The sequence below is a fragment of the Miscanthus floridulus genome, chromosome 5 (assembly GCF_019320115.1).
Source record: "Miscanthus floridulus cultivar M001 chromosome 5, ASM1932011v1, whole genome shotgun sequence".
Lineage (NCBI taxonomy): Eukaryota > Viridiplantae > Streptophyta > Magnoliopsida > Poales > Poaceae > Miscanthus > Miscanthus floridulus.
In genome coordinates, this window is record NC_089584.1 from 65,403,762 (window position 1) to 65,475,850 (window position 72,089).

At 46.5% G+C, this 72,089-nt stretch overlaps 2 protein-coding genes and 2 pseudogenes across 2 annotated transcripts; 3 read left to right on the forward strand and 1 right to left on the reverse strand.

The window, feature by feature from the left end:
• Positions 1-5,068: 5,068 nt before the first annotated feature.
• Positions 5,069-5,590, reverse strand: LOC136454723 (uncharacterized mitochondrial protein AtMg00810-like). Its single transcript, XM_066455043.1, has 2 exons — positions 5,398-5,590; positions 5,069-5,313 (listed from the first exon to the last, which is right to left on the reverse strand). Exons 1-2 carry the CDS (start codon positions 5,588-5,590, stop codon positions 5,069-5,071), a joined length of 438 nt encoding a protein of 145 aa, XP_066311140.1.
• Positions 5,591-40,252: 34,662 nt separating this feature from the next.
• LOC136452263 (peroxidase 72-like) lies at positions 40,253-43,981 on the forward strand. Its single transcript, XM_066452883.1, has 4 exons — positions 40,253-40,634; positions 40,757-40,948; positions 42,247-42,412; positions 43,264-43,981. The coding sequence occupies exons 1-4, from the start codon at positions 40,395-40,397 to the stop codon at positions 43,677-43,679; spliced, it is 1,014 nt and encodes a 337-aa protein (XP_066308980.1). The 5' UTR covers positions 40,253-40,394; the 3' UTR covers positions 43,680-43,981.
• Positions 43,982-48,748: 4,767 nt separating this feature from the next.
• Positions 48,749-52,107, forward strand: LOC136454724 (uncharacterized; annotated as a pseudogene).
• A 185-nt stretch (positions 52,108-52,292) lies between these two features.
• LOC136454725 (uncharacterized) lies at positions 52,293-54,601 on the forward strand (annotated as a pseudogene).
• Positions 54,602-72,089: the final 17,488 nt, after the last annotated feature.

Below are 72,089 nucleotides of genomic sequence, written 5' to 3' on the forward strand. Positions count from 1 at the left end.
TCATGGACTAGCAGCTCCACTTTGTGCCCTCTCTCCTGCCGCCAATGCTCGATCACATCTTAAAACAAACTTTGAACCTGTATATATGCTCTACTCATATGCGCATGGGCCGGGCCATGGATTCAAAAGCTAGGTGACCTATCTCTTCTTTAATTATATACTATAACAGTGCTGCTTGCTTTTTGTCCAAAATGAAAAGGTGCTTGTTTAGATGTTCTATTTTAGTTTTCAATAAAAATATTTCAAAGCTGGAGAGAACGATCTTCTAGTTACATAGAGGGTGGTGGACCAAGCTAAGACCACCCACCCATGCATATATCATGTATCCACTCCGCGGCAATCTCTGGCAAATCATAGACCCTCGACATCCTAAACACGCAGGACGATGAGGGGTGGGCCCTATATATGGACTCTCCTTCGTTGTTTTTACATGTATCCCTAAAATACTACCATTGTGTTAGCACGAGCTATCTAGCAGCAGCACACGGATGACGACAACCACGTTGCGTCCGACACGCCCTCCACCTTCTACTACGGCGATCCGACCCCTGACGTCGTCTAGTATAGCTCATGTCTGCCGGAAAACTCTTGGATTTAACTTGCAGTACACGACCGCAATGAATATACATATTCCTAGATGGAACAAGGATATCTTCAAATAGAAATTCATCCGTAAAAAAAAACATTGCAGATGATATAGATTGGTAACTAACTCAGAGTCACCGTCGCTTGCAATAATAATACATATGATTTAACTGTTTCTAGGTGAATCTTGTCACAGACACTCAAGTGGATACCTTATTCTACAGTATATGTCTGCGTGGAATAGACCTAAAGCCACACATATTTATAAGATGAGTATAACATACTTTGTGTTTAAGATTTTGTGGGAGATTTTTCAAGACACGTAGTATTACCCATGTGACAGGCACTAATATTTATATATATATACTCGAACATGTTTACAGGATGGTATGAAGATGCGGCGAAACTTATTCATAGATTTATTGGCGCACGAAAGAAATGGATATCAAAGATTTCCTCTTACCGATATAAAACATTATCTTAGCCGCATCACAGAAATATCTATACATTAGAGTTCGTGAGCCTGCGACATCGCGCTCTCCGTAAATGTGTTAATTTCACAAACTTTGCCTTTTGAATTAAATGTCACTTTAATGATAGTATTTAATTTTTACAGTACTATTATTTTATCATACAATCCGTGTGTTTTTAGTACAAAATGTTAACTATACCGTAGCAACGCACGGGCATGGTACTAAAATTAAACATAGAACCAAAGCAATGAACCGAGGATCTATCTGTTCCATCAGAAAGTTATAACTGATCCAAGAACTAACAAATCATTGTTTCTTGGTATCCAGAAATTCAGTTTGTTACTGCTGAACACAGATCTGAACAAATGAGCAGGAACACAGCTTGTTCGATATGCCTGAAACAACGAATGAATCTTTTAAGAATCCAGACCATCAGACGACATGCACCAGCACACTACCCTCGTTCAGTTACAAGAATGCGTAGACAGAAACGACGTAAAAAATCCTTTAAGAACCTCTCCAAGAACTGATCCAGAATGCCCTAGAAGATACTTGATAGGAAACCTTCCCCTTGATACTTGATACAATTTCCTAAAAGAAAGAAACAAAAAGGAATTAACAGAGTTCTGATCTTTACTCTCCACAGATATCGTTCTGAACAAAAGAAATCGCAGGAAACATAAGCCAGAACTCATGCCCCCAAGAAAGCACATGTCTGTTCATGCTCTCCTGATAATTGTCAAGCCAGAAACAATCAATTGAACTTGAGAACTGAACATAAAAATTTCCTCTCGAAAAGATCACTACACAGGCATGCATGTGCAATTAATTCAAAACAAAAATTGGCAGGATGCATATTTTATCTAACCACTGATGGTGGCGGCGCATAGGGATCACTGCTAAGCTATATCTTTACTAAAACCTGAAATTCAAATGCATATGCAACGATATATGCGTTTTCTTTCTCCATGAATGCAGATGACTGCTCAAGTATACATCCAGAAGTGTTCTGTGCAATTCCTTCACCTCTGCTTTTAAGAAAGCATATTAGAGTTTTACAACTGGGGAAACCAGTTTACGCTCACAGTTTAATGTTCACTCATAACACCAATAGTAAAACGGAATTAACAGAGGAACAGAGTACATGGGACTAAGAAAAAGCACTCCAGATTATAAAAGAGCTAACGCTATGAGGACTAAAAGAGCTAAGGCTACTGTATACTGAATTTAACAATCCAGAAATTGCATACCTGAGTTCATTTCTTAACACTAATCATCATCGCTGTTGTCATCATCCACTTCATCATCTGAATTGCAATCCTTGAGCCAATCTTTTGTACATATAAGTGCCTCTACTGTTTTAGGACTTAAAGAACTTCTGTATTTGTCAATTATCATACCAGCAGTACTAAAAGTGGATTCAGAGGCTACTGATGACAAAGGTATTGCTAGAAAGTCACGAGCCATCCTACCTAGCACAGGGTATTGATCAGATTTTGTTTTCCACCACTTCAAAATATCAAAATCTTCACCCTCCCTTCCAGAAACCAATGAATCCTCCAAGTAAGTATCAATTTCACATCTTCTTGAGCGATGAGATCGACTTTGTTGTTTGTACAAAACAAATTCCATCCCTAACTTACGTCTTCCAGATGACCGAGAGAGCATGCTTGTTGATCCAACCACATCAGGCGAGGAAGAAACATCGCTCTGTGAACTACTCTGCAGCATGCTGTCATAATGAGTATAGTATGCTTTAAACCAGATCATAGCATCATTTGTCTTGTTAGAAGCTACCTCCCCTCCATATGCTTTTGTGAGGTAATATTTCATGAAATGTACTTTGTATCGTGGGTCTAGCAGCGATGCAATCAAAAGAACTTTATTAGGCTCATCCCAGTATTTATCAAACTTTAACTTCATCTCATTACATATAGCCTTCAAAAAGTCATCACTTTGGTTGCTCTCATCAAGGAGTAGTTCTCTTATCCCCCAAATCTCTTCAAGATATATATGTGCAGTTGGATACTTATGCACAGAGAATTCTCTTGTTGCATCAGCAAAGTTTTGCAAGAACTTACAAACTCTAACAGCCAAGTCCCATTGTTCCAAGTTAGGCCCTGGAATCCTTTGCAAATCAGCATAGCGTGCCAATACATCTTTGTACTTAATAGCTTCCTCCAGCATGTCATATGTGGAGTTCCATCTAGTTGAAACATCTAGAATGAATTCCCTCTTACGTGGAAGCCCAAATTGTTGTGGAAGGGTGTTAAAAAACTGCAGGCGGGTGCTAGATGAGGAAAGATGCTTTATGACATTCCGAATTGGCTCAATGGCACCCCGAATAGTTTTCATACCATCTTGGACAATTAAGTTCAGAATATGGGCTGCACATCTCACATGAAGGTCCAGACCTCTAAATGGCATATGCGCCCAAAGTGAGCTTTTCAACTTTCCCACAGCTTGTACGACTAGCCAAAAGACCGCTTCGGGCCCCGTCCACCCCCTCCCCCAAAGGCGACTCCACCGCCGCCGCCGCCTTCGGCCCCCGTTCCCCTCGCCTCCGGCCTCCCTGCCGGTGGTGAGGAGCGGAGGTCCGTCCTTTTAGCAGATCTACTGTTTTTCTTAGTTTTTCTCCTTTTATTTTCCTATTCTCCATAATAATTTGGGCTAGGTTTTGGTTGGCCGTTTCGATGTTTTCGATCCGTCTTTCTGTTTCATACCGGATCGCTGGTGGATGTGTCGTCGTCTTCAGTGATGGCATGCTCTTCCTAGAGAGATCGAGGTACGTTGGCATAGTGCTTGTTGAGGAGGGATTGGATCTATTTTTCCCCTTCTACGGGATCGTCTTTCCGGCCACCGGTGATGCTACTGGTGGCAGCGGATCTGCCCTTCCGATTGCTGGTGGTGATGCTAGCGGGGTCGGATCTTATGTTCGGTTCAACTTTCAGAAGATATGGCCGATGTGCTCTCGATGCCCTTTACTCCCCATACTGGTTGAGCTTATCATGCCCTTTTTGCGATCTCCATGTTCGTGGAGTCTTCTATTGGTAGGGACTGTGGTTCTCGGGTCTAGTGTTGGCCCCTGGATCTTCCGCACGGGTGAGCCGACCACTCACCGGCATTGCCGACTACACACTATGGCTAGAGGTAGAAGAAGAGAGTGAGAACAGAGCGCACACACACACAACACAAGCACCAGCGTTGGCCAGAGCTCTGCAGAGAAGATGGCAAAACTGAACTCGCTCTCTTTACGGAGTTGCAGTGGGAAGCTATATATACAACTCTACCCATCTAATCCTAATACAAAGACATGCCAGGCTGCCATGCTGATACAATGACTGGATGTGACAGCAGGGCTGACTTTGGTGCCTACCCCTGCTGTGGCTACAGTACGGCAGGAGAGCCTTTTAGCACCTGCCCCTGCCGCGGCTACAGTGTAGCAATAGGGAGCCCTTTCGGCGCCTGCCCCTGCCGCGCGTTCAGACAGGGGGAGAGCAGCAGATTACTTTAAAATTCTTCCCCTAATCCTACTCCTAACCCTAGAACCTCCACCATGCCGATCATCTTCTTTAGCTCCATGAACCGAAGACGGCCGAGCGACTTGGTGAGGACGTCCGCGAGTTGTCGACCAGTTTCGACGAACTCGATGACGATCTGCTCTCCATCGACACAGTCCCTGAGGAAGTGGAACTTGATGTCGATGTGCTTGCTCTGGTCGTGGAGAACCGGATTCTTCGCGAGGGCGATGTCGGGCTAGTTGTCCACCATCAGTGCTAGTGGGTGAGTTTCCACACCGGTCAGCTCGCCCAGCAGCCGGCGTAGCCACACAGCTTGGCACACCGCTGAGGTCGCCGCCACGTACTCTGCCTCGCACGTGAACAGCGCCACCACCTTCTGTTTCAGCGACAACCATGAGATTGGAGCCGACCCGAGGAAGATGACCACGCTAGAGGTGCTCCGCCATCCGTCGATATCCCCGCCATGTCTGCATCGCTGAACACAGTGAGCTACAGCCCACTTCCGACGGTCTTGGGGGAGACGATCCCCTGATTCACCGTCCCCTTGACGTAGCGCAGCAGCCGCTTCACCGCGGCCCAGTGATCCTCTCGAGGATCCTCCATGAAGCGGCTGACGTAGTCCCCAACGAACGCAATGTCTGGCCTCATGTGGACTAGGTAGCGCAGACCGTCGACGATGCTCCGGTAGAGTGTGCATCTACCTTCGCCGTGGTACTGGCCTTCATCAGTTTCGGCTGCTCCTCCATCGGATTCACGCACAGCTTGCACTCAGCCATGCCATTCCGCTCCAACAGCTTCGAGGCGTACACGCTCGGGACCAAGCGTGAGCGCCTCTTTCCCCTGTCTCACCTCGATGCTGAGGTAGTAGGAGAGAGTGCCGAGATTGCTCATTCGAAAACGAGCCGTCATCTCGCGCTTGAAGCTGTCGATGTCCTCCGCACGCGTGCCGGTGACGATCAAGTCGTCCACATACAAGCCGGCGACGAGCTCCTCCTTCACCCGTCGCCGCATATAGAGCGCGTGCTCGGTTGCTCACCGCGTGAACCCAAGCTCGCCCAGTGTGGCATCAAGCTTGGCGTTCCACGCTCGCGGGGCCTGCCACAGCCCGTAGAGTGCCTTGCGCAGTCAGAGAACCATGTGCTCTGCTCCCTTGACGGCGAAACCCGAAGGTTGCCTGACGAAGACCGTCTCCGCCAACTCGCCGTTGAGGAAAGCCGATTTTACGTCCAGGTGATGGATGGGCCAATCCTTTGCTGCTGCCAAAGCCAGCAGCAGTCGGATAGACTCCATGCGCGCTATTGGCGCAAAGACTTTCTCGAAGTCGATGCCCTCACGTTGGACAAAGCCTCGAGCGACGAGACACGCCTTGTGCTTGACAATGGCACCGCGCTCATCCCGCTTGACTTTGTACACCCACTTCAGGCCGATCAAGCGGTATCCTGGAGGTGGATCGACGAGCTCCCAAGTCTCGTTTTCCTCGATCGCCTTCATCTCCTCCAGCATCGCCCGTCGTCAATTTGCATCACGCTCAGCTAGCGCGAACGTGGGTGGTTCCTTTGCACTGACGAGAAGCAGCTCTGAATCATTGAGCAGCTGACCCGTTAGGCCTGAGGACCCTGTGCCGCCAACGATGTCGTCCAACCTGCAGAACCACACCCTCACCGTCGTGGAAAGCATCCATGAACTCTGTGATGTCGCTTGGAGGTGAGGCGAACTCTATCGGCGTCGATGGAGTCCCCTGTTTCGCCGGAGTGGTCGGCACAGCACCTAGAGTGCTCGACACCTCGGCTGCAGTGCTCGGCACTACTCCTGGACCGCTCGTCACCACTCCTGGAGTGGTTGGCACCACTGCAGGAGTGCTTGGCACCAGGCTTGGAGTGGTCGGCACCACTGCAAAACCTCTCGGCTCCGCTACGGGAGCGTTCAGCACCCGTCTTAGAGTGGTCGGCACCACTGCAGGACCGCTCGGCACCGCCCCAGGAGAGCTCGGCTCTATTGCTAGAGTGGTCAGCACCTCCTCTCCAACATATCCACTACCGTGGATGACCAAGTGCTCGACGACGAAGGTGCTGGTGAAGCCGCCAGCTTCCCCCGCACCCAGACTGTCCCAGTCCCAGGCCGCCTTCTTATCGAACACGACGTCACGCGAGACAACCACCTTGCCTCCGCGTGGGTCATAGAGCCGGTACGCCTTGGTACCTTCCACGTAGCCTAGGAGCACCATCGGTGTGCTCCTGTCCTCCAACTTGGTGAGGACCGGCTTCGTCTTCCGGACGTGGCCGATGCAGCCGAATGTCCGGAGGAAAGACATGCTCGGTTTGCGCCCATACCAAACTTTGAACGGCATCATGCCCTTCAGGGCCTTTTGTGGGCGTGCGGTTGAGGATGAACACCGCCATGGTCACAGCCTCACCCCAGAACCTTGTCGACATACTCTTGGCCTTCATCATGGATCGAGCCATGTCGACCACCGTCTGGTTCCGCCGCTCCAACACGCCATTCTGCTATGGCGAGTACGACGCGATGTGGTGTCACAGTACATCCTGATCCGCGCAGTACGCAGCGAACTCCACCGAAGTGAATTTGCCTTCACGATCAGTACGCAGCACGCGCAACTTCTTGCCGCTATCCACCTCCACGCGCGCCTTGAACTTCTTGATCGCCTCCGCCGCCTCATCCTTGCTCGCTAGGAGTTGCAGCCACATATAACGACTGCAATCATCCACGTGTAGGAGGAAATACCGTCGACCACCATTTGTGGCTGTCGTGATTGGCCCGTAGAGATCGACGTGGACGAGCTCGAGAGCGTCCGTCGCGCGATACTGGGCCACCTTTGGGAACGACAGCCTCCTCTGCTTCCTGGCCAGGCAGCTGTCACACAGCTCGCCTGCATGCGATGTCGCCATCAGGAGAGTGGCATCCTCATCCTCATCAGCCTGCGCAAAATGAGCCTCAGCCTTCTTCTTCTGCTTGCGATTTAGGCACTCCTTTGTCCATTGGCCCGTCTTCCTGCAGCGCCGGCAGGTGTTGAGGTCGACCTTCTTCTTCTTCTTCTCCGAAGAAGCCTTGCCGCGGCGCTTGCCATCGCCACCGTGGCTGGAGGAGGCTTCCCCGGACTTCTTCATCTGGGCGGCCCACTCCTCCTTTGTCAGCAGCAGCTTGTCGTTGTCCGTCGTTGTTGTGGCCTGCTCCATGCGCTCGTCCACCGCCCGCAGACAGCCTGTCACATCCTCAATGGTGAGGGTGGACAAGTCCAGCATCGTCTCTATGGAGAGAGCGATCTAGGTGTACTTCACCGACACGGAGTGGAGGTACTTGGAGACCGTCTCTTCTTCATCGATGGTGACGCCATGGCTCCTCAGCTGGCTGATGAGCGACTGCAGGCGGAGGGAGAAGTCCTCCACCAACTCACCATCCTTGAACTTGAGGTTGGCGTACTCCTACTTCAGCAACTAGGCCGTCGCCTTCTTTGCATGGTTGGAGCCGACGCGCATCGCTGCAATGGCCTCCCACGCCTCCTTAGCAGAGTTCTTCGCCCCCAACGGCTGTCTGTACTCTGCAGGCACAACAGCGATGATAGCCTCCAACGCTGACATGTCGTCTTTTTCGTTGTCGGTGTCCTTGTCAATGGCATTCCAGAGCCGTCGGGCTCTGAGCTTGACTTTCATGGTCACCGTCCACTCGCCATGGTTGATGTCCAGAATTATGATATTGCACCAAGCTCGAAAAGAGCGGAAAAGAGGATCGGATCCGAAGCAATCGGGCAGTTGCCGTGGTGGTGTCCTAAAGCAGGCCATCTGGTTCTACTCTTCTTTTGTTCTAGTATACTACAAGTGTATTTTCCAATCAACAACCAGACCTTTGTGGCTTTTGTCCATCAGATATTCTGGTGTCCAGTAGGACACGCGCCTAGTGTCGAGCACAATCTGATTGCATTATCGGTCACGAACGAACGAACGGTTCTACGTACCGATAATTAATTAACAACAGATCCATCGAGATTTAGTAAAAATAATGGCAGAGCAGAAAAGATTGATCGATTCATACCAATCGAACAAACCTGGTGGCATCAGCTTGAGTTTGACATGTCATTACAGCTTGAAATTAAATAAAGCACTTGTCCACCTTGACAGGAGCAGGTAGGGCTTGTTTCAACTACATTACATTACGTTACATGATAATATGTATGACAGGAGCAGGTAGGGCTTGTTTCAACTACATTACATTAATGTTGTAGCCGATCGAGTAGCCGACACTACAATTCTCTGTATATATATATCAAACCATGACAGCACTAATGTGCAACTCATGTTCCTTCACCAAAGATCGTGAAAGACAAGAGCAGAAAACACGTATACCTGTTACTTTATTTTTTAACCCATCATGCATCCCTTTAGTTTGCAGATATATATGTGCACTAATTATTGATTCAAAGGCATAACGTCCTTTTTGAATAATTCTAATGAAAATGACAGCAAAAAGGAGAAGCAGCATTGATATATAATATAATGTTTTTTTTCAGAGGAATGTTATCACTAAACTGTCTGTTCTACAACGCATGTACTTGCGGTGTGAATATAATGAAAGCATCCAATTACAATAGAGTTTGTAAAAATCGGCTTCACACATTTCAGAATAAAATGCACCATCCAAAGACAGGGCGCGGCGGCTACCTGTAATAACAAACAAACAGAACCGTGAGACAGAGAAGACCAGTCGAAAACGACGGTAGTCATTTTAGAATAGAAGAGCCTAGGAGCTTGTAGATTGCCGCTAAATTGTCATTGACTATGGCCCCGCTCGCTTCGTCGAAAAAACAAGCTGAAACATTGTTCCGACTGATTTGTTGCGAGAGAAAAACACTGTTCCGGCTGAAAGAACAAGCTGAAAAGTACGAATTATAAGAGAAGCAAACATGAGCTATATGTATACATGTCATGTTCTCGAGAGTCGATATGAAAACTCAAAAGTGCAAACCATTATGTCAGTTTTAGTTTGTCACTGCCTCCCTTTCCGTGTGGCAGACCTTGATTTCGACGCGTCTCAAACATGCGGTAGTTAGATGTTGTATCTTGACATGAGAAGAGAAGCCTCGTGAGAACATCCTACTATTCGTAATTAATTTGAAGAAGAATCCAGTCACCTAAACCAAAAGCAAGCCCAGGGGAGATCTGAACTACCACGTGGGTATGAATATTCAGCTCGTTCGCTCGGTATAAGTCATGGTTTATCGGCTGACGAACAATATTTTTCTCTCACGACAAAACAACCAATAGTACCTTTAGTCATGGCTTATAAGCCAAACAAGTCCAAACGAACAGGACTATTTTCTCCAACTACTTTTTTTCCATGCATTTGTCTGATTCTAATGAAGGTTAGAACACACTTTCATGTGTTCCTAGTTCATCAATTCCTGGTTTCCTACACGAGCCAAGTTAAAAGAGTAGTGCTACCTCATTGTTTGACTAGTAATTAGACAACAACTCATGACTTCTATGAAAGACTGGAAGCAAGACATCATATATTCAGATCTTCACCATAATATAATTAATTAGTGGAACTGGTTACATTGTAATTCAAGGAACAGTCGTCAGAGTTTTTCATTTATACCGCGCCACGCCGCGCCAGCCAGTAATTCGTTACGTGTGTGGGCATCCTTTCGATAAAAAAAAGGACGAGGATATGTTAGAGCTTTGCTTCATGGAGTACGCTGGAATCATGAGGCATAGGAATCATTTTCTGTTCATTTTTCTTCCGATTAACCGTACACAATCCAAGACTCCTGCCCAAGAGAGGCTTACAGATTAATTACGACTAGGCGTCTTGCCTCAGTTGAAAGCAATTCTTCTTTTAGGATACCAGCTGGCTACATGCTCGATCTCGAGAAGATAAGGTTCAGCTTAGCTTGCTCTAGCTCGTACTATCGCCTTGTTTAAATTCAGAGGCTAAAGTTATCCAGAGACTAAAGTTTATAGATGTTATATCGGGTATCACATGGAGGTGTCACATCGAGTGTTCGGATAGTAATAATGAAATAAATTATAGAAGTCATCGGGAATCCGTGAGACGAATTTATTAAGCCTAATTAATCCGTCATTAGCATATGCTTACTGTAGCACCACATTATCAAATCATGGAATAATTAGGTTTAAAAAATTAGTCTTATAAATTAGTCGTAATCTGTACAATTAGTTATTTTTTAATCTATATTTAATACTCTATACATGTGTCAAATATATAATGCGATAGACTTTAGGTGGTGGAATAGTATATCACCGGGGCTTTTGGTGCAAGGAAAGAACTGCACGATCGATGACACATATATATATATATATATATATGAATACTTTGGCCGAGAAGTGAAACCCAACCCACGAATATATATTTAATTTGTATAATGCCCATACCGTTAGGTATGGGTGGGTGAAGAAGAACCGTAACCCAAGTAATACTATCTTGTCATTTCATAAGGAAAAACTGACCTCATGCTGCTGGGTAATAAGTACTCTTTTTTCTGGATGCAGAAGTCTATTCAAATTAAAAATGTTTATTGCCTAGAAAGTATAGTGCAAGCCCTGGGGCTTAACAAAATTTCTTATCTCGTCTAGCATTAATTCTAGTTTGCCTAACTCTGGATGTGTTTTACTTTGCCTCTTGAAAGATTAAATACAATCTTCTTAAACTCTTATTTTGACATTAATTTCCACTCCACAACTTTCACTTTGTTCTAAACAAAATGGTTACTAGAAACCTGTGAGATGAAATATATTATGTTTTTGAAAATTGGGTAAATCGGGCTGATATTATACTCCCTCTGGTCCTAGTCTATTCAACGTAAATCTAACATGGCACGATCTTCTAAATTATATTTTAACCATTTATTGTTTTATATTACATTATTTATGATTATAAACTTTTGAGTATTTTTTTAGAAAAAAGGAAATTTATCTCGGTCTCTGCAAGAATTTAGCACATAACCAATTCTTATTACAGTTTCAGCATCTTGCTGTTTTTTACCTCTCAAGAAGCGAAACCAAACAAAGAGATGATTGACTATACGCTAAGCCTTTTCAATGATGAACCATCCATGCTTGGCGAATATTTCCATAGCCATAGCCTCCATTATACGACATGCCCACTTAAAAAAAGGCATGTCGCTCTTCTTCTGCAGGGCGTTCCAGAAACGGCTCTAATTTGCTGCCCTAAAAACAACCTGCAAATAAGAGTATATTCAGTTTTTTTATAAAAATCCCATCGCTTCTAAATAGCCAAAATAGACCAAATAAAAGATTACACTTGCCCCCATACAAAATCAATGAGTGCAAGTGTTGGTCTATTTGTACATCCCACAACCTAAATAAGTCGGTTACATCTTTTTGTGGTTCGAGATTAAAAGCCACTTGGTAGATTTTCCAAACAAATCTAGCCACATGGCAATCAAAGAACAAATGCTGGATCTCCTTTCCATTTTCATTTTTTAAAGTTGTGTTTGGTTAAAATTACCCCTTTTATCAAGAACCAAATAAATATCTTGATTTTAAGTGGTAATTTAACTTCCATAACCACTTGTTTAAAGGCATGTTAATTTGATTAATTAAGTGTTTATACATTTAATTATAAATTTAATAGCATCAAATTTGTATTACAATAGTTATAATTTGTTGACCAATTATTGATCAAAGATTTTAAAGTTTGACGGTTGATGAATTAGAAATTCCTTACAAAGACCAAATTGAGTAGTGTTTAAGGGGCTAAATAAAACAGACGTACACTACACCACAACACTACAATAGCATCTGACGTCTGTTGCTGAAAGTTGACATTACTGTTGAACGATGAGTCACTAAAGATTTTCCTCGAACCGTTAGTTGCTAATATTGAATACTACGATGGATGGTCTGTCGCTATAAATATTTTGCTTTTGCGTTGGATCGTGGGTCGCTATATAACACAAACTTAGTCGAACCGTCAATCGCTAAATACAACTGTCTATTGGCGCAATGTTTTCGGCCCACTCATGCGAAATTTTGGCCCAAAAGTTCTGTGTAAACCCTAAGTCAGCCTACCAAAATGACATACACAGAGTCCCACCTCCACACACGCCTCCACATCCCGCCGCCCCCCCATCCGCCGCCTTGTCCACCCCCGCAACCCCGCCGCCTGCCGACCGGAAGTTGGCTGCCTCCAACTTGGCGCACGGGCCAGACGCCTGACGCCACCACCTCTCAAGATGTTAGGATCTTCTCTGAGATGCTAAGCCGCAAGCTTGTAGCAAAGTTGTGGACATGAAGCCAACTAAAGTAAAGATGTTTTTTTAGCTTTAACCAAATGTTTGATGGTTTTCATGGACAACACATGTTTGTTTGTTTTTGTTCACTAGTTAGTTATATATATGTTGAGACAAGTTTAGCTTGGTGTTAAGTGACATGATTAAATATGTACTCGAGTTTGATAATTGAATGAGTGTGGTTAATGTGATCATTTGTGTATGACAGTGTGTATTGGTCTTGAATGTTTGATCCAATGTATACGAGTTTTAGATATACAAGGTTTTATTTTTTTATCTTGTTTAATTGAGCTCGATGGATTGTTAGTTTCTAAAAGCTATTGCAATGATCTATCGGTCGCTAAAAGCTCTAACATGTTGTTGGTTGCTAAAAGTAGGACCGTCGCTAAAGATGATGTCCGTCGCTGTATACATCTAACGACGGCTTCATTAGCAAGTGCAAGAGTCCGTCGCTATAACCTTTAGCAACCGACTGTCTATTACCTTTCAGCAACTCTAAATCCTTCGCTGTTTAAAGGTCGTGGTGGAGTGGTAGGGCCAATTAAGTGTTCACACGCAAAACAACTATAGCTAGTGAAAAAAATATGCAAAAGCAGTTCCGGTGCTCACAGTGGCGGAGCCAGGATTCCAAACTTGGGTATTCCTACTTCCACGTCAATAAAAAAAAATCAGTTGTTTTTAACTGCAATGAGTGAAAATACTATAAAATATGAGCTAATTTGAGAGGCTGTTTTTTTATTGTTTTTGGCTTCAATAAGTGAAAAATACTACAAAATATGGCATTATACATATACATATACAAGTATATACACATATATACATAGAAGTGTGCTAAAATAGTTGGGTATTCCTGGGAATACGGGGAATACCCTCTGTATCCGCCCATGGGTGCTCACCATCGAATTGAAGTGTATCTTTTGGAATATTTGCAAAGTGAAAAAGCTTAATTATGCTATAAAACTTGGAATTCCTTTTCTCTTTTGGTTGTCTAGAATACTCGTATATTAGTTTTAAAAGATTCATGCCATGCATCACGCTTTTCAGAATATTCAAACTACTTGTACTCCACAGGTAGAATGGTAACCACATGTATAACCACGCGGTTCGGGTGGCCAAAGCCATGTGTTCATACTATCCTGTATGCAAGGACCCAACACGTGTATTTTTGGTAAAAAAGAATTCCAGCAAAATAGTTTGATTTAGCATCCCAGGTAAAAATACACTTTTTTTTATGGAGGAGTAGGTCTCGTGTGGAGTTTTTCGACGTGGATATGGTTCTAAAGTGTCCCCTAGCCCCAACCTTCAGAAAGGATTTGGTAAATAGTCACTGTTATTAATCGGTCATTTCGAAAGACAGTTGCAGATCCTATCTCCGATCGATTAAGAGAGATGGATTCTAACACGATTTTTTCAGCATATATAGCGCTTCTCTACCACTGGACTATATACACTCTTTTGTCAATATATATAGACAGATATTGTTATCAATATTTTATAATCTTGTATTAAATATTTCAGCCTCTAAATGATTTCAATTGAAAAAAGTTTCAACTACAAAGTTTCATTGAGGTCTATAATTTTGATAAATCGTGCGTCACCATTCGAGATTGTTTGAAAATTTTAAAAATATGAATATCAAAATATATGAATTAAAAATAAATATTTGAGACTCGAAACAACTTCAAATAAAAAATTTAGTAACAACAAACTTCTAGGTCAGGTTGGTATTAACCATGTGATCATTTAAGGTTTTTTTGAAAATTCTAAATTTTGAAATTTAAAATCTAAAAACTTAAAACACATATTTGGGACTCTAAATAACTTCAAATCAAAAACTTTTCAACTATAAAAATGCATATTGTATTGGGAACTTTTGTTATAGACCATGTCATCATTCAAGGTTGTTTGACAATTTAAAATTTTTGATTTCAAAATCCGTGAACTTGAAATAATATTTTGAGACTCTAAATAGTTTCAAATAAAAAACTTCTAAACTAAAGAGTTGTAGACTAGGTAGAGTGCTATAATTTTGATATAAAGTTTATCTTCATCTCACTTCATATGAAAAAATTATAAATTATTTATTGATGGAACTATGTTTAGGAACGGACCTCTTCAAATACATGCTATGTTAATCGATTTTTAGAAACATTTCCTTAGAATGACCGCCTCTATTACTAGCGATTTTCAGAGCCTTATCTAGAAATCGATTTTCAAAGATGGGTGTCCTAAGACGCCCGTCTCTGTAAATTGATGATTAATAGAGGCGGTCGTCTTAGATTTTTTTTTAATTTTAACACTTTTTAAAACTAATTTTAAATTTAACACTGTCGGTTTTTTTTAACTAACACTTTTGGCCGCGCCTATTGCCCTGGCGCGGCCAAATGCCTATGCCGCGCCATGCAGGGTGGCGCGGCGGTGGGCTGACGTGGCGACGATCGGAATCGCGACCGGTGACGGAGCATTGCTCTGCCGCGTCACCGATCTTGGCGCGGCACTGCTACGCCCTGATCCGTAGCGCGGCAGAGCCGAATAAAAACCTCACCGCAGCCCGCGTTCGCCAGTGCCCGAGCAGCCGCCGTTGCCCGAGCAGCGCAGCAAGGCCGCCTGGCCACCGCGCCCTCGTCCGCTCGCGCCAGCCTGCCGCCGCGGCCACGTCCGCCCGCGCCAGCCAGTCAGCCAGTCAGCCGCGTCCGCCCGCCCGCGCTAGCCAGCCAGCCACGTTTGCCCGCTCCAGCCCGCCCACCGCCGAGCACGGCGGCTGCCCGCCGAGGCCTGCACCCGTGCCTCCCGGCCCGGTCTACCGCGCTGCAACGAGGTACTCCCCTAATGTAGTTAGTATAGTTAATAAAGTTAGTAAAATTATTAAAGTATAGTTAGTATGGTTAGTAAAGTTAGTTAGTTTAGTTAGTATAGGTAATATAGTAAGTTAGTATAGGTAGTAAAGTTAGGTAATTTAGTTAGTACAGTTATTGAGTCTAGTTATACATTGGATTTAGTCTATTTAGTTGTTGTAGTTAGCCTTGTATAGATGTTAATATTAGATTAGTTAGTATAGTTATAGTTAGAATAGGTATTAATATTACTACCTATAGTTATAGTTAGACGGGTTCGACGACTTGATGAAGTTTGTTGAAATGCTTTTGCAGATAGATTGTTGTGTTAGAGTTTTGTACGGAGGAAGTGTTATGAGAGAAGATGGTATGTTTGAGGATATAGAAGAAGAATTAGAATAGTTTGATGAACCTCCTAGCTTCAACGACCTCTATGTCCGTTTGAATGCAAAGTTTAGCGGTAATTTCACATTGAAGGGGAGGTTTGATACTGGGAAGACTAGGGCACACTATGTCTTCATGCCCTTATGTGACCCTGCTCACTGGTCCCGCTACACTAGGGTTCTCCAAGGTTTCAATGTGCCCATGGCTGAGGTGGTGGTGGAGAATGAGTACAGGATGCATGGTGTTCAGGACGGCCCGTCCATTGATAGTTTTGGAGGCAATGAACAAGAATTAGGGGTCGAAGGGGAAGCAACTCAGGATAACATGGATTTGGATGGTCAGTTGACGTAGGAGTAGTTTCATTCAACTGCAGTAGGCTGTATAAGCAATGACTTTGATGTGAATGAGTTCGAACAGGAAGAGGAGGAGCTGGAGGAGGAGGAGGACAGGATCGGTGATGTAGTTAGCAGTGATTCAGACGATTCTGATGATGACCAAGGAGGTATAGATTCTATGCCAACACTGGCTGATGCCATGCCAGTACCAGTTCATACTATGCCATTACCAGTACCAACTGAGGTTTTACATGGTGTCCAGGTTTAGGGTAGACTAGTCATAGATTTGGCTACAGATGATACCCCCTATGATTCATGGGCAAGAATTAGCGAAGCGCAGTAGTATATTCCACCACCACCTTACACAGCGACTGAGCTTGAGCAACTAAGGTCCAAGAACGTATCTTTCAGGGGCGTTCTGAACTATATGGATGTCAGCATGATGAATATGGCAGTTTGTGACACCGGTCTCTAGATGTGTAGGAATTCATTGTATGACCATGAGAAAGAAACCCTTAGGAAGGGGATGATATTCAACACAATGTCAGAGATGAAACTCTTCCTTCAGGACTATGTTGCGTACCACCATAGGCCGTACACCGTCACTCATTCGGACCAGGAGTTGAGGTACCACGTGATATGCAAAAACGGTTGTATGTGGAGGTTAAATGCACGAAAGAGACAGAGTGATGGCAAGTGGAGGATAACTAAAATTGTCGAACCCCACACTTGCCTAGACAATAGGGGGAAGGAAAATCATCAGCAGCTCACTGTATGTTACCTTGTCCGTCGTATATTGGGGCTCGTTGATGATAATAACGACATCTCAGTGTCTTCTTTACAATAGTCCATATCTGGATTCATTAAGTACGATGTGACATACGAAAAGGCTTGGCGTGCTAAGCAAATTGCTCTGGCGATTCGATGGGGTAGTTGGGATGAAGCGTACAACAGGGTGCCTCGCATCTTATGTGTAATGCATTACTACAACCCTAGCTTGAAATGGTTTGTGGACACTGAAGGGATGTGTTTTTGGGACCCATTGAGGCATGTCCTCTATTGTGTGTTCTGGTCGTTCGTGCAAACGGAACATGCATTCTAGTTTTATCGGCCAGTCGTACTTGTTGATGGCACTTTCCTGATAGGAAAGTACAAGGGCACATTGATGATGGCTGCTGCTATTGATCCTGAGGACCAGATAGTACCCATGGCTTTTGCTTTGGCAGAGGGAGAGAATAATGAATCGTGGTCATGGTTCATGCGGCTTCTACGTGTGCAAGTGCTTGGCCCAACTTGCACTATATGTTTGATCTCGGACCGTCATGCAGGGCTTCTTAATGCTGCAGCTGAGCATATATATGGGTTTCTGTCTCTAGTACATAGATGGTGCATGAGACACTTTGCTGCTAATTTCTAGTGGCGTCAGCGGAAGCAGGAGGTATGTGACAAGGTAAAGGCTCTATGTTGTGTACGTACAGAGCACCAGTTCAAAGAGACAAAGAGAGAACTAGAATGATGGTAAATGCAGCTGGAAAGGCCTGGTTAGAGGCATAGATGGAACAGAAGGCTCAGTGGACATTAGCATATGACGAGGGGGGTTTCAGGTATGGCATCATGACCACTAACTCCTCGGAGTCCTTCAACCGTGTATTCACCAGAGTTCGATCGTTGCCTGTGTCTAAAACTGTTGAGTTCTCCTTTCATAAGTGCAACGAATATTTTGTGAAGAGGTGGGAACTTGCGCAGAGGAATATTGCTGAGTAGGGGCATTTTGGAAAGGCCGGAGCTGAGCATTTGAAGGAGGCCGAGGAATTGGCCAAGCAGCACACCACCGAGCCGTATGGACCCCGCCGCCATGTCTTTAGCGTACAGGGCAAGGGTGGAACAAGCTTGGGCGGCGAATGTCGATGAAATATGGTTGGCAGTCTACCTAGGGGTGTGCCCAAGGTAGTAGATTATCGGCAAACAGATGCGCAAGCTACAAACAAGATGGTGACGCAAGATAGACACGAGGTTTTATCCAGGTTCGGCCACCGTGAAGGCGTAATACCTACGTCCTACGTCTGATTGTATTGCTATATGTCAATGAGAGATGTTTTGAGAGGGGTCCCCTGCCTGCCTTATATAGTCTGGGGAGCAGGGTTACAGATCTGGAAACTAATCCTAACCAGTTATAATTGCCATAGGTGGCCGGATAAGGATTCCTATTCTAACCGACCAGGATCTTGCTTGATCTCCAAGTCTGCCTTGATTCCTTGCGCGGGACTCTGAGCAGATTGGCCGGGCTACGCATCGTCTTCTATTAGGCTAGACCCCCTGGTCCAGGCCGACCCAATCCTAGCCATAAGGGTATAGGGGTTAATACCCCCACAGCTAGTCCCCGAGGACCATGTATTATGCTGCGACACGTCGTTCGATCTCCTTCGGCTAATGCGATCCGTCTTCATGTCATCTCCAACTGGTTGAAACATTGACCAAGCGAATGTGCTAGTATTCTGGTCAGAACAGAGAGCAGTAGACCACGATTATAGCCGAAGATTCCGGTTGTCCGAAGAATGCATGGTGCTCTAAAGAAAAAAGAAAAAGATTTCTTTCCTGATCAAGTGTGCCCACTTGTATTTCTGAAAAGAAATGTAAGTAACCCTTGCACAGAAGTAGTTATGGCCAATAGTCAGAGCATAGGGGTCGATAAAATAAGCACATTCACCACAAGGTGAAGTGTGCCCACTTAGTCCCTGAGTCTGGTAGTAGGTGACGCAGGCACGTGGTGCCAGGGTCTAAAAAGAATTCCCAATTAAGTTGAGAATCCAATCGTCGTACAAGCGATACAAGATGCACCGGCAGGTGCATCGTACTGATGTAGTCCCCGAGCTTGCTGGAAGGTGAGGTACCAGCCTTGTAGCAAGGTCTAAGTGAGAAAAAAATGCCTCTCAACTGTATGCGAGTACTAATCACATGTAGCCGAGGAGAGCGGTCTCTGAATAATGGTTGGAGAGTGGTCGGGGCAGTCCCCGAGCGAAGCATGGGTAAACGACAAATCCCCGAGAATAACCGTAGTCAGTTTAGTCCCCGAGCACGAGGGCGATCGAGATAGTCCCGAGCACGAGAGTGGTCTGAACAATCCCCGAGCACGATGGTGGTCTGGACAGTCCCCGAGAACGATGGTGGTCTAGACAGTCCCCGAGCACAAGGATAGTTGCGACAGTCCCCAAGCACGAAAAGTGTGGCAAAAAACCATATGCCACTTGTACTATTATTTCATGTATTTATTTATTTATTTGCTCTGACAAGTCCGATCTGACACATCTGGTCAAAGAAGTAGACGGGTATAGCATGTCATGCTGCCTTTTTGTCTTGTCAAGCAAACAGTTGTGTGGCACCTGTCAGTAGGTGCGTCAGAGTGGGCCCTCCCACACTGGCAATGAAGAGGCGCATATATAGGCATAGATCTCGAGGCTATGAAAACAACCGTCTATGGTGCGTGCGCACGTCTCCCAAGAATCCCGGGCAGATGAAATGACATAACTCTTGGGTTAAATACAATATAGGATAGGTAAGTTACTATTTACTGAACCCCATTGCCATTCACAACTACAGCTTTCTTCTTCCTCTCGCCAACCCTAATACATCCGAAATCACCACCAATCAATCCGCCGCCATTTCCCCGTTCACCAACAAGGCCAGAGTCATGGCGAAAAGTGATGCGCAGAAGAAAGCAGGGGTCATGGCGAAGGAATGGTGGAAATCGAAAAGCAACGAGTAGACCATTGAAGACCTCATCACCATGGGGGTACTCCACAACAAGGAGCTCGCAGGATGGCATGCGTCGGAGGGTGAGGGGTACCCCGATCCACAACCAGGTGAGATCATGGTGTTCGAGGATTTCTTTAAACAGGGATTTGGGGTTCCGGTACATCCGTTTCTTCAGGGGCTCTGTCTTTACTACGAGATTGGGATTTGCAATCTGCATCCCAACTCAATCCTCCTTGTCACCACTTTTATACATCTCTGCGAAGCATATGGCGGCTTCTAGCCCCATTTTGATTTTTTCCGCCATCTTTTCTGTCTACAGAAGAAAGGAAGCGGTGGTTTGAAGATAGCCGGGGGTGTGTACCTCAACCTCTGTGACGGCATGAAAGCCCAATACCTGCACTGCCCATGGAACACGTCGCTCGACGACTGGTACAAGAAATGGTTCTACATCCGCGAAGAGCCGAACACAATCACGCTGTGCGACGTGGGCTACATTCTGGAGAAGAGGACAAGCTGGTCAGAGAAGCCCGAGCACCTGGAACAGATTCCAGAAATATTTGGAATGATCCCGTGGAAAAAACTGGATTATCCGAGAATGGTCGGGAGCTTCATCAGCCGACGGATCTAGCCCTGCCAGAGGAGGGTACATCCTGGCTATGAGTATCAAGGGAGCATGGACCCGACGACGACGAGGCAGGGGGCGCTTGACAAAATCAAAGTCAAAGCTAGAATTGGCGAGCTATTTAACTTAGCTGATCCAAATTATGCCAGATTGAGCGACATCGAGCACGCTTTCAAGCTTGCCTGACCTCCCCCAAAGGTAACTCGTCTTGCTTTGTACCTGTAGTCTTATATTGTGGTAGGATAAGTGGAAACTTACTGTGTTCACTCCCTTTTGTTACTCAGGTTAATGGTCGGGACAGAGCGACAGTGTTTATGTCGCCACCCCCTGGAGTAGAGTGGCCACAAGGAGCTGATCCCACCACACAGACCAGCGTCGAGATCGAGGACGAGGACGTCGACTGGGCGGTGCTCAGAGCGGGAGAGGAGGCAGCGGCCAAAATCGCTGGTAAACGGCCGGCTACCCCCAAACAGTCAAAGAAGAGATCAGTAACCACCCTACTCACCGGGGGGCGCTAAATATCAATGAGCCCGAGGGGGACCCGAATGGCAAGCATCAGCAGACGATTTTTGCCTGGCCGGACGATGGCGTAGAGGAGGGAGAAGATGCAGATGCCTTTCAACTTGTCCCTCAAAAAAGGAGGAAGCAACTAGAGTCGATGGAGCAAGGAACGCAACCAGCGATGGGAGCGACAACTCAACCGAGCACACCACCGACCACTACAGCGCGAAGGACAAGCGGCGGAGGAGTCAAGGACCAAGGCCCAGCGATAGTGCTGGATGTAGAGGGAGACCAGGAGTCATCCGCATAGCACATGGAGCAAGTACGGCCGAAGAGACGCTCCTTCTCCACATCATTCCGCGCTTCCAACATGTAAGTATTTGTAATCTTAATATAAATTAGCAATTTGCATTTAATATGATTGCCTTCTGAACTTATCTCGGATGTACTAGCTCGGCGTCCACCGAAAGTCCAGACCAGCTAGTTGGAAGTGGCGTGACGCCGCCAATAAGTGTAGAGCAGACTACCCAGCAGCCGACCACCGAGGAACCCATAGTAGAAGATCTGTCGGGGCCTCAGCAAGAAAGCAGTCAGACAATAGTCCCCAAGCAGGTGGTCGAGGGACCAGCCGAACCGGGCAAGAGTGCTCCGAGCGCTAAACCTGCCGAGGGCAACACCTCAGCGTCTAGGATAATAGAGCAGACCAAGGTGCAGCGGCTGGAGGTGAGAGCACAGACCACATCTACCGACGCTGCAGCTCATGGGAAGGCTGTGGTGATCACAGATGCTGCTGACGCCAGGCCAGCACCAGAACCCGAAGAAGAGCCCGAAGAGGATGAAGTGGAGGAGGTCCTGGGCCATCCACAAGACAAGCGACAACATGTGTATGTGTCGCATTAGCGGAACAACCAATGGGTTGTCCATGAGGAAATCCTGGAGGTCGAAGAAACCAAAAAAAGTTGAACGGGCGGCGAAATGGCTTATGACGGAGGTGCAGGTAAGCTTTGCTTCACCCCCTGATCTTGCTATCTAGTCGTAGCTATCTTACTTAGCTATCTACACATAGGACTTAATGAAGACCGCAAGGTACCGCAAGAAATGCTTCGACCAGATCGAGGGGATCGCTGCAAGCAACAAGGAGCTGACAACGAAGGTGGAACGCTTGCGCCAGTGACTTGAAGCCGCCAATCATGAAAAGATAGTGCAAGAGTCCCAGAACCAGAACCTGGTCATCCAGCTCAGTAATAAAAGTGGGAAAGAACAAGTAAGTAGCCATTTTATCATACCGACTACTGACAAGTGCTGCTGCGTTGTTGATAGTAACAGCTGTAGTGCAGGCTTAGAAGCTGAAGTGATCCATCTCCAAGAGGAGAACAGTCGTGTGGTCAGGGAGTGTGATCGCCTAAACGAGGACAACAGAAAACTAGCGCAAGACCAGTCACAGCTTCGGGACCACACGACCAAGATGACAGAGGAGCTGAAAGGTAAGTTGTCCAACCACCTTTGCTCATTTTTGTTGCCTACCATAGTTTGGCGTAGTATAGCGTCTGAACAGCATGTGCGATTTGCAGTTATAAAAATCAATGCAAAGAAGCATCTAGAGGCCATGATGAAAGACCGTGACGGCTGGAAGGCGCAATGCCAAGAGATCACCAAGGACCGTGACACCTGGAGAAGCCGGTGCCAGGAGGTGGCAAAGGGCATTTTGCTGATCCTTAACCTCATCGATCCGGCGCTAGCAGAAGATGTGCCAAGGACGCCGCAGCTGGGATTGATCGAGAGATGCCAAAGGGCATGGGGATGGTTCCAGGAGTTCGTGAAGGAGGCGAGAGAGTACGCGGCGCACATGTGCTAAGCATGGTACATGCTCACTACCCCTTGATCGATCTCAAGTGCCTAGAGGCTGGATACCCGAAGGAGGTAGATCCAAACAAGGCTGAGGAACTACGGATGACCCAGCTAGACTTGTCGGTGAAACTAATTGGCGATATTAACCTGTGTGGAGGTGCGACACCACCCATACAAGGAACGTCGTCAACAAGTCAGCTGGGAGCGCTGTCATTTTCAAGCCAACCGGCGAAGCCTGTGGTCTCGACTAGCCAGGCATCGGTGGGGCCATCTTCTTCAGCTCGATCAATGCCAGAGTCCCTGAGACCCTTGCACGATGTTAGGCCCAGCGAGCAGCAGGTGCCGCGTGCCCTGACCAGCCAATAGTATAGGCTATAGCTGTAGAAGATGTAGTTGTGTTATTGTAAACTTGGACCTTTTCAGGCAAGCTTGTAATAACGTAACTGTATATCAACATAAGCTTGTTTGTTTTGTAGAAAACGTGTTTAAGCTCGGGTATCGTGTTGATGTAACTAAGTTAGAACGTGTTGGCGTTCTATTTAGTTGTACTAGTTTAGTCGACACATCATCCTGAAAGGTTTGTATGGCCCTAGTTTGTCATGTGGTCGGAGTGTAAGGTGCGTAGCTTATGCACACGTAGAAACACACAAGTCAAACCAGAGAGGACCTGCCGATCACCCGTAGTGTAGAGAGCAGATCCCATGCATGCGTTGGGAGGAACCGGAGACAGGGCCTGCTCCGAGAACCCAAGAAGGAATGGTGGTCGGTTTTAACTGGTAGAGTTAGAATAACAATAGACTTCGAAGTGACACATTAGAGTGGTCGGAGAAATCATAATAGCTTTATTGAAATAAATCGAAAGTACAAGAGGGGTACATATCTTAGTAGTTAAGCATAGAAACGCCTAAGCTTGTCGATGTGCTAGGAATTGGGTATGTCTGTTCCATCTAGGCGAGCTAACCTATAAGATGTAGGGCGTGTAACCTCCTTGATCATGAAGGGCCCTTCCCATGGGGTTGCGAGTTTGTGGACACCAGCCTAATTCGTCTTCCACTTCAGGACCAGGTCCCCAACCATGAAGAACCGCTCCTTGACGTTCTTGTTGTAGTACCTGCGCAACACAGCAAGGTATTTGGCTGTACGTATGCAAGAATCGAGCCGCTTCTCTTCTGCACTATTCACTTCTAGCTCCCGTACTTCATTGGCCTTGTCTTCGTCGAAGTTCTCTACCCGTGCTAATCTGAAGGCTATATCTGCTGGGAGCACTGCCTCAGCGCCATAAACCATAAAGTATGGCGATACGCCTGTATTGTGACTGGGCAGGGTTCTGAGACCCCAGACCATGGCTGGTAACTCTTTGAGCCATCTTCCAGGAGCTTTGTCATTCTCTCTGTACATCCTCTTCTTAAGTGCATCCAAAATCATACCATTTGCCCGCTTGACCTGTCCATTAGCTCTAGGGTGTGCCACCGAGACGTATTTTACTACTATGCTCCTTTCATCGCAGAAGTCCCAAAAAACATTCTCGGTGAACCGAGTACCCAGATCAGTGATGATGCTGTTGGTTATGCTGAAACGGTGGATGACCTGGTCGAGGAACGCGATAGCCTTTTCTGAAGATGCCTTGACCAGGGGCATGTACTCTATCCACTTGGACAATTTGTCGATCAGCACAAAGACGCATGTAAATTTTCTAGGAGCTGGTTTGAAAGGCCTGATCATATCCAGTCCCTAGCACGTGAAGGGCCAAGAGGCTGGTATAGTCTGAATCTCGTGTGCTGGTACGTGGATTCTCTTGGCGAAAAACTGACAACCTTCACAATGGTGGACTAGCTTCTCTGCATCGGTTACGGTTGACGGCCAATAGAACCCAACTCGGAAAGCCTTGCCAACCAGCGTTCTTGAGGCCGCATGGTTGCCACAGGAGCCAGAGTGGATTTTGTCTAGGAGATGTTCACCATCCTCCTAGGTTATACACTTCATCAAGATTTCCTCCTTCACGTTCTTGCACCATAATTTGCCATCGACGAGCAGATACCGCTGCCATCTGTTAGGTATTTGATGAAAGGTACTCTCCTGTCGGGCTCCTTAGTGGTCGTAGGTGGTTTGGTGGTGTTTGACGCCGGAACCGTAGCCACCAATAGCTGGTCTAGAGGCTTGTCGACCGTGGGATCCTCTTCTTTGATGGAGGGCGTGAGCAGGTCTTGAACAAATACACCATGTGGTACTTTGGCTTGGGATGATCCTAACTTTGACAGCGCATCTGCTGCTTGGTTTTTGTCCCGGACCACATGTGTGTACTCGATGCCATAGAACTTGCCTTCCAGCTTTTTGATCACTTTACAGTATGCGTCCATCTTTTTGCTGGTCGTATCCTAGTCCTTGTTGAGTTGGTTGATGACTAGAGCCGAGTCTCCGTAAACATAGAGACGTTTGACACCGAGCTCGACCGCAATGCGCAGACCGTGTAGGCATGCTTTGTACTCGGCGGCGTTATTAGACGCCGAGAAATAAATCCTGGGGACATATCGAAGCTGCTCCTTGGATGGTGATACGAAAAGGACTCCTGCTCCTGCGCCGTTGATGTTGAGAGAGCCGTCGAAGTACATCTTCCAATACTCGGCAGGCCCCTGAGAGGCAAGTGTGCTTAATTCTGTCCACTCGACGATGAAATCGACAAGTGCGTGAGACTTGATTGTAGTACGGCTTGCAAATTCCAAGGAGAAAGGGCATAGCTCCATTGCCCATTTGACGATGCACCCGTTTGCATCCTTGTTGCGAATGATGTCTCCCAGAGGGTACTCAGTCATGACCACAACCACATGATATCCATCGAAGTAGTGTTTGAACTTTCGAGATGTGATTAGTATGGCGTAGATCAGTTTCTGAATCTGTGGGTACCTGGTCTTGGATTCATTGAGCACCTCACTGACGAAATAAATTGGTCGCTGTACCTTGTAGACGTGGTCGGGCTCATCGCGCTCGACCACCATGCAGTGGAGACCACTCGATTAGTTGCCGCAATGTAAAGCAGGAGGGTTTCATCTTCTCTGGGAGCAGTGAGGATCGGAGGTGATATAAGGAATTGTTTCAGCTGTGTAAAGGCAGCGTCTGCTTCCTCCAACCACTCAAACTTCTCGGATGCTTTGAGTAGCTTGAAAAATGGTAGTCCTTTTTCGCCTAATCTTGATATGAAACGACTGAGGGCAGCCATGCATCCGGTAAGCTTCTGAACATCCTTCACCTTTTTGGGCGGCTTCATGTCCAAGACAGCTTTTACCTTCTCTGGGTTAGGGCGTATGCCGTCGTGACTGATGATGTTGCCGAGCAATATACCAGATGGAACACCAAAGATGCACTTCTTTGGGTTTAATTTCCATTGGAATGTGTTAAGAGCTGCAAAGGTACGTTCTAGGTTGTCAACAAGGGTGTATGCTTCCTTGGTTTTAACAACTACATCATCAACATAAGCCTCGACGAGGTCGTCTTTTATCTCGTCTTTGAGGCAGGCCTGCATAGCATGTTGGTAGGTAGCCCCGGCGTTCTTGAGCCTGAACAACATGGTCATGTAGCAGTAGGCGCCAAAGGGTGTGATGAAGGATGTCTTGATCTAGTCGTCCTTTTTGAGAGCGATCTGGTGATAACTAGAGTAGCAATCAAGAAAGGAAAGCAACTCGCAACCGGCAGTTGAATCTACGACCTCGTATATGCGAGGTAAGCCGAAGGGGTCTTTAGGGCAGTGTTTGTTAAGATCAGTGTAGTCAACGCACATTCTCCATTCATTATTCTTTTTGCGTACAAGAACCGGGTTGGCTAACCACTCCGGATGATATACTTCTTTGATAAATCCGACTGCTAAAAGCTGTGTAACTTCTACCCTAATAGCCTCCTTTTTGTCGTGAGCGAACCGTCGTAGCTTCTGCTTGATGGGTTTGGCCTTGCCATCGACATTTAAGGAGTGCTCGATCAAGTTCCGAGGTACACCGGGCATGTCAGCGGGTTTCCATGCGAACACACTCACATTGCTTCTCAAGAACCTAACGAGCACGTCTTCTTATTTAGGATCTAGGTTGGCCCCGATAAGGGCCGTTTTGCTAGGATCGCCATCGACCAGCTAGATCGCTTTGTGCTCTTTGGACTTGATGTTCTTGCATGGGGCCTCGAGCTCTAGGATCTCTAGGTGATCGGCTGGGGTCTTCTTGGCGTCGAGCGTGGTCTCAGCCATACGAATAGAGAGGTTGTAAGCCTCTGCTATTTTGAAGCTGTCATCCTCGCAGGTGTAAGCTGCGTATACGTTGCCCCTGAGAGTTAGAACCCCCTTCTCGGTAGGCATCTTGAGCACTAGATACCTGTAGTGAGGTATGGCCATGAACTTGGTGAGCGCTGGTAGGCCAAGGATAGCATGGTAGGTGCCTTTGAAGTCGGCAACCATGAAGTTGACGTAGTCGGTGCGGAAGTGGTCTGGGGTACCAAATTGCATAGGTAGCGTGATCTGCCCGAGAGGTGTGGAGCTCTGTCCGGGGAGAACGCCCCAGAACTATGCCTCGTATGGCTTGAGATCAGCCTGGGTTATCTTCAGGGCTGGCAAACTGTTCTTGAACAGTATATCGATGGAACTGCCGCCGTCAATCAGCACTCTATCGAACTGAACCTTGTTGATACAAGGATCGAGAACCAGAGGAAAATGCCCTAGCTCAGGTATTGCAGCCCATTGGTCCTTTCTGCTGAAGAAGATCTCGCGGTGAGACCAAGGAGGGAGCCGCGGGTCGGCGATGAGGTTGTCGGTATTGGCCACGTTCAAGCAAGCTTGGGCGAGCAGCTTGCGTTCTCATTTGGTCTCGATGGACACTCTGCCCCCAATGATGGTGTGGATGCGGTCGGTTGGCTTAACGTACTTGTGACGGGGATCTGCGTCTTCATCATCGTTGTCCTCGTTACGCTGCTCCCCTGTGTCGTTAGGCTTGTCGAATGTATCTGGAGCCTGTTGGCGCGTGTAGATAGATTTGAGAACACGGCAATTCTCCATGGTATGGTTTGACTTGGGATGGAGCTGGCAGGGTCCTTTCGATGCTTTGGCATAGTCTTCATCGTAGTTGCGATGTCCACCACCTTTTTTAACGGCGTTGAATTCACCGTCATCTTCCCAACAACGCTTGCCCCTGTAATCGTCACGGCGATTACGCCGCTGATTATGCTGGTCGCGGTGGTCGCGGGAATCGTTGAGCTGGTTGCGGCGATCAAAATTGTCGTTCCGACCATGGTTGCTGTGGTAGTCGTCGTGGTGTGGGGGGTGGTCGGAGCGTGGAACCCTTGCTGCTTCTTCGATGATTATCTTTTTAGCATCATCGGCATCCGCATATTTTTTAGCAGTGGCTAGGAGCGCTATGACCGATTCAGGTCTTTTGCGAAGGAGCTTGTCCCTTAGGGCATCGTGGAAGCGGAGACTAGTGATGAAAGCTTCGATTGCCTCGTTGTCGGAGATTGACGAGACCTTGATGCGCATCTCCGTGAAGCGTCGGACGTACTCGCACAGTGGCTCATCTTTGGGATCTTGAATCCGCTGCAGATCATATTTGTTGCTGGGTTGTTCGCAAGTAGCAATGAAGTTGTCGATGAATGCTTGCTTGACCTCTTGCCAAGAATCAAAGTAGTTCGTCGGCAAGCTGACCAGCCATTGGTGGCCTGCAAGGTTGACGGCGACTGGGAAGTAGTTAGACATGACGTGCTCATCAACCATGGCTGATCTGCACGCAGTTTCATAGAGCATGACCCATAACTCGGGGTTTTCCTTGCCGAGCTTGAAGTTTTTGGGCCATATGACTTGGCGAAGATGAGGGGTAAACTGCTTCAAACCCGGAGGGCCGTGGGTGGTATCATATTCCATATGACGATAGCTTTCATGGGATGCACGATCGTTGGCTCTTTGGTTAATGCGATCACGCAGATCGCGTTCTCTGAGGTAATGGCGAAGATCATTATTGCCATCACGGCGATCCTGATTGCCCCCATGGTTGACCCCGTGACCGCGGTTATCACAATGATTGTCACGGTTGTCTCGGCGGTTGTTGTCCCGGTAGTCGCGGCGGTTGTCATCCCGGTAGTCGTGGCGGTTGTCGTCCCGACCACCATCAGGACCACTGTTTTTGCCTTAACGGTTGTCTGATGGGTTGTTGTTGTGCGAGCCACGTTGGTTGGGTGGCTATGAGCGACTTGAGCACAGGCGGCTGCGGCTTGATTCGACTGAGACGGACGGAGCCCGGACTTGGTTTGCAATCTCTGCGGTCTGGGCCATAGCAGCCGTCAAGTAAGCTTGTACATCATCACGAACTGCCTAGATTTCTGAGGTATTGGGTAGTCGTTGCATTGTTGCCATAGCAACAGCTACGTTGGCGCTTGGAGTCCTGAAGACCTGCTTGTCCCCTACCCTATCAAAGGCATTGTTAAGATCACATGGCTGGACCCTTATGCATCGTGCCTCCTCTTCTGCCTCGGCTTCGGCTTGTCAGCGATTAAACCGATCAATATTGCGTGCTTCATGTGCTAGCCTTTCTTGTTCTATTTTGCTAACTGCCGGTGGCTCATCATTACTAACGACATTGATCAAGTCTCCTCGCCTTGATGGGAAAGATGGGAATCGTGGGAAACCCAGGGAGTGGTCTGGGATATCCAGATCGTATTCAACTTCTTCATTGTCATGACACTAGAGCTCAGTGTGGACGGAGCCAATAGATGCGATGCTGGACGGGGAGCTTGAACCGCCCTCTTGAACTATATGGACCGACCCTTCTTGATACTCCTCGATCCGAACCATGTTGACGAAGTTGCGTGGCTTTGGCCGAGGTCGATGTATAGAACACAGATCCGAGCAGCGTTGTATATTGTGCGCGTAGTTGGAAGCAGTGTTTCGCAGGCCGTAGGGCTGAGCCTGGTAGTTCTCCATCGGGGCTTTACACTCGGAGAGTCAGAGACCCATCGCGGGGGCTGGTCGGCGACGAACGGAGCGCCCTTCAGGAGTAGACGTGACTACAAGATCTGTACCGAGTCGTGCAGGACGACTGGCCCAAGCTGGTTGGGTAGATCTGTTGTGGGTAGTGGTTACCTGCTCGGTAGGTTGATTTTGAATCGAATCTACCAGAGCTAGGGTTTCAGCAAGCTTGGTGCCAACCCGATCGATGGAGTCGAGCAGGTCGGTGTTGTCGATCTGCCTCCCTTTGTAGCGAGGAAGCGGACGACGGGTTGTCGGCGTGGCTGAAGACGATGCTGGTGTGGCCGGAGCTAGATCCAACGTGGTCGGAGCTGTAGCTGATGCTGGTGAAGTAGTGGTCGATGCAAATTGGATCCGTGCCTCCTCCGTGGTCATGTCGATGAAGTTGTCGGAGCTAGTGGTCCAGGTGATCTGGCCAATGGTGAACATGAGGCCGTTCGGCATAGCCATGGAACCAGGGATGATAACCATCTTATTCGTCTGGAGAGCAGTACGCACACCCCCTACCTGGCGTGCCACTGTCGACGAAATATGGTCGGCAGTCTACCTAGGGGTATGCCCAAGGTAGTAGATATCGGCAGACAGATGTGCAAGCTACAAACAAGATGGTGACACAAGACAGACACGAGGTTTTATCCAGGTTCGGTCTCCGTGAAGGCGTAATACCTATGTCCTGCGTCTGATTGTATTGCTGTATGTCAATGAGAGATGTTTTAAGAGGGGTCCCCTGCCTGTCTTATATAGTCTGGGGAGCAGGGTTATAGATCTGGAAACTAATCCTAACCAGTTATAATTGCCATAGGTGGTCGGATAAGGATTCCTATTCTAACCGACCAGGATCTTGCTTGATCTCTAAGTCTGCCTTGATTCCTTGTGCAGGACTCCGAGCAGATTGGTCGGGCCGCGCATCGTCTTCTATTAGGCCAGACCCCCTGGTCCGGGCTGGCCCAATCCTAGCCGTAAGGGTATAGGGGTTAATACCCCCACAGCGAACGTTATGGTGGACGAAACTACCGAGTTGATCTTGAAAAGGTTGAGTGCAGTTGCAACGTCCCTTAGATCATGCATGCCCCTTGCTCTCATATGATCATGGCCTGCAGGGTTCACGGGTACAACTATGAGGATTTGCCATATATGTCACCCTTCTATCTCCATTCGAACACCGTTAGTATTTGGAAGATGAGCTTTGAGCCATACCTTGACCCGACACAGTGGCCACCTTATAATGGTTATGACTACGTGTCGTATCCGGATCTAATGAAGGTAGAGAAGGGTAGGAGGAAGAAGAAGCGACTCAAGGGGGACATAGACGCTATGAGAGGGTACGACGAAGACATGTACGGCGGGGGAGACTTCAACGAGACCAGTGGCAGGAATCTTTGCTCCGTTTGCAAACAATCTGGTCACAAGGCTAGCAGGCATAGAAGACAAGGGCAGCAGATGATTTCATATTGTGTTCGTATTGCATAACAAGTAGTTCAAATTTTGCAATGCTACATAATGTTAATCTGAATATTGTTAATTTGAATACTCTAACCCTTTGTTTATCAATTTGTAACAGGATGGCCCCTCTCACACCGCACCAGCTGTACCCCCTTCTTGAGGTGGAGTACGACGACCCCCTTCTTCCATCGAACGACGAGGTTTCCAAGAGGCATTTAAGGGATCCTTACATTCCTGGGACTTAGTTCATTACGTCGAACTTATGTCGAATGAATATTGTCGTCGAAAACTTGCAGACTCATAAACCAATGAAAATGTTATGTGGCAACTTGTCGGCCATTTATTTGCTTCATATTTGTTTCAACTTGCGCACGGTGAAGGCAGCACTTGAAGTTTATTACAGCACCGACAACAACTCAATTGAGGCTGGCCGTTGTCTGGCCGCGTCACTGCCGCGCCGTGGTATATGGCACGACACTGACGCGCTGTGGACTATGGCGCGATAGAGCCTGGGCTATGGCACGGCTGAACCAGTGGGCTACAACGCTGTATTCGAGATAATTTAACGCGATTACGTTCGGTTTAGAAATTCTCAATGTATGATACAAACAGATGTGATCACTTAAGATCGATCATGGGTAATCTGAGTACATGATACATGGGTACAATACATTAGTAGTTCAAATGGAATATAAGACAACACAATGGAATTTCTACTATATAGCTACATTGATCATTAATAAAGCATGGAACTAACAGACGGCGCAATAAAAAACCCTTAGTTAGAAACATACTGAGTAAGCAACTCATCGTCCGAGTACCAATCCTCAACCACAACCCTATTGCTGTGGCTAGGCTCACCTGCATTGCCCTAATCTGCCTTTCATCTATAGTAAGCGGCCTCCGCTTCATCTGCGGCCTCTACGACCTGAGTGAAGAATGCGTCGTCATCCTCCTCTGCCTATAAGCCCGCCTCTACTAGAGCGATGAGCTCACTCAGTCTAGCAGTGTCGTCCTCAGCCTCGTCCGCCTACAAGCCCACCTCTGCTACAGCGATGAGCTCGCTTAGTCTAACAGTGTCGTCTTTAGCCTCCTCTGCCTGCAAGCCCACCTTTGCTAGAGCGATGAGCTCGCTGAGTCTGGCAGTGTCGTCCTCATCCTCACCCCCCTCATCAGACAACACAATCGGTGATTCAACAGTGCGACCAACTCGCTTTCTATGCTCATCTAACTTCTTTTCCTCGTACCTTGCACGAGCCACCTCTGCAGCATGTTCCTCGCTGCATCCAAGCCCTTCATGTATAAAATGCAATTAGTTAGCAACGTGATTATATTACATTTAAAACCAGGCAACAGAAAAAGGGTTTTGAGCACTCACTGGCATATAATGCAACAACATGCTCATTCAAGACCTACATCTGTACTCTTGTCTCCTCCCTTGCCTCCTTCCTTGCCCTCTCCTCCTCTAACGACATCTATCTCTCCAATCCCCATTTGTTAAGCCCAACGTCGATCGGGTTACAAATACCATGCTGTCTAGTAAACTCACGCATCTTATCTTTGTGATGCTTAACAAAAAGGTTGACGTAGTCAGGTCCATATCCCCTATTCCGTGCAATTACTTGCTTCCCCTTCAGTTCATCCAAGAACTTAGCTTGACCATCATAATATTCCCACCTGCATTTTCTAGTGCTCTGTTCAAACGAAAAATTATATCATATATATCTTAGCAAAAGAAACAAAATACGATTTCATGGTTACCACAAAAATAACCAACCTCATCATAGTCAATCATATAGCCGCAATAATGGCCTATTCCAAGCTCCGAAGGGACTAGACCATAGTTGAATTTAACACCACATTCGCACTTGACTGACGATGCTTTGTAAATTAACCTTTCTTTCTTCTTTTGCTTTGTCTTTGGAGGTTCTTCGGGCCATTTGTTCTTAGGACCATACAGCCACTCCTTGAAACGACACTTCGCCATTGAATACACCTAAATAACGTGACATTAGTACATGACACATATAGCTCAACATTTCAACACATACACTTTGCACTTACTTCATGCTTGTCTGGACACACAAACTCCAACATATTATCAGGGTTTATCAAGACTCGGTCTCCGCAATGGCATAGAGGAGGTTCCTCAAGTCGTCTAACTACGGCTAAGTGCTTCTCCTTAGCCGTCATTGGAGGGGGGGTTAGGGGGAGGTGGAACCCACCGCTCGAAGTGCTCTCGTGGATGTCGCTCTCTCCACCAATCGTCGAAAAGGAGGTACCTGGGGTCAAACTTGTCTGCACCGTCGATCTACTGAAAGAAAAAGCACCTCTCATGGGCCTACACAACAAAAATTCAACGAAACATTAGTAACCTAGTAATACAAATGAAGAAGAAAAATATATGGAAACAATTACTTACATTAAAACGACTGCACGTGTAGAAGCAACGAGCCGCTGTGTCCGGATGTCTCGATTGAAACGCGTCGGCCAGACGACCACAGTCACAGTTAGGGACAGGGAGTTCAGGGGGACTGGGGCATCTTTGCTAGACTCGTCGGGGTACAATTCTCTAGGATGACTCCGTTTTTGCCATAACTGTTCCCGAAACATGTCTTCCATCTAATAAAACGGTTTAAATTAAACATCAATCAAAACAACGCAAATTAATGTAAAATATAATCATTTGCAATGCAACTAAAATAATATAACCAACACTTATAAGCCCCGTTCGCTGGTCTGAATTTTGGCTGAAACTGGCTGAAAAACACTGTTCCGGCTGAATTGTTGTGAGAGAAAAACACTGTTCCGGCTGAAAAAACAAGCCGAATAAGCCAAATTTAAGACAAGCGAACGGGGCCATAGCAATAAAAATATACATGGTAAACATACTTCTAACTAAATAATTAACCTTAACATTGATAAAATCAAACTAATATCTTCCTTCAAACCGTAGCCCATAGTTTTCAAACATAATTTTTCTCTTAACCTTAACTCCCATTCATAATATCCTATCCACCGTTCAAACGAAAATAAAATGTGCGTTATTAACTTGAACGAGGACGAGGAGGGAGGGAGGCGACCGGGGAATGGAAGGGAAGGGAGGGAGGCGGCAACGGAGGGTTGGGCGGGGGACGGGCTGCCGGCGTTCGTGGCGCGGCGGCCGGCGTGCTCGGCGGCGGGCTGACACGGGCGGACGTGGGCGCGGCGGCCAGGCGGCCTTGCTGCTGGGGCAGCAGGACGGATCAGGCGGCGGGGATTTTATTCGGCTCTGCCGCGCCACGCATCAGGGCGCGGCAGAGCTCAGCCACGTCACCGGTCGTGATTCCGGTCGTCGCCACGTCAGCCCACCATACATGGTGCGGCACCGGCATTTGGCTGCGCCAGGGCAATAGGCGTTGCCAAAAGTGTTAGTTTTAAAAAAAACCCGACAGTGTTAGATTTAAAATTAGTTTTACAAAAGTGTTAAAATTAAAAAAAAATTCTCATCTTAAGATGCTCACCTCTGTTAATGATGAATAAAGACCGGCATTCGTCTTAATGTTGTTGAATAGGTTATCACCATTCTTGTGCGCATGCTTTTGTCAAAGAAGTCGAGAAAAGAAGATCAGTATCACAAGAGCTGAATGATTGCCACATTCAAATACTGATTCTGCTGCACACACACGGCGTGGCCAGTTTATATGCCAAGACCTATCTTTTCCTTTTTTTTTCCTTTCTGCCTTTGGATGCTCCTTTGCCTTCACATCCATGCACAAATAAATCTAGCTACTTCAACACAAAAGCAGATGCTGTTAGAATAACTTGGCCACCGGGAAACATGGGTATTTGGTCCCTCGAAAGCCCATACATACTCTACCGGTCGCTGCAGCTATAGCGCAGACGGTGGCAAGAATAACAGCTACCTATGCTATGTGTAGCATCTGCTGGTCTGATTGGATCTCAAATTCAGATCTGGAACTAATAGAGGACAGCTTGACTCTTGGTCTCCTAGATTGAATGGAAAATGTAATGGTCTATTTTTATAATGACACTTCCTTACTCTTTATAAGTAAATGAGACTCTCGCTTGCTACCGTATATTTCAACCACTAAAATGGATAGCATAATTGTAACATTAGGCTTGAGGCCTGGAGATGGACCTAACTACTGCTTTTGTAACGCTAGGCTCTTCCACGCGGTGCATTTCCTCCTGCATCTGGCAAGCGTGAGTCGCCGCCGTCCTACCATGTCGCCGCTGCCGCAACAACGGGTGCGCCGCTTGCACGACTGCTGGGTCTGGGCACGCTCCCATCTTCTCGTCGTCCATCTCTTACCTCCATGTCTTCTTGGAGACGACGTGAGACGACGACATCGGAGTTCGCTCCTCAAAGTCCACCCATGCTGGCCACGCTGTGAGCTTGCTGCAGCTCGTGGTCCTAACAATGGCCTACGCGTTGCTTGATTCACGCCAGCATCACGTCAGAAGCATGCGCACGGCGGATGACTACCTTGTCTGCTGGCCGGTTATAGGCCCAGTGACGGCTTCAGTTTTAAAAATAAAGAAGGATCGAAAAAAAAGAGCGATAAAGTTTTAGTTTTAAATACAGTGAAAGAGAAATACAAAGACCGTTGGAGTGCACTAGTTTTATTTAAGGGATTCTATTTTATACAATGGCTAAATCATGGATTTTAGAATTTATTGTTAGCTAATCTCTTGCAGTTGCTCTTAGTCAAAGGTACTAGTTAAACGGCAGTAGTTAGGTCCATCTCCAGGCCTCCAAGCATGAGCTATCACTATGCCAGAACATGAAATCACTCTGCCGGTTATGATAGAGCCAATAGTGATTGATTTTTACTATAGCTGCCACGGGGGCGAATGCATCGTCGTAGTCGATCCCCTTCTGCTGAACGAAGCTGCGCGCCACCAGCCGCGCCTTGTGTTTGATCACCGCGCCCAGCTTGTCCTTCTTGAGCTTGAACACCCACTTTAGGGTGATAGGGCGGTGGCCGTCAGGCAGTGGCACCAGCTCTCAGGTGCGGTTTTGCTCAACGGACTTGAGCTCCAGCTCTATCACGGCCGGCGTGGGTGGCATGCCATGCCGGATCACCCTGCGCCTCAGCGTAAGTGGTCGGCTCACCGGCGTGCGTCAGATGAAGCTGGGTGAAGAGCCTCTCGGGCTGGTCCGGTGAAGACCGGTCGCCGGGATGCTTGCCACCGTGCGGTATCGTAGAGGCTCATCATCGTAGTAGGCGTCCAGGCGGTCTTCATCGTCCTCCAGCGGCGTGGCGTACTCGACCTTTGGCTGCCCTGCGTGCGCTGGTGTCGCAGCAGGCGAGGTAGAAGACGCCAAGTAGGTCGGCTGGTACGCTGGAGAGATCGGCTGCGATGATGTAGAGGTCGGAGAGGTCGGCTGCGGTGCTGGAGAGGTCAGAGCTACTACTGATGGACTGCCGACCACCGCCGATGGGCTGCCGAGCACAGCCGATGGGCTGCCGAGCTCCCCTGGATTTGGTGATGGCGAATGAGACGGAGTTGGTGAAGAGGTCGGCGTTGGTGATGAAGACCCATACGTCAATGAAGATGCACCTTGTGCTTCCTCAGCACCTCCAGCCCACGCATACTCGACAGTGAAGTTACGAAGCGCGGTCACCGACCTGTCATCCACCGCCTTGTACCATGCCCAACCGCGTGCTTCATCAAACACGACATCGCGCGCCACGCGCACATGCCGTGTCGCCGGGTTGAGCACGCAGTAGGCCTTAGCCCCTTCTGCGTAGTCGATAAAGACCCCCAGGAAGCTATGATCATCGAGCTTGCCTACGTGGTTCAGCTCCTTGATGAAGGCGAGGCAGCCGAAGATGCGCAGATAGCTGACCGCCGGCATGCCGCGCTGTTTGGGGAGCGCACGCGCCGCTGCCACCACCATCTGATTGCGGCGCTCGACCACGCCGTTCTGATGTGGTGAGTAGGGCGCAGAGTAGTGGCGCTGAATCTCCTCGTCGGCGCAGTACGCCACGAACTCAGCTGCCGTGAATTCACCGCCGTTGTCCGTACGAAGCACCCGGAGCTTGCGGCCGTACTCCTTCTCCATGGCTGCCTGGTGGCGCTTGATGGCGTCCGCAGCTGTCACCTTGGAATCGAGCAGCACGGCCCACATATAGCGGGTGGCATCATCGACGAGCAGTAGGAAGTAGCGCCGACCTCTAGGAGTGGCCGGTGACACTAGAACACAGAGGTCGCCATGCACCAGCTCGAGCTGCTCGGTGGCACGGTAGAAGGCTTAACGCGGGAAGGGCCGGCGCTTCAGCCTGGTCACCACACAGGTGTCGCACAGCTGATCGATGTGGTCAACTCAGAGCATGCCGCGAACCATCTTCTTCTTGCCGAGCTGCTTCAGGGCTTCGAAGTGAAGGTGCCCGAAATGCTCGTGCCAGCGCCACGCCTCATCATCCCAGCGAGCAGCAAGACAGAGGGGGTGCGCCACCTGTACATGGAGCACATAAAGGTGGTTGCTTCCTCGATTCACCTTGGCGAGAAGACGGTGGCCTCTATCCCAGATGTGCAGCACGCCGTCCTCAATCTCCACCCCCGAGCCGTTCTCGTCCAGCTGCCCAACACTAATGATGGAGTTCTTCAAGGCCAGGATGTAGTACACCCCGATGAGAAGACAGTGCTCCCCCATCTTGGCCTTGAAGATGACCGAGCCGACGCCCTTGATCTCGACGGCGGAGGCGTCACCAAACTTGATGGAGCCCTTTATGCCAAAGTCCAGGTTGGAGAAGAACTCATGCCGACCAATCATGTGGTGCGTCGCACCAGTGTCGAGGTACTAGCCATCAATCTTGTCATCGGCGACACCTTTGCCGAGGAAGGCGTGGGCGCGCGGTTCATCGAGGTGGAGCTCGGCGAAGCCAACCGACCTGGAAAAGGGGAAAGCTTGGACCTTTCACCCCTCCCCTATGTCTTGCTGTAGCTCAATGCACCCGTGCGCTAGGAACAGGGTGGCATCCTGCTCTTCTGCTTGCGTGATGTGAGCTTGCCCACCGTGGTGTGGAGGAAGGCGGCAGTCCTTGGCCCAGTGGTCAGTCCTGCCACAGTTATTGCAGGTGTCATCTCGGGTCACCTTGCGCTCGCCGACAGCACCGGCATCAGCGCCGACCTAGCCCCAGGGTCCCTTCTCCTCCTTGCCACCGCATGGACGCCGGTGACGCTCCTTGGAACCAGACGAACCAAATCCTTCCTCCTTCTTGTCGAAGGCGCGCCAATGCTCCATCGTGTACAACAGCTTGCCTCCGACGGCGCTCGGCTCGGTGTGAGGCCCCTCACGGTCCTGCACCGTCTTGAGCCTCCCGGTCACGTCCTCGACGGTGAGCTGCTCGAAGTCGAGGAGCGTCTCGATCGACACGATGATCTGCCCGTACTTCCTCGGCATGCAGCGGAGGAATTTCTCCACCGCGCGCTCCTCCGTGAGGTCGGTGTCGCCGTTGCGCGCCATCTGCTCCATCAAATTGGTAAGACGAAGGGCAAAGTCCTCGACTTGCTCACTAGGCTAAAAAGCTAGGCCTTTCCGCTCTCCTCGGAGGCGCTGCAACGTCGCCCGGCGCACACGATCTCCGCCGATGCGTGCCGTAGTGATCGATTCTCACGCTAGCTTTGCTGTAGCCTTGTTGGCGAGGGAGGCGCCGAGCTCGGTGGGGACAGCGGCGCACAGCGCCTCCAGCGCCCGGCAATCGTCGTCGTAGTCGACGCCGCCGACGTGAACCGCCTCCCACTGCCGCCGAGTTTGCAGCTTAACCTTCATCAGCAGGCTCCACTTGTGGTAGTTTGACTTGATGAGCATCGCCCAGGGTGTTCTCGCTCCGGAGTTGCGGTAGACCGTCTGCAGCACCGGGGAGAGACCGCGCCGACCACGCCGCCGCTCTGGTGACGGTGACTGGCGGCGGCGCTCGATCGGGCTACGCGATCCTCCAGCTGGCTTCGGCTCCGGCTCCATCTCGGCGCGCAGTGCTGCGGCCGCGGCTACCGTAGCCACCGCCTCAGCCGCTGCCTCTATGGCAGCAAGGCGCGTCGTGCGATCGTTGGCTCTGGCACCCGCAGTGGCGCGCACTCTCACGATATGGCTGATGGTGGACATGGCGCTCGCTCACTCAAGAACCCTCTCGGCTCCGATAGCAGATTGTTGGCCTGCTTGGATTGAATGAAAAATGCAATGACCTATTTTTACAATGACACTCTCTTGCCCTTTATAGGTAAAGGGGACTCCCACTTGCTACAACATGTTCCAACCACTAAAGTGGATGCTGAGCATAATTATAACACAAAGCCAAAGAAAGTAAAAAGTGCTGAAAAAATAAGATACAAGTGCTTTAGCAGTAGACTTATGTAGCAGCAGGTCAGTTCCGTGTCTACACCTGCATATGCTCACCCTCCTCTGATGAAAAGTCAGAAAAAGGTGAAGAAGCTTCAAGGAGATGGCCACCACCATAGATATACCATACTTGTCCCACAAATATTACTACTTTTTCCCAGGAATAAGCTCACATGTTGTTCAGGCCGGCAGAGGTGGATGGCAAGAACAGAAACCACGCCCCTGAAAGCTGCCGGGAGAATGGGTCTGGAGTTATAGACATCTTTCCCTGGCCGCCTGGCTTATATAAACCCAGCCCCTCCTGGCCTAGCGCATACATCCTCACCACCATCATTGCAGCAAGCAGTGAACCGAAACACAAAGCAAGCAAGCCGAATAGGTGCAGTGCTTGATACACAGCTTGCTCAGCAGCTAGCAAGCTAGCTAGCTATCTAGGTGTGTGAGGTCGGTCGATCGAGCTGAAGAAGGGCGCAATGGCCTTGTTGGTCCCTCTGGTTGTTGCGCTCCTCTTCTCCTTTTCGTCGTCGTTGGCAATGGCATCCGGCGGCAGCGGCGGCCCCGTGCAGTCGGGGAAGCTGGACCCGCACTTCTACGACGAGTCGTGCCCTCACGCGCAGCACATCGTGGCGTCTATCGTAGGGAAGGCGCACTACCAGGACCCGCGCATGGCCGCCTCCCTCCTCCGCCTCCACTTCCACGACTGCTTCGTCAAGGTACCGACGTCGACCGGGCCGCCGTGCATGCCATGCATCTTCTTCTTCTCCTGCTGTTGCTGTTGGTGACGTCGCCGTCGACGATGTTCCATGCTGTACTTAACTGTAACATGTGCGCGCAGGGCTGCGACGCGTCGCTGCTGCTGGACAGCAGCGGGTCCATCGTGAGCGAGAAGCGGTCCAACCCCAACAAGGACTCCGCCAGGGGCTTCGAGGTCATCGACGAGATCAAGGCCGCCCTCGAGGCTGCCTGCCCCGGCACCGTCTCCTGCGCCGACATCCTCGCGCTAGCTGCCCGCGACTCCACCGTCATGGTAGGATTATGCTACATACATAACATACGTCACATCAATCTTTCGTATATCAACTTCTTCTAGTTCTAGAGCATTAGATTCTTTAATGTGTCTTTGTTTTTTTTTACTATATAGTCATCAAGAGTCGTTGTTACCTGTCCATCACTTGGCTAGCTAGCTACATGAACAAAATCGTCTAGTCCAGGATTTCTCTCCCTCCGCCTAACATTTCCCTTACAGTAGTGTCGGACTGTCGGTGAGCATACACTGCACGCGCATGAAAAGAAGGAACATATATATGGGCTTTATGCAAGGAGTCCGATTTCCATGTCATGGCATGGCATCGCATCTTATCTGTACCACAAGGAACATGCAAAACCCCTTTAGAGCAAGGCTAATGGATATGTCCGCTCGCCGGCTGCAAGAAGCTCCAGCTCACCTGAGCTGCCGAGCAGTGGTGGCGGACCTCACCGATCTTTAATGTTTCGCTGCGACGTGGAAGAACTGGAGTGGGGGAGCGGCAGCCACAGTGCATTTCGCCCGCTTTTTGCCGGCGTCTCTTGAGTCGCCCGCTTTCTTCTCTCTCCTGCTTTCTCTCTCTCCCACATCGAATTTCGCCAGCTCTTCGCCGCTTATAATACTTGCTCTTAAATTTGCTATGCAGGAGTAGTAGCTATATACCCTATTGCTCTGCTGGGGGCCGTGCACTGATATGATGTGTATTCTCCGTTCTTCACTCTCGCCAGTTGTAAATTGGACTTTACCCCTATACTATATACCCAATGTCCCAATTGGCACTGCTGAATGCTAGCTGATGATGCTTTTTGCCAACGTGCGTGTAAAAAGACGAGAGACAAAGTTCATGTGAGGTGATGAGAGGCACGGTGCTCGGTAAAGCGGCGCCAATGTGCTAGCTGTTTCAAAGTAATGGCATCTCATGTCATGGGATAAAGGCGGTCAAATTAACAATGTAGAGTGGTAAAATTGAAAGGGTACGGTCTGTGCACCATCTCTACATTTTAGACTCCAACACACTGCAGCTAGTAGCCAATATATATGTGGTAGCTGGGTTCACATGAAAGCTAACTGGCTCTGGGTGTGGTACAAGTAAATTGAAACAGTGTAGGTGATCGATACGACGAGGAGGTTGTTTTTCATGGCTTCCTACAACGCTTGTCCCTGATCGACTTACTTCTTGTGTGTGAATGAATTGAAACCAAACCACCAATTTTTTTCACCATGCATGAAACTAACATGACCATGCATTTTAATAATCTGGTGCACGAATTGTTGTTGTCCCGTGGCATTAATTGATGCAGACCGGCGGCCCTGGTTGGATCGTGCCGCTGGGGCGGAGGGACTCCCGTGGCGCCAGCGTGCAGGGCTCCAACAACGACATCCCGGCTCCCAACAACACTCTGCCCACCATCATCACCAAGTTCAAGCTCCAGGGCCTCGACATCGTCGACCTCGTCGCACTCCTCGGTACGTGCCTAGCTAGCTAGTCTTCTCACGATTCTACATGTAGCTAGCTCTACCGTACCTAGCCATCTACTTCCCGCCAACTGATGATCGAAAGCCAGACGTACGTGATCAGCTATGTCGACGATAAGACTAGCTAGGCTAATTGGTACTGAAATGTATGTCTTCAATTCGAACGCCATGTTGTTGAAGTTGGACGATGTGAGCCAGTATAGTTCGTGAATAGTGTTCTGACTGTAGTAACGTCAAATCTTGCCTAGCTATATGAAGAAAGCGTATACATGCATGAGCAGGTATATAGGGCGTGTTTGCTTCCCGGCCGCCGCTCGCCACAGCTAAAGTTAGGCAGCCACAGACAAATGGTGCTGCCTGGTTGCTCGCTTCGTGATGCGGCCGCCACAGTTTCTATCGTGTACTGTTTCGTGGCGGGTGTGGTTGCCAAAACGCTCGCCACAAAGTGTGGCGCGGGCTCCGCTGCGGTGGCAGGCTGCGGCCGCCTACCAAGCAGCCCCTATATCACCAACCACACTGATATAGGAGGAAGACAACTAGTCTCATCATACACCAATTATTGCACAAAACTGTAGTAAGACCTAAACACCTCGATCCGGGTCATGCATGATGGTGCATATACATATGATTTGTTATCGCAAAGTTACCAAACAAGCCCGGTCCGGTTAATTACTTTGCATGATTTTGCACAAGCATTTAGCGTATTCATGTTGATGCAAAAGGATCATAAACTATATAATAGTTAGTAGTAGCAGCAGCAGCAAATTAAGCATTAAATCCTCAATATGGATGTGTACAAGTACATGACAAATACTCTACTGAATTTTTTACGCTGGCTGCAGGTAGCCACACCATCGGCGACTCCCGGTGCACAAGCTTCCGGCAGCGCCTGTACAACCAGACGGGCAACGGCCTCCCAGACTTCACCCTAGACGCGTCCTACGCGGCGATGCTACGCTCGCGCTGCCCGCGCTCGGGAGGTGACCAGAACCTCTTCTTCCTCGACCCCGTCACGCCCTTCAAGTTTGACAACCAATACTACAAGAACATCCTCGCCTACCGCAGCCTCCTCAGCTCCGATGAGGTGCTCCTCACCGGCAGCCCCGCCACTGCCGACCTTGTCAAGCTCTATGCTGCCAACCAGGATATCTTCTTCCAGCACTTCGCGCAGTCCATGGTCAAGATGGGCAACATCTCGCCGCTCACCGTCGCCAATGGCGAGATCAGGAAGAACTGCAGGAGGGTCAACCACAGCTGATGGATCGATCGGCTCAATAACAAGTGACAACATTGGCCGACTGCTTCCAATTGCTTAGCATGTCTCTGTTCTCCTGTTTGGCTGCTTGGTTTGTTCATTCAGTGACCTCGTCTCGCTGAGATTTATTATTTGTTTCCTTCACACTGTATGAATTTTCCTTGTTCATGTGTTGTTTTATTTCAAAATTGTTGCTCTTGTTAGAGGAATCCATTTCGATTGTACCTTGGATTGGAGGTACATCATAATTAATGTTTGTTATGTATCAGTTTCCAGTCAAGAAAATTTGTTGAATAAACTAGAATTTTTTGCCAGTACTTTGAAGTGTCTAATAAGACCTAAGTTTCTAAAAACCCCAAGTTTGGCCTCGGTAATTGAATGACAACGAGTGAACTAATTGGTGGGGACGGGGTTTCCTATCTACCCTGAGGTGAATTCTGTCCTCTAATGCATATACAAATGAAATTTGTTATTTTCATATGAATTTTTGCAAAACGAGTTTGAATCTCAAAATTTGTGACAATGCAAACCTATAGATGCACTATTGGTGTGCATAGTTTCAACTTTTTTTTTGAAAAATCCTAAGTATGGTTTTGCAAAGGGTTTTCACGATTGCACCGAAGATGTGGTTTACACTGAATATTTTGCCATATAACTATTGATTTAGTAGAGATGCGATTCAGATTGATAGACCCGAACCGTGCAACCTTAGCACCATGTCTCCTCTAGTTATCAATCATATCACAATTTGGTTGACCCCGCTGCATATCACAATTTGGTTGACCCCGCTGAGAAGGCTAATAATCCCTACTGCAAATCAAAGAATACAAGCTAGAACAAGAAAAATGCAACTCAAGCAAAGTGACAATTGTGTATATATGATTAAGCTCTTGAATGTGGGGTTTCATAAACCGACGAACAACGACGGTTCAAAGATGGATTCATCTAAAGCAAAACCCAGACAATAACATGGACGACTAATGATATACATAGTCTAAGGGGCATCCAAGGACCCCTATTCGCATCCCTAAGGAGTCTCTACATGTTACAAAGGCCCAAACGACCCAAAAGACGGCAGTGCAACACCCTAATAGATTCTGGATATAGAATTATTTCGATGATTTCCATTGACCCCGATCAAATTTTTACATGGGACGATTGTCATTGGTTAGCTTATGAAATTATACATCCACCCATAGGTAGATCGTCAAAGACAAACTCGGTATGCGTTCTGGCGTCTGTTTTACTATAGGCTACTCCAAGAGTTCGGTATGAACTCAAACTTGATGTGGATTGGACCTCCAAGTTGGCCTGGATGGCCTTGCTTGCCTCCTAAGGTGGTGGGCAAGGAGGAGGACATCATTGGGAATCTTTGAGGTGTTCTCCCACATGGTTGGAGTGTGCTCCAACTTGGACCAGGGTCCCAAGGGTGAATAACAAACTCATGACGACATCGTAGTACCTGACAGAAACAACAATAGCTTACCATGATAATTTAAAGGCCTAGCCGACAAGATATTGATGTGGGACTTGATCCATTTAAAACCTTATCAAACAAGCTTTCTATCAAGTGCTCAATGACCTCAATCACACTTTGGATGGATGAGTTATGACTTTTCCAATGAAGCACTATCGGGCTGCCGACGAACCGAATGTTGGGCGGCTTCGATGAGCTTTCTCTTCAAAATCGATCTTGTCATGTTGTATCCATGTCCCATGTTGTCAGAGCTTTTGACCCCGACAATGAAGATCAGCGTATCACGCACAGGAAATCATAAAGGGTAACACACAGGACACAAATTTATACTCATTCAGGTACGTGGTACCCTATGTCCAGTTTAGAGTAGATCTCTTTATCTCGCGTGCTCAAGTTACAAGGCGTTGCTAAGTATTTGCAAGGTACTGATTGTGTGCTGTTAGAGTGCACGGTTAGATCTATATCCAAACGGATCTACTAACCGATGAATACAGAGACATAACCACCATAGGAGAAAATACGCAAACAAGAACAACACCGAGGCACGATGTCCTTTTCAACGAGGTTCAGCGTTGTGCCTACATCCTCAGGGCATGATTACGTGCACTCCTTCTCATAAAACAGTAGCTACACTGGCATCTACCATCTAAAATATGTCCTTGCAATGTAGGATCACATTGGTTTACTAGTATTGTTTTGGCAATTAGTGTTGTACACATATAAATAATTATGGATGCTGAGCATCTGATTCTTTTGCTATGTCCTCCCCTTAAACCGTAACTTGATAGTTCGCACATAGAACTGTAGAAATTTCTTTGTATCAATGGAATATAAACTATACCACACACCAGAATTAGCGTCAGACATCGATCGCTAAAACTAGTTATTTAGCAATGTAACATTGGTCGGTAAAGAATTCCAACGAACCATCGGTCGGTAAAGGTGCCTTCAACGGCTATACATCGGTCGCTATAGATAGAGTCGAACTGTCGGTCCACATAGGTCAGTAATAATGTCGGACAGTCGGTCGGTATATATATAGAGCTAAAATCTAGCACGCTGCGACTACCGATTCACGCCAAAAATTTGCCAACCGAATCTCCAAAACCCTGGTACGCGCGTAAAAAAAATTCACGGCCGCCACTTTTTTTTCTAGCTCGTGCTCCCCTTATGACCTTATCCCCTTCATTCTGTGAAAAAAACACTGCAACCCTTCCTTCCATCCCAATCGCCGCCACGCACGGTCCAGGGGATCCCAGCAGCTACTGCAGTGCTACCGCGCCGTTGCTACAGGCAGGGGCCGCGCCTAGGGGCCACGCACTGCAGGTGGCCGCGCCACTCCCAGGGGGCCGCACCGCTGCTGCTGCTGCAGGGTTGCACGCCGCTCCTAGGGGTCCACGCCGCCGCTGCTGTAGGGTGCTGCGCCGCTCCTAGGGGTCTACGCCGCCGCTGCTGCAGGGGTCCGCGCCGCTCCCAGGGGTCCATGCCGCTGCTACTCCTAGGTTCTGCGCCGAGCAGGGGGCCGCACCACCACGCCTAGTAGTAGGGCCACGCCGCGTAGGAGGGCCACGCCCAGCTGGGAGCCGCAGTCTCCTACCGTGTGGTGTCGGGCTTTAGTCTCAGCAGTCGGTCACTCCGAGCGGTGATTTTCTTCAGACTTTAGTCTCAGCAGTCTTGAAGATTCATTTTTGGTTTTGAATGAATTAGTTTAGCTAAATGTCGTTAATCTTTTTGCTTTCTTGGACATTGCTTGGCGACATGCAAGGGCAGCTTCTCCATTGGCCGGAACTCACTTTGCTAGTCTGCTTGTGCTGTGGTGTTGGTTGCTTGCTGCGGAAACGTGCTGTGGACCAAGCCTTCAGCAATTTCAGGTCATAAGTCCAGAACTAAACTGCTGCGTTAGGGTGTATATATATATATATATTCAGTTCTTGTGTTCTACGATTTTATCTTGTTCAACAACTCTCATTGTGTGGGCGTAGGTGTTGAGCGTGGTGTTGCTGCTGCTGGACAACAGGTAGTTCTACTTGCACACCTTGAGAAGACGTTCGAACGATATTGTGGCAGCAGCTCTCCTTGTTTCCATCGGTAGGGTCCTACCTTTCGCTAGCTGTTCATCTTTTTTTTAGTATTGTCAAAGTATGCAACTATTTCAATGCTTGTGATGTGTTTTTTTATTTAATACTATAAGCTGCTGGATCTCTTGCATAAAGATTGATGATGGATAAAACATGGATTGATGATAATGCTAGGTAAAAGATAATAACTTCACAACTACTGAGAGTGCTATTTTTAGGTAAAATGGAATTTAACCTAAAATTTTCATATAGGCACACCAAGACATATTTACAAGGGGTGAACAGTTTCTTAGCTTTTGCATTTAGGAATTCAGCGGTAGGCAGCAAGATATTATGTCCTTGTAGAAAGTGTGTTAACTCATTTTGGAAAGAGGCAAGTGAAGTCCGTGAGCACTTGATATGTGATGGGTTTCTAAAAGGGTATAGAACATGGACCTTACATGGAGAAGGTAGCTCTTCAATGAATCATGTGAATCATGATGATGGGAATTATGATGATTCTGAGTTTATAGAGGACTCTAGTGAGGATGATGATATATCTGATTTTCTTAGAGACTTAGCTGCTGGTTTGGATGATAGAGGAGATTTTGAGGACAACGGTTCTACTCTAGAGCCTTGTCCTAAACTAGTTGCCCTTAGAAGTTGGTAGCAGAAAATAACAAGCAGTTGTACCCAAATTGCAAGAAATATACACAACTAAGGTTCCTAATTAGATTGCTCCATATCAAACTCCTTGGAGGATGGTCTGATAGATCTATTAATCTGCTTTTAGATTTACTTAATGATGCATTTCCTAAGGGTTCAAACACTACCTAGAACATTTCATGAAGCTAAGAAATTGGTGAAATCCATTGGAATTGGTTACAATAGTATTCATGCATGTGAAAATGATTGCATTCTCTATTGGAAGGGGAATGTGGATCTGAATTCGTGTCCGAAATGTAAGGTTTCACGATGGAAATAAGAAAGGAAGACTTTAGATGGGAAACATGTTCATAAGGTTCCTAGGAAGGTTCTTCTTACTTTCCTATAAAGAAACAACTCAAAAGGTTATTTTTGTTCTAAAAAACAACAAGGCTAACAAGATTGCACGATGAAGATCGGAAAAAGGATGGTCTACTAAGGCATCCTGTAGATTCACCTCTATGGGAGGCCTTTGATAAAAAGCATCCACAGTTTGCTGCAGATAGCCAAAACATACGTCTAGCATTCACCACTGATGGTTTTAATCCATTTAGAACCATGAATGTTAGCTATAGTGTTTGGCCTGGTATTTGTATTCCCTTCAACTTTTCTTCCTTCAATGTGCATGAAGCAATCAAATTTCATCGTATCTTATCTGATTCATGGTAGAAATGCTCCTGGTAGTGATATAGATCTCTATTGTCAGCCACTTATTTATGACTTGTTAGATATGTTTGAACATGGTGTTAGAACTTATGATGCTTCGAGGGGCGAGTACTTTCAGTTGCGGGCAACAATATTGTGGACTATTACTGATTTCCCTGGTCTAGGATATGTGTACAGATCTATCACATCTGGTGAAGCTGCATGTCCAGATTGTCACTTATTTACAGATTCACTTAGACTTGGTAATGTTAGGAAGACTTGCTATATGGGTCATAGAAGATTCTTGCATGAAAATCACCCATTTAGGTTTGATGCCAATAAATTTGGTGGTACAACTGAGTTTAGGCCAGCACCTAAACCACTTTCTGGAGAGGAAATTTTGGAGTGCGCTAAAGATCTTAGTAATTGTTTTGGCAAGGATCCATCTGGAAAGAAACCAACTAGGAAGAGATGTAAGGAAGGGGAGCCCTTAGTAATTTACAAAAGGAGATCTATTTGGTTCTTACTTCCATATTGGAAAGATTTGATGTTGCATCATAATTTTGATTTCATGCACATAGGAAAAAATGTGAGTGAAAGCTTACTTAATACATTCATGGGCATAGATGGAAAGTGTGTTCGCCTACACGGCCGTGTAGACCGATTACTCGGCGTGTAATTGCTACTCGGTAGCCGAACGTGCAGTTTAGGCCATAAACGGTAGGTTACACGGGATCGCCGTGTAAACGGTAAAAAACGGCCGTGTAATCGGTCTACACGGCCGTGTAGGCGAACACTGGGTAATATTTTGAAAATAAATTATTTTCAAAATATTACCAATGTTTATGATGTGGAATAAGTACCATTAGATTAGTTGTGGAATATACTTTCATAATAAAATTATTTGAATATACAAATATTAATATTACTTTCTACATACTTAGTCAAACTTAAAAGAGTTTGACTCCTCGATAAGCGAGATGTGCACTTATTTTAGGATGGAGGGAGTATTTTATTAGGCACTTAGGCTATTAGGTCTAGCACAGTAGCACTTAGGTTCTTAATTCTATATTATTGGACTAACCGTTGTTGTGTAATTCTATATTATCTATGTTATAGGAATATATACACAGGTTATTATAGTTATTTTTACAAATAAAGTAAAAACGAGTAATCCGTGTAAAACCGTGTACACGCCGTGTACACGGTCTAAACGCTACATGAGACCTCGCCGACTGTCTACCGTTTACCGTTTAGGAAAACATTGGGAAAGTCTAAGGATAATCTGAATTCTCACCTCGACCTTCAAGCTCTAGGTATTAGAATTGATCTTCACCCTGTTGACGTGGATGACCAAATGTATTTACCAACAACACCATACTCAATGTGTTTGGATGAGAAAAAATTATTTTGTCAAATACTAAAAGGGGTCAAGTTTCCTGATGGTTATGCATCTGATATATGACATAATATACATGTTAATGAGAAAAAGATATTTGGACTAAAGAGTCATGAGAGCCATATTATTCTACAACACTTGATTCCACTTGCTGTGAGAAGGATATTGCCTGAAATGGTCAGTGTTGCAGTCATTCGTATAAGTAATTTTTTCAAAAAACTTAGCTCACCTATCATTCGAATAAGTGATATGGAAAGTCTAGAGGCTGATATAGCTGAAACCTTGAGCCTTCTTGAGACTATATTTCTTCCTTCCTTTTTCTATATTATGGTACACTTGATGGTACATCTTCCTGCCCAAGCAAGAATAGCTGGTCCAGTCCATTTTCGCAGCATGTGGCCTGTAGAGAGGTAATCTTTTTAGACATCTAAATATTGTAACATAGTTGAAGGTTTAAGTACCTACTATTTTTATAACATTGTCAATGTGCCTTTTGTTTTTATATAGATATCTAATGCGATTAAAGGGTTTTGTTCATACAAAAAGTCACCCTGAGGGATCAATTATGGAGTGGTCTATGTTTATTGAGTGCCTTACACTTTGTTCTCGCTATCTACATGGTGCAAATCAATTGAACCATCAAATTATAAATCATGAAGATTGTAGCACAACTCCTTTCTTCTGTAACATTGGTCGAGGATTGGCTGGAAAGTGTGAAGTGAGTATAGATCACAAGACATGGCTACAAGCTCATAGATATGTTCTATTCAACTATGCTGATATAGGACCTTACTTGGAGTAAGACATCTCAATTATTTAACATTTCATTTGATCAATTTCCATCGCCTGCTAAACTAATAAAATAACACATTCATAGCAAGCATGCTAAATATCTATCCTCAATTGGTGTTCAAAATAAACGAGACATCAACCGCATGCATCATTCATCCTTTCATGAGTGGTTCAGGTTGCATGTAAGTAAGAAGAATTCTTAGTAAATGTAACTTTACATGGATTTCACATTTAGGTTAATAGCAGGTTTTCATGAATACAGGTGGAAGAAATGGGTGAGGAAGCAACAGATGAGATTAAAATTTTGGCAAAGGGGCCAACGATGACTGCACATAAGTATAGTAGCTTTAACATTAATGAATTTAATTTTCACACAAGATCCTATGATGAGGGTAGAGTTGTTCAAAATAGTGGGGTTGCTGTAGTTGCAGAGTCAACAAGTTTTGAGAGGGGCAATACTGATAACACTATAATAGGAAAAAGGTCTATTATGGTATTCTAAAGGAAATTCTTGAACTATACTATCATCAAAAAGGAAATCTGGTGCTATTCATGTGTGATTGGGTTGATAACAGGGTGCAGGACAAATGGGTACAAACTGATCAATTTGGGATCACAAGTGTCAACTTTAAGCATTTATTCAATACAGGTGAAAAGATATTAGATGAGCCTTTCATTCTAGCCTCACAAGCACTTCAAGTTTACTATGTTCCTGATCAAGTCGGCGATAGTAACTGGGCGGCTACTGTTCAGTCAAAAGCTATTGATGTGTATGACTTGGATAATTTGGATAATGAACACACTGATGGTGATAATGGATTAATTATGTCATTTCCTGATCTAAACGACAATGTGACTGTGGATATTATTAATGGGGTTGTCCCTTCTATTAGAAGGGACATAGATGGTATAATTGTTGACAAAAAATCTAAAAAGGGGTCCAAAAAGTAAGTCTTGTTTAAATAATGTGGTGCTTTATTTGACCATAAAAGTTTGCTGATTTGTTTTTCATTTTTAGGAGAAAAGATAGCAAGCGCTAGAAGAAATAATGAGGATGCTCCCCTCACCAAGATGGAACTGGAAAGGAATGCAAACATTGCAAGAAACAAAGAGATGCTAGCGAGCCTGGTCCCTCCTAGGCCAGAAGTGCAGCATGGTCAAGCTAAGAAAAGAACAAAGGTTCTATAGAAAGATTGTTACTAGTGTTTGAATATTAAATGACAAGTACTTATGCTATCATGTTACTTGTAGAGAACTCATCACACAAGTGCTGCTGCAACTGAACACCATAATTTGTGCCCAAGGCCAGAAAGAAATTATGTTGAGAGTGCAATAAACGAGCGGATTGATGAATAACTGGATTGTGAATCAATTGGAGACTTTTTATGTGACAACGAAGGTATTATACCATGTCTTCTATCTTGGTTTATTGCAACAATATCATATCCTGTCATTTGAGCTATTTCTCATGATTAAAATTGCTTGTAACAGATGTTCATACTAGTCCACACAAGAAAAGGAATGGGAGGAGTATCACTAGAATGGAGGCTGTATTTGCAAGGACACCTGACATGCCGAAAATCATAATTACCCTTAATGAATATGGTCAGCCTGCAGGGAAGAATTATAGGCAACTTTCCAGTGTTATTGGTTGCCTGGTGAGGAAGAAATTATCAGTTCGTTGTTCTGATTGGAGGCTTATTGATGCTGAAGAAAAGGACGCAGTTTGGGATGAAGTACAGATAAACTTATGCTAGAATAGTATGCTGTTTTTTATTGATGCCAAAAAAATAACTCAATCAAATGTCAGTTTATTTATGCTAGAACAGTATGATGTTTTTACACAACAATCATCTAGATTATATTATAGAACATGTGGTATGGTTATCTACTAGAACAACATGTCACTATTTATCTGCTAGAACAGTATGTTGTTTTCTTGTGTAAAACTGATTTTGTACTTGTCCATGAAAAAAACAGAAATTCTATGATATAGATGATGCTGGTAAGAATTGGTTTTTAATCACCGCTGCAAGGAAGTGGAAGGAATTTAAGGCAACCCTAAATGAGCAGTATTTTGATGAGAACTTAATAGATGAGGAATTGAAGAAAAGACATGGTGATAGAGTTAATGATGAGGATTGGAAGTTTCTCGTAAATTATTGGAAGTCTCTTGAATGTGATGTATGGCTAATCTTATTATATACATACGTAACTTGTATTGTTCAATATCTTTGCATAATGTAACAATTTCTATCTTAGGTTTGGACGTAAATTGCCAAAGCGAACCCTGCTAAGTTGGAGATACATCATACAATAGGCACTAAGAGTTTTGCTTGTTCTAGACATGAAATGGTACATACTACATAGAACTATAATTACTTATTTCCCATTGTGTCTTATATAGGTGCTTTGTGTAGATTTTTATGCTGAAAGCTAAAACACTTGTAGGTTGATGAACTTGGACGCCCTCCTCGAAGGGATGAACTCTATATCAAAACTCATACAAGAAAAAATGGTGTTGCAATAAGGAATGCAGAACCAATAATTGTAAGTTATTCATGTATGATTGCTAAATTACAGTATGTAATCTTTATGGAGTGTAAATATTGATATTTCATTTATGTAGAGCAAACTTAAAGCAACTATTGAGGCCCGTCTAGAGTTGACAGAAAGAACAATTCAACAAGGTAACGTATTTGCTGCTACTTTGGGTTCAAAGGAGCCAAGAGGCCGTGTGCGAGCTTTAGGTCTAGGACCTACTCAAGATGTTGGTATAGCAGGACTGAAGTGTTACACACCTACAAGATTTCAAATGGAAGTTTTGGCCCTTAAAAAGGCTGAAAGTAGGAGTGAAGCTCTAGAACAGCACATAATACAAATGGAAGCGCAAATGCAAATGATGGAGAAAAGGTTTGCACAGAAAAGGCAAAATATAGAAGTAATGTCACAGAATGATTATAATTCACAATGTGTGGTATATACTACTATAACAATACATCAGCTAGTTGTTTGGCCTCTTAATACCTTGTGCAAATTTATCTCATTATCTCTTCCATTTTGTTTGTAGAGCCCAAGATCTGCAGAACATGTTCATGAGGCATATCATGATGCTCATTTTCAAGAAGATGAAGCTTATGAAGATAATGAGAGCAAGGATGCCATTGATGTGGGTGAAAACTTGCTTGTGGATAGACGTACTGCAGCCCCAACTATGTAAAGCTTTTCTAATGCCGCCCTTGTAATGCAGCCCCATCCTCTCAATGCAGCCCTACCAATCTATTCCCAGTAGTGCAGCCCAATGTAGCCTCACAAGTTCAGTCTCGTTAGTGTAGCCTCACCAATGCAGCCCCTACAATGCAGCCCCGTGCAACCCAGCCATCACAGCCTCAAGCAGCCAAACTAGCACAACCCTAGGCAGCCAAACCAACACAAACTAAGGTAGCCAAACCAACACAGCCCCAGGCAGTCAAACCGGCATAGGCAATGAATGTAAATGCCCCTCGCTCTCATTCACATGAAGAACATGTAATGCTCAATCCATGCTACAAAGTTTCTTATCATAATTACATTATTTGCTTTATCATTAATTCAATTCTCATAGATGCATTACTTGATTCAGATTGGAAGGGATGTGATATTATATGAAGTAGTCAGATCTGATACAACTGTGGCTAGGGGAATAATTATTTCAGTAAATCCTAAAACCACTCTTGGAGGTGTAGCTCTTGGAAAGCATTATTGTGAAGTTGTTGTGAATGTTGTGATCAAAAGGGATGCAATTCTGCCTCACCCTTATACTGGTGTGGAGAAGATGGCTGATGCTCTTAAGTTGCCGATTGCATGGTAATGGAAACGGGGATCCCGATCTTCCATCAGGTGGTGGTAACTATCGTTGTGGCGGAGAATGACACACCGATCCGGCTTCAGATCGAAAGATCGAACCCTGCAATCTTAGCACCACAGCTCCTCTAGTTATCAACTGAGTCTCGGACCAGGTTGACCTCACCAAGAAGACTAATCCCTGCCTGCGCAATGAAGAACACAAGCAAGAACAAGAAAGAACGCAACCAAATTGCAGATGAATGATTAATCTCACGAAGTTGGGGTCTCACAAACCGATGAACGGCGAAACTGTTCTTGACAGATTAATCTAAGCAAAACCCAAAACCTAATGACGGCGGCGGCGTATGATTATAAAGGTCTTAGGGTCGTCGCCTACCCTGGACGTGCCCCCTAATGGGCCCAAACACGATACACGGTCCAACGGACTAAAAGAAGGTGCCGCAGCACCCTGGCAGATTCTGGACACTGATTTGTTTTGATGATTCCCGTTGATTCCGAAGAGCTTTTGATGTGAAACCACTTGGATTGGCTTCCTTATCAAATTATATTTCCATCCATATGTGGATCATCGAAAACGGAGTCCAGATGCATCCTGGGTGACCAGTTTAAGGCAGACTGGTCCTGGATTTCGAGGCAGACTCGAACTTGAGTTGCTTTGGGCCTCCACCTCGGGGACTCGAACCGAATTAGCCTCGGGCCTCCTTCTTGACTTGGACACCCTTGTTGGCCTCCTTCCCCTCCATCCCATGCGCCAAACATGGTCATATGCATGGGTGTCATGTCCTCATCATCCTCCCCTTCTTGATGAAAAGCCGTCCTCGGCGTCGATTGTGCTTGAAACTGATCCTGCATAACATAAAGGAGAATGGGGTTGCGAGGATAAAAAAAACTGAAATAATTGTGAGAAGGAACGTGACCATGTTTCTAAGTTTCTAGCATGTCATCTCGCATAAAAATTTCAGCAAGCATGTAGACTCCATGATCCGAATGCACACGATGTATGTCAACACTATCCTGCAAAAGATTAGAACTAACCAAAGACAATGCAGGAATAGATGGTCGAGCAGACATAGGTAGCAACCAACAATGCTTCCCTTCTTGGAAGTGAACTTGTTTCTTTAAGGAACATGAGAAAATGTTTGTATTATTATGGCTGCCCTCTAAACGATCATAATCTTGTACAACAAAAGGAGAATTCATATTATTACGAATGTATACTTGATGTATCATATATTGTCCCTTGTTGTTATATCTGCCAATAACATGATATGTATGTTTAGAAAACCAAGGCAAATCAGCATATTTAAAAAGGCTCTCTTCCAAACAATCTAGGTTACACAAAACATCAAATTCAATGTAACCCAAAGTATGTAAAGAAGACAACAGTTTGAACTCATCAATTTTAGTAGCAATATGAATAACATGTTTATTTTCAGCACAAGTCACTAGTTCCAAAACATGTAAAACTAAAGCATCTTCAACCAATTCATCTTTGTCATAAGGAACATCAAGCAAATTATCATGGGACAAAGATAAATCAAGAGAGGGTTCCACTAACAATGGCTCTATGACAGCATGGTTTGTGGAAAAATTTAGTACATTAAGACAATTTTCACCTTCCGTGAGTGTAGGACCATGGGCATTACCTGTGTTCTCAGCAGGAGTAATAGGTGCATGGTGAAGTGATGGTTCTGAATTTGCATATGAGGTTGTGAGCTCCTCATTTTCTTCCATGTCATCCTCTCGCTTATGTACATTATTCTGTAGAAGGTTAGTCATAGCAAGAGGAATAACAACAGACCCTTCCTCTAAATGGTGCACCTCAGCATACGAAGTCAAAACAAGAGGTGGATTAACAAAGGTTTCTCGCATAAGAAGTTTCATATCATTTCAAGTTTGAGGTTTATCAGAAGGATCTAAAGACTCCCACTAAGATAAAGCAGAATGTCACAAAACACTAGCTGCATTTTTTATCTTCCTCCTTGGACACATAAAGCGAGTAGCAAATATGTTATCGATGGTAATTTCCCACTCCATGTACTCATCAGCACCTATACCATCATAAGTCGGTGGATACGAACAATCTGTCATTGTAAACACAAAAACAAGGAACAAACGGTGAAAGTTATCCCTACCAAATGACTATGTGGTTGCAGTGTGTCACTTTTCATAGCAAGTGGAAGCGTCTTACGAAGCTCTTACAAAGTTCTTACCAACGCAAGCAGTGGTGGTACAACCGACAGCTGGTTCGTGATACCTGTGAGGCAGTGGTACCGAGATTGCAAAGCCCTTTTTCTGTACTGATCTGAAGAATTTGTGAAGCTTGGAAGGCAAACAAAGAGTAATATGTATATCTGGCACACAAGTCAGTAACAGAAAGTAATGCTGAATTATAGTCCAAAATACTTGTTCTCGTTGCTGGTCTAAAATGTTCCAAGTACCAGGTGTGTGACAAAAGTATGGTGGATAGCAAGGTGATAGGTGTATGAAAAACAAGTATGGTGGATGGAAACAGCAACACAAACAAGGAACCAGATAGCACACGCTAACACAGCTCACTTTGGTCTTCTCTATGTGCTCCTCTAGATATTGTTCCTCTTTTGCTCCTATCTATTTTTTCTATTTTTTGGGCTGTCGTTGTTTTTTTTTGAGAAATTTCAACTTTTTTATTTTATTTTTTTGATATTTTTCCTTTACTTAGGAGCACAAAAGAAGTAACCACAAAAAATATGAGCGTAAACAAGTGAAAGACGTGGCCTGTGAAAATTTCAGAAAACTTGCTCAAAATTGACACAAACCTTGTGACCACGAAAAGAGGATCTTGTGACCACTTTTTGACCAATCTAAAATTTTCTAACCCTCACAAGTTGGGAATGGATGGATCCAAAATTTTTTTCTGATCGATTTTGATATATGGAACGTCGAAATCGGAGTTCGTATGCGAAAATTAGACCAGTTTTAAGAATTGGTTCTGAATTATAGGACAAAACGGGAACAATGTGCGCAAAACTGGTCACAACAACAAAGATTTGATGGAAACGATAGGGGAAAACATATGAACTAGACTCTAACACGACCTAACCAGCAACAAGACCTCGACTAGGACACAAACTCAACATGACGGACTCTGAAACTGAAATATGCAAAGGCTATGGCGCGGAAGGTTCTAGGACAGGAAAAACAAGTATGGCACTGGACTATGGGACGAATGCGAAACACTCAAACTAGGGAATAAAGGTGAACCTGACGGTATACCTTAGCTCTGATTACCACTTAATGGGAACGGGGATCCCAATCTTCTGTCAGGTGGTGGTAACTATCGTTGTGGCGGAGAATGACACACCGATCCGGCTTCAGATCGAAAGATCGAACCCTGCAATCTTAGCACCACAACTCCTCTGGTTATCAACCGAGTCTCGGACCAGGTTGACCTCGCCAAGAAGGCTAATCCCTGCCTGCGCAACGAAGAACACAAGCAAGAACAAGAAAGAACGCAACCAAATTGCAGATGAATGATTAATCTCACGAAGTTGGGGTCTCACAAACCGATGAACGGCGAAACTGTTCTTGACAGATTAATCTAAGCAAAATCCAAAACCTAATGACGGTGGCGGTGTATGATTATAAAGGTCTTAGGGTCGTCGCCTACCCTGGACGCGCTCCCTAATGGGCCCAAACACGATACACGGTCCAACGGACCAAAAGAAGGTGTCGCAGCACCCTAGTAGATTCTAGACGCTGAGTTGTTTCGATTATTCCCATTGATTCCAAAGAGCTTTTGATGTGAAACCACTTGGATTGGCTTCCTTATCAAATTATCTTTCCATCCATATGTGGATCATCGAAAACGGAGTCCAGATGCGTCCTGGGTGACCAGTTTAAGGTAGACTGGTCCTGGATTCCAAGGCAGACTCGAACTTGAGTTGCTTTGGGCCTCAACCTCGGAGACTCGAACCGAATTAGCCTCGGGCCTCCTTCTTGACTTGGACACCCTTGTTGGCCTCCTTCCCCTCCATCCCATGCGCCAAACATGGTCATATGCATGGGTGTCATGTCCTCATCACATGGCCATACAATAGAGTAATAAACTGTCCTAGTCATTGTTTCCTGTTTTCTCATATGTGATTAGTGACCAGACTTCTAACTATTGATATTTGTGATAGATGAAGGTTAGCAAGGCATCAACAACCAATCATGGTACTTCAGGTATGTTTCTCCTCTAAGTGACTTAAGTTTATTTCAGCTGATTTCCAAACTATAGAGTGTTGACAGTAGATTAAAAGCACTGAAATCTAAGTAGTTTCCTATAAGATCCAGTTATTAACCCATTATATATGTCTATTTTTAGAAGTAGTAAAATCAGAATTAAATTTGGTAAATATTGGAAAGCAGAATTCCAGTTGAGTAGTACAAATATTATTCCAGTAGCTTATACTTGCAAAACACTAGCTAGGAGGCTAAATATGGTCTGTGTGGTTAGTCAACCAAAACAGGGGATAGTAAATGTTCAGGCCTTCAGGGTCACCTTATAGAATTAACCTAGCATCTCATATTCATGTGAACATTGCCAATAATTTACTACATGTAAAGGCTGACAAGAAACTACTAATCTTGCAAGTGGTGCTCCACTTCAGGGTCACCTTATAGAATTAACCTATCATCTCATATTCATCTGAACATTGCCAATAATTTACTACATGCAAAGGCTGACAAGAAGCTACTAATCTTGCAAGTGGTGTTCCACTTCATATTCCAGGAAAACACCATAAAAGTCAATATCCCACATTATCAAGCTCCTCAAACTATTTTCTCCTTCAAGATGCATTTTCAAACTTCACTCCCAATCACTAAGGCCTCAGAAAACAAATAGTGTCCATGAAAAGAAACTGGAGGCTAAACTCCCTTCTACTCAGAAGATCAAATGAACAAGATCAATCTTCCCTCTACATGTATTTTTTCACCATTTATGAAACAGATATAGTAGAATGGTTTATCTTAACCTGTGTTAACTTATGTCAGATAAATGAATGGGAAATGTTTAGTTGTCGTTTGGCAACAAGAACCTTCTTGTCTCTTGTTACAACATGATTTTCAAATATGGTCATGACACGTTCTAGCAACAAATGTCAAATATGTTTTATCATTTCTTGCAACAGAGACTACAGAAATCTAGATGATTTTCATATTCGTTTTTGACTTAGATTTAGTCGATGCAGAGATGTATATGTAATTCTGTTCTATTAACAAATGTCACCTTGACTTTGTTCAGCTAGGAGGACCTAGAGGTTGTGAGATGTTGGATAATGTCAACAGCAAGATCAATCGAAATACTCACCGATGATATTTTATTTGAGTTATTGGAGTTGAGGCATTTTGTAGTGAACTAATGAGATTGTGCAAGCCAACATATGACTTGTGGCTGCCATTTGACCAAGCTAGCTAGGTTGCCTATGTACTTTTTCTTTTGTAAAGATGTACAACTGTACAAGTGCAAATGTTGGCTTCAATGAAAACTTGAGATATGTTTATCTAACCATGCGATTGACGAGTAACGTGAATTGCTATGGATTATTATGCGGTTAATGAGTAATGTGGATTGGTGTGGATGTTGAATAGGCTTGAAATTATATGGTAAATGTAAATTAATTATATATAATCATGTCAGTTCACAGCGATGGATTGTTGGTCGGTAAAAAGATATATACCATCAAACCATTGGTCGGTAAAGATTGTAACAGATCAAGTGTCGGTATAACTAAGAGCATCCAACTATCGGTCGCTATAAATATGTCGGTCGGTATAACTTTATACTGACGCCACTTACACCGTCTAATGACATCGGTTGGTAAAGGGCTATACCGACCGATGATCGGTCGCTATAACAACTTATAGCGACTCTTCTGTAGTCGCTGTAAAAAGTGTGTGGTATAGTGATATGTGTGACTGTAACTTGTAAGGACTCGTGTGGACATGTGTGGTGGCCAAGAGTGGTGCTGTGCTTTTTTTCAAGCTCCTGAACTCCTGCAGCGAGGACTTGTACAGAGTTATTTGTTTCTATACGAGACTCCTTTTTGTACAGGAGGACTTGTAGTATAGAGAGTGATGCTTCCGTTCTTCTTTTCCTTTTTGTTGGTTTTGCAGGCTGTATGGACTTTAGGTAGGTGACTCCCAAAAGTGTGTGTGATCCACTGCTTAGCAACGGTAGGCTATTCCCATTGTTGCTGCAGCTTAATGAGCATGCTAAGCTCTCAATGGTCAGGAATATCACATACTTCTCCAACTTGTGCCGTGTTTTTCTATCAATTTTTTAAGCATGCATTGCCTCTTTTTTTCTGTTATAACATGGATATTTGTGTATTAAATTGCTGAATGAACGAAGAGATTTTTTGCCCAGCTATATATTTATGTTGCAAATATAAAGGATACAATAGAGACTTGATGATTTTTTTTTTGTTTTTTTAGAAGCACCATTTGGTGCAGCCTTTCAGGAGGCAGGTGCGGGACGGGGATCAAACCCTCGCCGTCCGGTTCCTCCCTTGGAGCCTTCTCCACTGGGCCACATGCCCATCTGCATAGAGATTTGATATTCCGTAATCTTTTATAAACTCAAGGCAACTATAAGTTGCCATATTAAAGGTTGATGTTGTGGTGAGTTTACTTCAAAAAAAATGTTGTGGTGCCTTTTTTTTACCAAAATGCTACAATAAGTTATAACACAAAGATATTTTCTTTATAAACAACTCATGTATCATGTACTGTACTTTAGAAGCAGTGCTAGATATATTGTAAAATGTACTGATTCTTCTGCTCCAATTTAAATGGTTCATTGACACCAATTTTAATTTTAATTGAAATAACTTCGTTTTAGTTGTTTCATTTATTAGTGCATGTACTAAATAAATTAGCTGGTTTCAATGTGAATGCACTCAAACATCAATAGGAGTACATTTGAAGGACATACTCGATAACTTCCCGCATAACTTTGTAACAAAATATCTGCCATACAACATCCATAGAACTATTCGTATTATTTGAAAAACAAACATTGTGATTTTACTCGGCCTTATGAACTCTTTTATGTCGACACGTGCGCCTATCCACCAGTACCCTCAAAGGAGCAATGGAGAGGTGCAATGGAGCTTTCGAGTGAGCGGCACCGAAGTTTCTTGGTGGGCCAGTCCTAGGCAAAGAGAAGAAGCCCAGAGGCATACTTCTGTTATGGTCAGTAAGTATAGTTATAGTTAATAGTTAAAGCCACCACCTCCAGCACTGGCATCGACATCTGCTTTGCCGCTACCCCCTGCCTTACCGCCAATAGAAGTAGTTGCACCCGCATCAGTTTTGCCACCTTCATATCCTCTAGCATCACCACTTGCGCTGGAACTGTTGCTCTTACTTGACTCAGCTTCCCCTCTAGCTCCAACACTAGTGAAAGCATCTAGGCCCCTAGTTGGGTTTCGGTGATTAATGCCGACACGAGATTACTGTGACTAACGTATATTTTGCAGAGGCAACTTGAGTTAGGTCATGGTAATGATGATTGTTTGGGCAATTATGGTTGTCATGCCCCTATCGATGGAAATCGTTTCGGTTTTCAAAGGATGGACGACAAGGTTAAGGACGGACTAGTTCTAAGTATTGTTTGGTGTTGGAGAGACTTAGAGTAGTTTATGACTTTGTTTTTTCTTTTGGCCGTACTATTAATGGGGGTATGAACTAGTAGCTTGACCTAGGTGAGTCTAATGGGTTAGGTGTGGTGCACACTTGTCAAACTTAGCACTGGTAGCTCAGGAATAGCCCAAAGATTAATTGGAATCAACCTCATTCACAAAGGATTATGAATTGGAAATGAATGTAGGGTTAAATGTTGACTGGACGCTATTTTAGTGATGACCGGACTCACTAGTGCTGCGTCCAGTCAGTGATTAGCGCGCACAACAGAAGCCGAGGAGCGATCAGACGCTGCACAGTGATTGGAACCGGACGCGCCTCTAGTCGTATATGTAGCAGTAGGGCCTTGCTATCAGGGAGGACCGGACGCTAAATAGTAAACGACCGGACGCTGAGTTTGCAGCGTCAGATCAACATCAGAGAGGGTCCAGAGACCAAAATTTCTGACCGGACGCGTTCGGTAGATGTTGACCGGACGCTGGTTAGCGTCAGGTCACTCCTACAACCTTCTCTAACAGGCTGACGCCACGTAGCCGTTGGCTATTGACCGGACGCGTCTAGTCACTTCGATCGGTGCGTCTGGTCACCCCAAAAATTGCTGAGTTGGACAATAATGGTTATGTTTTAAAGTGGAGAGTATATATACTTCTACTCGTCTAACGCAGCTCTCTTGCCCATTGTTCAGCTGAGAAACACCTTTGGAGTGCAAGGGAGAGCAAGAGCCCAGTGGGGTGATTGAGATTTGATAATTCAAGATTAAGGACCTCATTAGTGCATAGGGAGTAGCAAGTGTGCATCTACCTTTCTCATTAGGCTTGTCTTGATCAAGTGAAAGTTTGTGCTTGTTACTCTTGGTGATCGCCATCACCTAGACGGCTTGGTGGTGATAGAAAACTTGGTGACCATCCGATGGAGCTTGTGGATGACTCAAGTCACGGTGTGAGTGGTTGTGGGCGATTCACCGCGACAGAGTGTCAAAGAATTAGCCCATAGAGAGCACTTGATCCTTGTGCGGATAAAGGGGGAGCTACACCCTTACGCGGGTGCTCCAACAAGGACTAGTGGGGAGTGGCGACTCTCCGATACCTCGAAAAAACATCGCCGCGTTCCTCTCCTTCTCTTTACTTTGAGCAATTCAATTCATGCCTTTACATTCTTAGAATTGTCATGCTAGAGTAGGATTGAAACTTAGGGTATAAAACTTTTGTGCGGTAGAACAATAGAAACATTTCTAGACACAAAGGGGGTGAAATGGACTAAGTGTAGGGCTTAATTATTGAAAGAAATTTAGAATTAGCCCAATTCACCCCCTCTTGGGCATCTTGATCCTTCAACTAGCATTGACATCTGCTTTGCCGCTACCCCCTGCCTTACCACCACCAGAAGTAGTTGCATCTGCATCAGTTTTGCCACCTTCATATCCTCTAGCATCGCCACTTGCGCTGGAACTGCTGCTCTTACTTGCCTCAGCTTCTTCTCCAGCTCTGGCACTAGCATCTACATCGGCTTTGCCACTACCCTCTGCCTTACCGCCACCAGAAATAGTTGCATCTGCATCAATTCTGCCACCTTCATATCCTACAGCATTGCCACTTGCGCTGGAACTGCTGCTCTTACTTGCTTGAGCATCTTCTCTAGCTTCGGCACTAGCATCGACATCTGCTTTGCCGCTACCCCCTGCCTTACCGCCACCAGAAGTAGTTGCATCCACATCAGTTTTGCCACCTGCATATCCTCCAACATCGCCACTTGCGCTAAAACTGCTGCTCTTACTTGCTTTAGCTTCTCCAGTTCCAGCACTAGCTTCAGCCCCAGCAATGGCTTCATTTTTAGCTTTATCTAGAAATTTAGCATCAGCAGCAGCTTCAACAACAGCTTTAGCTTCAGCTTTAGCCAGAGCTTGACTCTCAATCTCAACACGAGCATTGATATCGACACCAGCTGCTACACGGCCAGACACTCCTAAAATGTAAGCAAAAACATTATGTTACTTTTCATATGTTAAAAAGATATAAATATTTGTGGTGATGTATTTGTAGCCATGCAACTGCTTGCTTAGCTGCGCCTGTTTGCATCTTTTAATGTTTGTTGGTGCAGATATAGCTAGGAGTATGTTATATAACTAGGGCATGATACTATTGATATAGTTTACCTTTCACAATTAACGTATTTGCTATTACTAGGATGGATGATATATCTAAATAAATAACCTTGCGTGACAATTGACAAAATGCAGTAGTAATTAAGCATGCATTATTGTTATTACCAACTGCATCCTCAGCCAATGTTGACATGCGATGGCTATGTCTCCTGCAACTTTAGAAAGGTCACGCGCCACACCCTTCACGATCTCATACTTGTTGGTCCACAGGATTACCGGCTCAGGTGAGTGAACCACTCACCAGTCTTGTCGAGCACCCGCTAGTGTTGCCGAGCACCCACTAGCCGTGCCGACCACGAACAAGCGTTGTCCGTCCCCACGCACTATGGCTAGAGCTTGAAGAAGAAGGGAGAACAGATCATACACACAGTACAAGACACCAGCGTTGGCCGAAGCCCTGTCTGGGAGATGGCAAATCTGAACTCTCTTTACTGAGTTGCCGTGTATGTCTATTTATACAACTCTATCTATCTAGTCCTAGTACAGCTGCCCTGCTGCAACAGTGACCAGATAACATACAGGGCTGACTCTGCACCGGTCTCTCCATGTGCCTACAGTGCTGCTGGTGAGCAGTTCGGCGCCTGCACCTGCAGCGGCTACAGTATCACACCGCCTTTCCCTTGCTGTGTTCACACAAGGTAGCAGTAGATTATCTAACAATCTTCCCCTAATCCTACTGCTAACCCTTATACCCCCTCCATGCCGATCATCTCCTTCAGCTCCGTGAGTCAAAGACGTCTGAGCGGCTTGGTGAGGACATCCGTGAGTTGCTGACCAGTTTCGACAAACTCGATGACGATCTGCCCTCTATCGACACAGTCCCTAACGAAGTGGAACTTCACGTCGATGTGTTTACTCCGGTCGTGCAGAACTAGATTCTTCATTAGGGCGATGGCGGGCTGGTTGTCCACCATTAGTGCTGGTGGGTGAGCTTCCACACCGGTTAGCTCACCTAGCAGCCGGCGTAGCCACATAACTTGGCACGCCACTGTGGCCGCCGCTACGTACTCTGACTCGCACATAGATAGTGCCACCACCTTCTGTTTCAGCAACAACCATGAAATTGGAGCCGACCCAAGGAAGACGAGCATGCCAGAGGTGCTCTGTCGTCCATCGATGTCCCCCGCCATGTCTGCATTGCTGAACACAGTGAGCTACAGCCTACTCCCACCGGTCTTGGGAAAGATGATCCCCTGATCCACCGTCCCTTTGACGTAGCGCAGTAGCCGCTTCACCGCAGCCCAGTGATCCTCTCTGGAATCCTCCATGAAACGACTGACGTAGCCCACGGCGAACGCAATGTCCGGCCTCATGTGAACTAGGTAGCATAGACCACCGATGATGCTCTGGTAGAGTGTTGCATCCACCTTCGCCGCAGTGCTGGCCTTCATCAGCTTCAGCCACTCCTCCATCGGATTCACGCATGTCTTGCACTCAGCCATGCCGCTCCTCTCCAACAGCTTGGAGGCATACGCGCTCTGACCGAGTGTGAGTTCCTCCTTCCCCTATCTCACCTCGATGCCGAGGTAGTAGGAGAGTGCGCCGAGATCGCTCATTCCAAAATGAGCCACCATCTCGCGCTTGAAGCTGTTGATGTCCTTCCTACGCGCACCAGTGATGATTAAGTCATCCACATACATGCCGACGATGAGATCCTCCTTCCCCCGTTGCCGCATGTAGAGCGCGTGCTCGGTTGCGCACCTCTGAAACCCAAGCTCACCTAGCATGGCATCAAGCTTGGTGTTCCATGCTCGTGGGGCCTGCCGTAGCCCATAGAGCGCCTTGCGCAGTTGGAGCACCCTATGCTCCTCTCCCTTGATGGTGAAACCTGGAGGTTGCCTGACGAAGACCATCTTCGCCAGTTCGCCGTTGAGGAAGGCCGATTTAATGTCCAAGTGATGGACGCGCCAGTCCTTTGCTGCTGCCAAGGCTAGTAGCAAACGGACCGACTCCATGCGCGCTACTAGCACAAAGGCTTCCTTGAAGTCTATGCCCTCGCGCTGTACAAAGCCTCAGGCGATGAGGCGCGCCTTGTGCTTGACAATGGCGCCGAGCTCGTCCCTTTTGACCTTGTACACCCACTTTAGGCTGATCGGACGGCATCCCGGAGGTGGATCGATGAGCTGCCAAGTCTCATTTTCCTCGATCGCCTTCATCTCCTCCAGCATCGTTCGTTGTCAGTTTCCGTCCCGCTCGGCCAACGCAAACGTGGGTGGTTCCTCTGCACTAATGAGCAGTAGCTCTGCATCATTGTGCAGCCGACCAGCCAGTCCTGAGGGTCTTGTGCCACCGACGATGTCGTCCAGCCTGTGGAACCGCACCTCCTCACCTTCATGGTAGGCGTCCATAAACTCAGTGATGTCACTTGGAGGTGAGGCGAACTTGATTAGCGTTGATGGAGTTCCATATTCCTCTAGAGTGCTTGGCACAATACCTGAAGTGCTCGGCACCCCAGGTGCAGTGCTCGGTACTACTTCTGGATAGGTCGTCATAACTCCTACAGTGTTCGGCCACACTGTAGGAGTGCCTAGCCTTAGTTTTGGAGTGGTTGGCACCACTGCAAGACGTCTTGGCTCTACCATGGGAGTGCTCGACACCTGTCCTAGAGTGGTCGCCACCACTGTAGAACCTCCTGGCACCACTCCTAGCGTGCTTGGCATCCCTGTAGGAGTGCTCAGCACTCCTGCCGGAGTGCTCGGCATCCCTCCCGAAGTGCTTGGCACTGCCCCAGGAGTGCTCGGCTCTATCGCCGGAGTGCTCGGCACTCCTCCTGGAGTGCTCGGCACCTCTTCCCTAGTGTCTCCACCATCGTGGATGACCAGGTGCTCGATGATGAAGGTGTTGGTGAAGCCACCAGCTTCCCCCGTGCTTGGACTGCTCCAGCCTCAAGCCGCCTCCTCGTCGAACATGACGTCGCGCGAGACAAGCACCTTGTCTCCATGTGGGTTGTAGAGCCGATACGTCTTAGTACCCTCTATGTAGTCTAGGAACACCATGGGTGTGCTCCTATCCTCCAGCTTGGTGAGGTTCGGCTTCGTCTTCCTGACGTGGCCGATGCAGTCGAATGTTCAGAGGAAGGACATGCTAGGTTTGCACCCATACTAAGCTTCGAATGGCATCTTGCCTATTAGGGCCTTGGTCGGAGAGCGGTTGAGGATGAACACCGCCGTGGTCACCGCCTCTCCCTAGAACCTTGCCGGCATGCCTTTGGCCTTCATCATGGATCGAGCCATGCTGACCACCGTCTGGTTCCGCCTCTCCACCATGCCATTCTGTTGTGGCGAGTACGATGTGTGTGGTGTTGCCCCACACCCTAATCTGTGTAGTATGCTGCGAACTCCACTGAAGTGAATTCGCTGCTGCGATCAGTCCTCAGCACTCGGAGCTTCTTGCCGCTCTCGGCCTCCGCGCATATCTTGAACTTCTTGATCGCCGCTGCCGCTTCGTCCTTGCTCGTCAGGAGTTGCAGCCACATGTAGCGACTGCAATCATCCATGAGCAGGAGGAAGTACCGCTAACCACCATTTGTAGCAGGCGTGATTGGCCTGCAGAGGTCGCCGTGGACGAGCTCGAGAGCATCCTTTGTGTGAAACTTGGGCTGCCTTTGGGAATGGTAGCCTCCTCTGCTTCCCGGCCAGGCAGCTGTCACACAACTCGCCTCCGTGCTTGATGTGGGGTAGCCCTCAGACCATCTTTTCCAGCTGACCAAGCACGTCGAAGCTGAGATGTCCGAACTGGGCATGCCACATCCATGGTTCCTCGGAGTGCCTTGCCACCAGGCACACCGGCTGCTCTACCTTTAGGTCGAGCAGGTACAACTGGTTCAGGGACCTCTTCACCTTGGCAAGAAGTCGCTGCTCCTGGTCCCTGATCCTAAGGACTCCGTCCTTGATCAGTACCTCCCTACCATGCTCATCCAGCTGACCAATGCTGATGATGCTGAAACGCAGCTGCGGGATGTAGTATACATCCGTTAGCGTGTGGTGCTCCCCGTTCTGGCACCTGAAGATGATGGTGACGCGCTCTTGGATTGCCACCCGTGAGCCGTCACCAAACTTCACCGTACTGGTAACATCGTCGTCGAGCTCGGAGAAGGATTCCTTAGAGCCTGTCATGTGGTTGCTGGCACCAGAGTCCAGATACAACCACTGCTCCTGGTCGGTGCCAACACGTCTGAGGTGGACTTGGGCGCATGGTTCGTCGAGGTTGATGGTCTTCAGGGCGCCTTCCTAGGTCCTTCCACCATCGTCGCCTCTTCCCTCTCCTTGGTCTCGACATCGTGCAGTGCACAGAACGTCGCAATCAGGATAGTGGCCTCATCCTCATCATTGGCCTACGCCAGATGAGCCCGAGCCTTCTTTTTCTGCTTACGGTTTGGGCACTCCCGTGCCCAATGGCCCATCTTCCCACAACGCCGGCAGGTATTGGGGTCGACCTGCTTCTTCTCTGAAGAAGCCTTGCCGCGGCGCTTGCCATCGCCACCGCGGCTAGAGGAGGCTGCCTTCCTGGAGTTCCTCCAAGCAGCCCACTCCTCTTCCATCAGCAGGAGTTTCCTACTGTCCTTCATTGCTGTCGCCTGCTCTAAGCGCTTGTCCACCGCCCGTAGACGGCCCGCCACATCCTCAATGGTGAGGGTGGATAACTCTAGCATCGTCTCTATGGAGAGAGCGATCTGGATGTATTTTGCTGGCACTGAGTGGAGGTACTTGGAGACCGTCTCCTCTTCGTCGATGGTGACGCCATGGCTCTTCAGCTTGCAGATGAGCGTCTGCAGGTAGAGGGAGAAGTCCTCCACCGTTTCACCATCTTTGAACTTGAGGTTGGCGTACTCCTGCTTCAGAAGCTAGGCCATCGCCTTCTTTGCACGGTCGAAACCGACGCGCATCGCCGCAATAGCCTCCCATGCCTCCTTAGCTGAGCTCTTCGCCCCCAACGATTCCCTGTACTCCGCCGGTACAGCAGCGAGGATAGCCTCCAACGCTGACATGTCATCCTCCTCATTGTCGGTGCCCTTGTCAACAGCATTCCAGAGCCGTCGGGCTCTGAGCTTGACCTTCATGGTCACCGACCACTCTCCATAGTTGGTGCGAGTCAACGTCGGTCAACTGGTGCCGCTGACCTCCCGCACCGTACGAACAACGACCTTCGGTCGTGGCTGGGCAGCCACAGCAGTGCCACTGTTGTCGCCCATCTCCGAACCGCCCGTCATCGCCAGCGGTTAGTCTAGCGACGACGCTTGTACGGCTCTGATACCACTTGTTGGTTCATAGGATCACCGGCTCAGGTGAGTGAACCACTCACCAGTCTTGCCGAGCACCCGCTAGTGTTGCCGAGCACCCACTAGCCGTGCCGATCACGAACAAGCGTTGTCCGTCCCCACACACTATGGCTAGAGCTTGAAGAAGAAGGGTGAACAGAGCATACACACATAGTACAAGACACCAGTGTTGGTCGAAGCCCTGTCTAGGAGATGGCAAATCTGATCTCTCTTTACTGAATTATCGTGTATGTCTATTTATACAACTATATCCATCTAGTCCTAGTACTACTGTCCTGCTGCAATAGTGACTAGATAACATACAGGGCTGACTCTGCGCCGGCCTCTGCATGTGTCTACAGTGCTGCAGGTGAGCAGTTCGGTGCCTGCACCTGCAGCGGCTATAGTATCATAGCAGGAGGCCTTTTCAAAACCGTCTTTTCCTTGCTGTGTTCGCATAAGATAGCAGCAGATTATTTACCAATACTTCTCCTTTTCTGGCATTGCAGCATCGAGGGAGACAGCCTTGCAACGTTCTGTGGTCTGCTTAAGAATCTCCTGTTGAAGCCTGAGCGCAAGCACGATGCCAGCGGAAGCAACACTAGCGTGTTGCTGGCCAACTACGGCCATCTGCTCCGCGACCTCTACGGCCGTGGCGCTCATAAACTCCGCCGACTTAATCAACAACACCAATTTCATATGGAACACGATTTCGGAGCTTGTGACGATGGTCTCTATGTGTTGCACCATGCGCTTTGACAGTTCTTCCTTGGCCCTGAGCAGAACTGCAGCCTCACCAGCTGCCTTGCTAAATTCTGCATCTGGTGTGCTTGCCTTGTTCTCATTCTTGACCCTAATTAAGCCCCGAGACAGAAAAAAAAGATTAGTTACTTCATCATATCTGAAGCATAGACCAATAGCACTCAAGACGGGAGCAATCTACATGCATGGCAATGAGAATTGATATGAGAATATTTCACAGTACATACCGGCGTCCGTAGTCGAAATCCGACCCTGCTGCTGGCTTGCTAGGCTGAAAAAAATGGGACAGCACCGGCGTCGTCCTCCATGCTGAGATGAGCAACATTAGGAGAACTACAGCACTATTAGAAAACTTCGCCATTGCTGATCTTTCTAACTTGCCTCTGCACTGCAATGACTCGAGGATTTGATCCCTGTTGAACATGATCGATCGAGCGCATCCATTTATATAGGATGGGACTTCCTCCTTTGTTTGGTTCTCATCGACCAAGATGAGCGGATGGAATGGCTGTGGACGAGAACATCGCCCAAAGCAAGCGAGAGTGGTCTCTCTTGCACATAGTGCGGAGTGGCCATGACATGACATGCATCCATTCATCTTCCTTCTTTACGTTTGCTATATTAGTCATAGAAAAGTTTTTTCTACTCCGCATGCAAGAAAGTAAAAGGATGAAACTAAAATGGCCACACAATTCACACTTGACCGCAGTCTCGACAGTTGTACAAGCAAGCTTCAGAGACATGATAGCAAATGTAGGTAGTGACTGTCAGTCTGTTTGGCCATGGTGAGTTGGTGATCATGCCTGCGCTAGCAGCCTAGCCTCTCCCACTATCCAACTAGTACTCGCTCCACAATGGTGGCTCGAGGTGAATGGTGCCACTGGGCAGAGGGACTCGCATATGGAAAAAGCTAGACATGAGCTATATGACGATAAGACTGATTAGTACTGAAATTTATGTCTTTGATCACCACGTTGTTGACATGGACGAAGTAAGCCAGTATAGTTCATGCATAGCATTCTGACTGTGGCACGCCAAATCTTGCCTAGCTACATGAAGAAAGCATATGTGCAGGAGTAGGGGTAGCACCAACCGCACTAATATATAAATTGAAGGCCCTAACTTGTGTAGGACCTAGGAGGAAGACAAATAGTCTCATCATATATGAATTGGAAAAAGTTTACTTAACCTCCCGCCTTTCATACTTGGTCTACTTCACCCCTCAACTATGAAACCGTCTGTTTTACCCCCTGAACCGTCTAAAACCGTCAGTTTTGAAAAGTTCAGGGGGTAAAAGAGACGGTTTCATAGTTGGAGGGTAAAGTAGACCAAGTATGAAAGGTGGGGGGTTAAGTAGACTTTTTCCTATACGAATTACTGCACACAACTGTGAGGCCTAGTACTAGATTTAAGTCGTGCACATATACGGAGTGTAAGACTAAATTATCACAAACTTTTTGCAGGTTGGCAGAAGCATTAGTATATTATTCATGATGCAAAAGGACCAAATATAAAGTAATTAGTAGCAGTAGCAAATTAAAGAAAAAAAATTAGTCCTCAATATGGTTGTGCTCTAATTACAGGAGTACATGACAAACACTCTACTGAGTTACTCTAATAATTAGCCACACCATCGGCGAC

Coding starts and splice junctions, on each gene's coding strand:
- LOC136454723 (XM_066455043.1), bottom strand. CDS start 5,590: ATGCGGCGACGGGTGAAGGAGGAGCTCGTCGCCGGCTTGTATGTGGAC. Junction 5,314..5,397: donor GAAAGAGGCGCTCACGCTTG/GTCCCGAGCGTG, acceptor ATGGAGGAGCAG/CCGAAACTGATGAAGGCCAG.
- LOC136452263 (XM_066452883.1), top strand. CDS start 40,395: ATGGCCTTGTTGGTCCCTCTGGTTGTTGCGCTCCTCTTCTCCTTTTCG. Junction 40,949..42,246: donor CCCGCGACTCCACCGTCATG/GTAGGATTATGC, acceptor TAATTGATGCAG/ACCGGCGGCCCTGGTTGGAT. Junction 42,413..43,263: donor CGACCTCGTCGCACTCCTCG/GTACGTGCCTAG, acceptor CGCTGGCTGCAG/GTAGCCACACCATCGGCGAC.